Consider the following 56,564-nt stretch of genomic DNA (forward strand, 5'->3'; position numbering starts at 1 on the left):
GGGCTCAGTCCGAGCTTAATGTAACTGAGCTTGCTGATTCACAATCAGTCAATCAATTGTAATTGTAGGGAAGCAGCCTCGCCTAATGGAAACAGGTCTAGAGAAGTGAACTTATAGAGAAGTTATAGAGAACTTATAGAGTTATAGTGAACTTATAGAGAAGCAGCGTGGCTCACTGGAAAGAGCACGGGCTTTGGAGTCAGAGTTCATGGGTTCGAATCCCGGCTCGGCCACTTGTCAGCTGTGTGACTTTGGGCAAGTCACTTAACTTCTCTGTGCCTCAGTTACCTCATCTGGGTATGGGGATTAAGACTGTGAGCCCCACGTGGGACAACCTGATTCCCCTGTGACTACCCCAGCGCTTAGAACAGTGCTCGGCACATAGTAAGCGCTTAACAAATACCAACATTATTATTATTAACTTGCCCGAAGTCACTCAGCAGTCAAGTGGCAGGGCTGGGATTAGAACCCAGGTCCTCTGACTCTTGGGCCTGTGCTCTATCCACTAGGCCATCCTGTTTACTGCAATCAGTCACCTTGTCCCCTCCCACCTCACCTCATATGCTCCTACTTGAACCCAGTCCACATACTTCGCTCCTCTAATGCTAACCTTCTCACTGTACCTCGAACTCATCTATCTCACCGCCGACCTCCTGCCCACATCCCGCCTCCGGCCTGGAACGCCCTCCCTCCTCAAATCTGACGGACGATGACTCTCCCCGCCTTCAAAACCTATATTGAAGGCCATCTCCTCCGAGAGACCTTCCCTGACTAAACCCTCCTCTCCTCTTCTCCCACTCCCTTTTGCATCGCCCTGACTCACTCCCTTTATTCATCCCCACTCCCAGCCCCACACCACTGAGGTCCACGTCTGTCATTTCTTTATTTCTACTGATGTCCCTCTCCCCCTCAAGACTGTCGGCTCACTGTGGGCGGGGAATGTGTCTTCTATTGTTCTACTGTACTCTCCCAAGCACTTAGGACAGGGCCCTGCGCACAGTCAGCGCTCAGTCGATACGACTGACTGACTTCCCAAACGTTGGCCCTCAAATCCTCCATCCCGGAGCCTCCCTCTTCCACCATCCCGGCTCCAGTAGCCACAAACCCCCTGCCCTCCAGGGCCGGGCGCTTCTCCGGAGAAGGGGAGAAGGAGGAAGTGCTGATGTGAGGAGAAAGGGCAGTGCCTCGGAGTGTTAATGATTACCGTGGGGCAGTGGGAAGAGGAACCAAAGTTCCCTCTGCCCTTCTGTCAGCGGATCGGCCCGCCCCAGCTGTGAGCAGCATCTCCGAGCGCTCTCCCTGGAGACGCAGGTAGGGCCTTGGGGAGAGGGGCTCGGGGAGGGGGTAGAGCGGGAAGACCTGAGGCGGCGGAGGGAAGAGTTGGGGAGCAGAGGCACCGGCGTACCGCCAGAGTGTGTTTCCAGAGTAATGTTTTCAGGCTTGAGAGGCTTCTCCCTCTCTGGGCCGCTTCTCTTCTATTCATTCATTCACTTAATCGTATTTATTGAGCGCTTACTATGCGCAGAGCACTGTACTAAGTGCTTGGAAAGTACAATACAGCAATAAAGAGAGACTATCCCTGCACACAACGAGCTCATAGCCTATGGGGGGGAGACAGACATCAACTCAAGTAAACAGGCATCAAAATAAATAAAATTACAGATCTATATATATTATATAGTTAGATATCTATATTATATATATCTATATTATATATAGATATTTTAGCCTAGCCTGGGTCAGGGGGTGAAGGGTTTCAGGTTCGGGGGAGGCCCAGAGGCCGGGGAAAGGGGTGGCAGGGGGTCATTGCTGGGATGCGGGGGGACGGTCATCCCCGGTTTTAGTATGACGGAGCGGTCGGCTGGCGGGGTCGTGAGAGGCCTGAAATTGGGTCGCCCCTCCCCATCCCTCCCTGGGGGATTCTGGCTCTGGAGCCGGGAACGGTGTCGGCTGCAGGACTTTTGCCGGGCAGGACGAGGTGGCGGCTTGGGGTTGGCAAGGGAGGCCAGAGACGGGAAAGGAGGAGGAGGAATTTTCGACTGGAGAAGGCTCAGGAAAGAAGCATGGAAAATGAGAATGGAGAGAGGAAGGAAAGCAAAGCCCTCTGGGACCAGGGAAGGGCATTTAGAGAAAATGAGGCTGTCGTACCCTTCCTGCTTCCCTCCAGGGTAACCTCCTACTCCCGGACCTCCAGTTTCTACCCCACTCCCTCAGTCATCTCGGGCCTCAGTTTCCCACTCCATGCCCCAGCTTCTCAGGCAGTCTGCGGTCTGTCTCTGAGCGCCTACGAGGAGGATGGCACCGGGTTGGGCCCCTCCAACCAAGCCTGGTTCTCCAGGAGCTGAGCTCCCGATGTGATGGCTGGGGTTTGCTGTCCTGGAGGGCCTGGAGTTTCTCAAATTTTCCTCCAGGCTGGTTTAAGGCTGGGAATTGGGATTCCCTCTAGACTGTAAGCTTGTTGTGGGCAGGGAATGTGTCTGTTTATTGTTCTATTGTTCTCTCCCCAGTGCTCTGCACACAGAAAACACTCAATAAATACGATTGAATGAATAACGCTATGACCTGTTATAATAATAATAATGATGATATTTGTTAAGTGCTTACTATGTCCCAAGGACTGTTCTAAGCACTGGGGTAATTACAAGATAATCAGGTTGTCCCACGTGGGCTCACAGTCTTAGTCCCCATTTTCAGATGAGGTAACTGAGGCACAGAGAAGCTAAGTGATTTGCCCAAAGTCACACAGCTGACAAGTGGCAGAGTCAGCATTCGAACTCACGATCTCTGACTCCCAAGTCCAGGCTCTTTCCACTAAGCCACGTTGCTTCTCTAGACTGAGAGCTTGGATTCTGTCTAGACTGTAAGCTCGTTATGGCCGGGGACGTATCCACCAACTCTGTTCTACTGGACTCTCCCAAGCGCTTAGTACAGCGCTCTGCATATAGTAAGTGCTCAATAAATACCACTGATTGATTGATTGCTAATGCTGTTGTAATGGACTACCCCAAACACTTAATACGGGGCTCTGCACGTAGGAAGCACACAATAAATACCATGGACTGATTGATTGATGGGAAGATTCTAGTTAATTGGGGGAAGAGAACATGTCTGCCAACTCGGTTATATTGTACTCTCAAGCGCTTAGTACAGTGCTTCAAACAGGATTAAGTGCTCAATAAATACCACTGATTGATTGAGTGACTGATTGGCTTCCTCAGCATCCAGGGCAGGGCAGGCTGTGGGTCTCCCGAGGTTGGAGACGTCTACTGTTTCTCTTATGTGTGCGATAAAAATAATAATATCAATCAATCGATCGTATTTATTGAGCATTTACTGTGTGCAGAGCACTTTACTAAGGACTTGGGAGAGCACAACACAACAATATAATAGATACATTAATAATTAAGGTACTTGTTAAGTGATTACTATGTGCCACGCACTGGACTCACTGGGGTAAATATAGGTTAATCAGGTGGGACACAGGTCCTGTCTCATACGGGGTTCACAGTCTAAGTAGGAGGGAGTAATATTTAATCCCCGTTTTGCAGATGAGGAAACTGAGGCACAGAGAAGGGAAATGACTTGCCTAAGATTACCTAGCAGATACGGGGAGGGGTCAGAATTAGAACCCAGGACTTCTGATTCCGGGGCCAGTGCTCTTTCCAATGGGCCATGATGTTTGTAAAATAAGAGTAATTGTGGTGTTTGTTAAGCGCTTATCACACATCAAGCCCTGTTCTAAATGCCAGGGTAGATGTGGTGCAATCAGATCGGACAGAATCCCTGTCCCACGCGGAGCTCACAGTCTAAGGGGGAGGGAGCACAGGTGTCTTATCCCCATTTTACAGATGAGGAAACTGAGGCCCAGAGAAGATAAGTGCTTTCCCCCAGGTCTCATACAGTGGACAAGGGGTGGAGCTGGGATAATAATAATAATAATGTTGGCATTTGTTAAGCGCTTACTATGTGCAGAGCACTGTTCTAAGCGCTGGGGGAGATACAGGGTAATCAGGTTGTCCCACATGAGGCTCACAGTCTTAATCCCCATTTTATAGATGAGGTAACTGAGGCCCAGAGAAGTTAAGTGACTTGCCCACAGTCACACAGCTGACAAGTGGCAGAGCTGAGATTCGAATCCATGACCTCTGACTCCCAAGCCCGTGCTCTTTCCACAGAGCCACGCTGAGACCCCATCTGTCCCAGACCCCTGGCCCCGGGTCCAACCTGATTATCCTGCATCTAATCCGGTACTCAGCACATTGCTTGGCACAGAGTGAGTGCTTAACGCAGAGTGCAATTATTATTATTCTCGTCAAATGGCAAGTCAGCGGCATCAGTGGCGGAGCAGGGATTAGAATGGCAACCTCCTGGTCCTGTGCTCTTTTCACTGGGGGACATTTTCACTCAGGAGACAAGCAGTTAGGACAGTGCTCCGCACACAGGAAGCACTCAATACATACGACTGAATAGGGATAACCCAAGAAACGTCCTCAGTTCTCTTAAAATGCGGGGGATTTGCTCTTGAGGATTGCCACGTAAAAGAAAATTTGCGTTGTAATACATGTGCTGATCAACCCCACGGGCATTTCTATGTCTTCCCACAAGACCTTGTCTTCCCCAGACAGACGGGGCTGGCAGAAGGATGCCCCCCTAATTCTCCAACAGTGTAGCAAAAATACGTATTATCGATCAATCGGTTATTCAATCGATGGTATTTATTGAGACTTTACGGCGTCATGGAAGAGCTGAGTGTTATCCTTCAGTTGAGAATCACCGTTGCCTGGTGGTTGGAGCACGGGCCTGGAAGTCAGAAGGACCTGGGTTCTAATCCCAGCTCTGCCACTTGTCTGTTGGATGACCTTGGGGAAGTCACTTTACTTCTCTGGGCCTCGGTTACCTCATCTGCAAAATGGGGATTAAAGGCCGGAGGCTCTTGTGGGACAGGGACTGTCCAACCTGAGGAACTTTTAACTACCCCAGCACTTAATACAGTGCCTGGCACACAGTAAGTACTAAACAAATACCAATTTTTTAAAAAATAGTCAGTCAATAGTATTGAGAGCTTATTGTGTGCACAGCACTGTACTAATCGCTTGGAAGAGTGCAACAGGACAATAAACAGACACATTCCCTGCCCTCAAGGAGCTTACAGTCTAGAAAGGGAGACAGATGTTATTATAAATAAATAAAATTTATTTCTACAGTCTAGAAAGGGAGACAGGTGATGTGGGGCTGGGAGAGGGGATGAACGAAGGGAACACGCTGGGGCGACACAGAAGGGAGCAGGAGAAAAGTAAAGAAGGGTTAGTCACGGAAGACCTCTTGGAGGAGATGGACCTTCAGTAAAGCTTTGAAGGAGGGGAGAGTCACTGAGTCAGAGGATGGATTTAAAAAGAGCAGCATCAATCCAGAAAGGTCTCCAGGAAGTGGATAAGGGTTGGTGACTTTTTCAGCTTGGGTTCCACTATGACCCCCAGATCATTTTTGGCATTTCTGACGCAAAACATGTTAATGTTTCGTGGAACTTCTTTCCCTTCCCTGGATCCACCCAGACCCCCGCCCCCATAAAACTCCATCACTGGCCCCCGAACCTCTGAGATAATGTTTGATTACGTTGTCTGGACTGCTCCCTTTATTCACCCCTTCCTCAGCCCCACTGCACTTACATTTATATCCGCAATTTATTTTTTAAAATGAATGACTGTCTCCCCTTCTAGACTGTGGCTCGTTGTGGGCAGGGAACGTGTCCACCATCTCTGTTGAACTCTCCCAAGCACTTAGTACTGTGCTCTCCACACGGTTGAACTCTCCCAAGCACTTAGTACTGTGCTCTCCACACGGTAAGTGCTCAATAAATTTGATTGATTGATTGAAAGGCATTTGAAATAGCTAGCCCAAGGTCAACTAATTTAGATAAAGTGTTCTTCAAAGCCAAGGGATGGAGAAGCATCATGTTCCTACTGAACAGATCACGGGCCTGGGAGTCAGAGGACCTGAATTCTAATCCCAACTCTGCCACTTGCCCACTCTGGCTTTCGACAACTAATCAATCAGCGGTATTTATTGAGCACCTACCGCGTGCAGAACACTATACTAAGCACTTGAGAAGCGGCTTGGCCTAGTGGATAGAACATGGGCCTGAGAGTCAGGAGGATCTGGGTTCTAATCCCAGATCGCCACTTGTCTGCTGGGTGACCTTAGGCAAATCACTTCACTACTCTGGGGCTCAGTTACCTCATCTGTAAAATGGGGAATGACACTGTGAGCCCCACGTGGGTCATGGACTGTGACCAACCTGATTAGCATGTAGCTACCCCAATGCTTAGTAATAGGAACAATAATAACGGTATTTGTTAAGCGCTCACTATGTGCCAAGCACTGTACCTGGCACATAATAAGTACTTAACAAATACCATTAAAAAAAAAGTACAATTCAACAATGTTGGTAGACATTTTCCCTGCCCACATTGAGCTTACAAGTCTCTTAATCTCTCCCCTCAGCCCTTATATACATATCCATAATTTATTTTCATTCATTCATTCATTCAATAGTATTTATTGAGCGCTTACTATGTGCAGAGCACTGTACTAAGCGCTTGGAATGTACAAATCGGTAACAGAGACAGTCCCTGCCCTTTGACGGGCTTACAGTCTAATCGGGGGAGATGGACAGACAAGAACAATGGCAATAAATAGAATCAAGATAAAAATTGGACACAGACCCTGTCCCACATGGGGCTCGCAATCTTTATCACCATTTTACAGATGAAGAAACTGAGGCCCAGAGAAGTGAAGTGACTTGCCCAATGTCCATCTCCCAATCTGGACTGTAAGCTCCTGGAGCTTAGTACAGTGCTGTGAACACAGTTAGCGCTCAAAAAATGTCACTGATGGATTCTCTAGGCCTCAGTTTCCTCATCTGGGAAACGGGGATTCAATATCTGTTCTCCCTCCCTCTTAGACTGTAAGCACCTTGTGGGAAAGGGACTGGGTCTCACCTGATTATCTTGTAGCTACCCCAGGGCTTAGCACATAATAAGCGCTTAACGAGTAGTAGCAGAAATCTTTTCATCATCACCATTATTTCAAGCCACTTAACTTAATATCCAGGTGCCCTTCCCCAGAGTAGACAAGCCAAAGTGCCCTGAGCCTTCATCTCCTGAGTCAGGCAGCTAATGGTATTTATTGAGCACCTACTTTGTGCAAAGAGATGAACGTTGCAATCTTTTCCCACTTACCCATCAGCCACTTTCAGCTCTCAAGCAATCGATTAATAGTATCACTAGTCGGTGGTATTTATTCATCATCAATGGACTTTACTGAGTGCTTACTACGATCAGGCCACTGTACTGAGCGCTTGGGAGAACAGAGTGATCGACGCGTTCCGAGCCCACGCCGAACTTACGGTCTGTAATCATGTACCTATCCGTTATTTATTTATTTATATATTTATTCATATTAATGTCTGTCTCCCTCTCTAGACCTGTGAGCTTGTTGTGGGCAAGGTATGTGTCTGTTTATTGTTATGTTGTATTCTCCCAAGTGCTTACTACAGTGCTTTGCACACAGTAAGCACTCAGTAAAAACGATTGAGTGAATACAGTCTATTTATTGAGCATTTACTGAAGGCAGAACACTGGACTAAGTGTTTGGGAGAGTACACTACAGTTAAGGCACTGTTTATAATCATCACTCATTTATCCATAGATTTTTATTTTTGTATTTAATTGTTCGTTTTCCTTTTTACTACTGGCATCTGGCTCTTACTCTTTGGTCTTTTTGTATGTTTTCAATTTTTGTCTGCCTTTCTTCTCACCCTCAGACAGTAAGCTCCTGTTTGTGTTCTCTCAAGCGCTCAGTACAGAGCTCTGCAGAAAGTAAACTGCAAGCTCCTCGAGAGCTGGGATCGTGCCCTCTGATCATTCTCCTCCTCTGATCCTTTCCTTTTTCGTTTCTTCCTTTTTCTTCTTTCTCCTCTTAATGCCCAACTGAATTCTTTCTCTGTTACCTTGCCTCTAAAATGGGGATTAAGACTGTGAGCCCTAGGTGAGACAGACACTGCTTCCAATCCAATTACCTCGTATCTACTGCAACGCTTAGAACGTGCCTGGCACCTAGTAAGCGTTTAACAAACACCCTAAACAAACAAACAAAAAGATAAGCCACAGCCGAGGAGGGAGACTAGGTTATCTAATTCCCATTTCACAGAGGAGGAAACTGAGGCACTGAGAGGTTAACTGCCTTGGGCAAAGTCACCCAATAGGCAAGTGGCGGAGTCGGCATTAGAACCCCAGGTTCCTGACATCCAGTCCTGTGCCCATTCCACTAGGCCATGAGTAGTGGTAAGGTATTTATTGAGCTCCCACGGGGTGTACTGAATACTGGGCAAAGTTCAACACAAAGATGTGACGTGTTCCCCCCCCACCAGAGGTTTCTGCTCTTATGGGGAGGGGGGAATAAGGTATCGATATTCTCCTACTCCAACCCGGGCGGCCCGTTTGGCTCCTCTAATGCCAACCTTCTCACTGTAACGCGATCTCATCTAGGCCGACCTCTCGCCCTCGTCCTGCCTCTGTTCTGGAATGCCCTTCCTCCTCATGTCCGACAGACAGTGACTCTCCTCCGGTTCAAAGTCCTATCGAAGGCCCATCTCCTCCTCCTCCTCCAAGAGGCCTTCCCCGACTAAGCCCTCTTCTCCTCTTCTCCCACTCCTTTCTGCGTCGCCTTGACTTACTCCCCTTTATTCACCTCCCCCCCGCCCCCAGCCCCACAGCACTTAGGTACATAATCTGTAATTTATTTCTTTCTATTAATGTCCGTCTCCCCTTCTAGACTGTAAGCTCACTGTGAGCTGGGAATGTATCTGTTCTGTTGTTCTACTGTACTTGCCCAAGCGCTCTGAACAGTGTTCTGCACACTGAAAGTGCTCAATAAATACGATTCGATGACAATATCTAGAACCAGAGAAATCATCCGGAAATAGTCAGATTCCGTAGGATGCCCGGAAGACCGGGAATGATGAGTCCAGGAGAGGCCGAGGGGAAGGAGGCCGCCCGGATCCAGTTGTGGGAGCGCAGGGGATGGGGATTGCTCTGTGTGACTTCAGGAAGGTCAGCCACCCTCTCTGGTTCTCCTACCCAGGAAAGGACATAGAGCAGGGTGGTGATTGAGGCCATAAACGAGGGGCTCTAAAGTGACTTTTCCCTGTAGCGGAGCTGGGGGTTAGGGTGGGTTGTGGACTCATCTTGAATCATCGATTCGAGGGAGGAGAGGCTTGGTCGGGGGTGTGGGCGAGGCTGGGGCGGGGCCCTGTCAGTCGGCAGGTACGTCGGTCAAGCCCACTGGCTGCCAGCCAGTGCTCCTTCCCCCTTCCTAGCTGGGGGGCCGCCGCCCAACTGCATCGAGGCGGCCCGCGTCCACTGGGCCCTGTTGCATATAGGAGCCGGGATTAGAACTCAGGTCCTTCTGACTCCCAGGCCCTGGCTTCTATCCACTAGACCACAATGCTTCTCACTGAGAAGGAATGTGCCAAGCACCTTGTCTTTACCCCAGTACTTAGAAAAGTTCTTGGCACCTAGTAAGTGCTTAACAAATACCACAATTTTATCATTATTATGTATTATAATCATTTCTATTATATTATTATTATTATGAGTCCCTGTCCTACAGATGAGGGTGCTGAGGCACAGAGGTGCACGGGGCGGGCAGGGGGGCACGGGGGCAGGTCCGTGGATACAGATGCATCGTGGTTTAGTGGATACAGCACGGGCCAGGGAGTCAGAATGTCATGGGTTCTAATCTTAGCACCGCCACCCGCCTGCTGAGTGAGTTTGGGCAGGTCACTTCATTTCTCCGGGCCTCAGTTCCCTGATCTGTAAAATGGGGATCAAGACTGTGAGCCCCAGGCGGGCTTCCTGTGTCCAACCCGATTTACTTGTATCTAACGCCAGTGCTTATTACAGTGCCTGGGACATAGTAAGCGCTTAACAAATACCATAATTATTATTATTACAGAGGAGGGCCCAGGGGCAGGACACCCGGCCCGGCCCCGTAGCAGGCCTTGACTCGATTCTCCTTCCCTCCAGGTGCTGGCAGGTGCCCCCGGGGAGGATGGCATGGCACCTGCTTGCCCTCCTGCTCTTCTTCACTGTCGCTGGTAAGTTCCCTTCCTGCCCTGGGAGGGCTCAACAGAATGCCCCCTTCCCCATCCTCCACAAATCCCGGTGCCATAGATTCCTCCTCCTGCCCACTGGCCAAATGTCCATCTGGCTGGGCTTTTGGGTGAAGCTTTGATGGGTGGGATTTCTATGGACTGGGGGAAGGCCGGGGGGGGGACGGGGGATGGACAATGGTGATGTCACTAGGAGGTGGGGCGGGGGCAAGGCCTAGTGTCACTACCCCGGCCCCCTCCAGGTTTGGGGCAGGGTCTTAGCAGAGTGGATAGGAGAAGGGAGAAGGCCGGGTTCCTATGATGACCGAATGACAGATAATTACTTTACCCCCCTTCAAAGCCTATTGAAATCCCATCTCCTCCAAGAGGCCTTCCCAGACTAAACCCCCCCGCCTTCCTCTTCTTCCACTCCCTTCTGCATCGCCCTGACTCGCTCCCTCTGTTCCTTCCCCCCATCCCAGCCCCGCAGCGCTTATGTCAATATCTGTCATTTATTTGTAATGATATCTGTCTCCCCACCTTTGGACCATAAGTTCATTGTGGGCAGGGAATGTGTCTGTTTATTATTGCATCGTTCTCTCCCAAGCGCTTAATACAGTGCTCTGCACACGGCAAGCGCTCAATAAATACGACTGGATGAATGAATGAAATGTGGTCTCTCTTACAGAGGGGACAAATGTTCCATATAATTTAGCGCCCAGCTTTCTCCCAAACATGTCCCGGCTGACCGTGCCCGAAGATCTGCCCATAGGTGAGTACCCACCGAGCCGTGGGGGAGGGAGGGTGAGGACGGAGGGTCTCAGAGGGCAGGAGGGGCCGCGGGGAGAGACCAGAGCCAAGATACACCTGGGTCAGTGCTCCACGCCTCCAAAAAGTGCCCGAGAGCTAGCGGTTCAAAGTAGCAGTGCCTGCTGTCAGCCCGTGTAGAAAACAATCAGAAGAGTCAGAAGACCTGGGTTCCCATCTCTTCAGTTCTCTGTGCCTCAGTTACCTCATCTGTAAAATGGGGATTAAGACTGCGAGCTCCATGTGGGACAGGGACTCTGTCCAACCTAATTAACTTGCATCTATCCCAGCACTTAGAATAGTGCCTGGCACATCGTAAGCCCTTAACGGATACCCATGATAAAATAAATTCTTCGATCGACGAAGGACAGGTATTCAATCCCCATTTTGCCAATGAGGATACTGAGGCACAGACAAGTTAGACGTCTTGCCCAAGCTCACACGGCAGGCAAGACTTGCCCAGATCCTACAGATTCAAAGTGGGGGTCATATCCTTCCATCACCGTTCTCCCTCCTTGGCCAGGCGCGGTAGCTTTCTGGCTTATAGCTACGGACGTTGACCAAGACACTCTGTCCTACGACATGGCTGGACCGTTCGGGGACCGCTTCTCAGTCGAGGGACACACGGGGATAGCTAGGGTGGCCAAGACTCTGGACTATGAGGTAAGAACCAGGATGGATTTGGCAGAAGGAGGAGGGAGGCAGGAGGGAAGAGGAGAGCGGGGAACAGTGTTTCGACGGGGAGGGAGGCCGGCCGGGGCAGGAGGCTGGCCCTTTTTTTGACCGAGAGGCTCCCGCTTGCTTTCAGAGAAGCCATCCTCCTAAGTCCCCACCTTATCTCTACAGGTGAAACAATCCAGAACCCCCACCCCCACCCCCATCCTTTGCTCTCTCTGTGGTGGTGTTGTCTACAATGATGGCAAAGTAGTGGGAAGACAGGATTGGGGTGGGAAGATGGGGAATTCCCTTTCGGAAATGTTAAGTTTGACATCCAACAGTCCTTTAGAGTGGAAACTCCTTGTGGTCAGGGAATGGATCTTGTCTTTCTGCTGGACTTTCCCGGGCACTTAGTTCAGTACACTGTATTCGGCGGACGTCCGGTAAATACCGCTGCTACAACTAAATGCTTAGCGCTAAGCTCTGGGAAGAGGCTGGAAGCTCAAGAAATATTCCCTGCCCTCGAGGAACTCCTAGGCTGACTGGGCGGGGGACGTCCAAATCTCGGGAAGGGAAGAGGCTGATCTGGGGTTCCACCGGACCGTCCTCCCTCCTCATATCGGATGGACGATGACCCTCCCGGTCTTCAAAGCTTTATCGAAGGCCCATCTCCTCCAAGAGGTCTTCCCCGACTAAGCCCTCCTCTCCTCTTCTCCCACTCCCTCCTGCTTCATCCTGACTTGCTCCCTTTATTCATCCTCCCTCCCAGCCCCAAGGCACTTATATCTACATCTGCAATTATTTCTATTAATGTCTGTCTCCCCCCTAATAAAAAATAATAATGATGATGATGGTATTTGTTAAGCGCTTACTATGTGCCAAGCACTGTTCTAAGCACTGGGCTAGATACAAAGTTCTCAGGTTGGACAGAGTCCCTGTCCCACGTGGGACTCATAGTCTCAATCCCCATTTTACAGATGAGGTAACTGAGGTACAGAGAAGCAAACTGACTTGCCCAGGGTCACACAGCAAAGTGGCAGAGCCTTCTGGTGGCTCAGTGGAAAAAGCACGGGCTTTGGAGTCAGAGGTCATGAGTTCAAATCCCAGCTCTGCCACTTGTCAGCTGCGTGACTGTGGGCAAGTCACTTAACTTCGCTGTGCCTCAGTTACCTCATCTGTAAAATGGGGATTAAGACTGTGAGCCCCACGTGGGACAATCCGATTCCCCTGTGACTACCCCAGCGCTTAGAACAGGGCTCTGCACATAATAAGCGCTTAACAAATATCAACATTATTATTATTCTGGCTCCCAGGTCCATGCTTTATCCACTGTGCCACGCTGGTTCTCACAGACTGCTTCTCTAGACTGTAAGCTCATTGCGGGCAGGGAATATATCTGTTTATTGTTGTGCTGTACTCTCCCAAGTGCTTAGTACAGTAGCGCTCTGCACACAGTAAGCACTCAACAGGTATGATTGGCTGATTGACTTTCTCCCCCTCCCTCCCATTTACGTCCCTCTTCTTTTTTCCAGGAAAACATTCACTTGCCAGTCACCCTCCTTGTAACAGACAGAATCAATTCACAAGTGAGTACGGTGGAGGGGGTGTCTGAGGCCAGGTTTCGGGGGCGGGGCGGAGTGTACCAGGTCCTGAACCAGGTAGAGAGGACGCGGGAGGGGCAGCTGCCCCCCAGGAACTCTCGGCATCGCTCCCCTAATACCAACCTTCCCACTGTACCTCGATCTCGTCTATCTCACCGCCAACCTCTTGCCCACGTCCTGCCTCTGGTCTGGAACTCCCACCCTCCTATCTGACAATGGCTCTCTCCCCTTTCAAAGCCTTACTGAAGGCCCATCTCCTCCAAGAAGCCTTCCCTGACTAGACCCTCTTTTCCCTTTCTCCCACTCCCTTCTGAGTTAGTAGACACGATCCTTGTCCTTGAAGAAGTGAGAGTCTAATTGTGTGAAGAGCCCTTGGGAGAATCCAATAGAGTTGGTAGACACGATCCTTGTCCCCCAGGACTTTACAGTCTGCTGGGTGTGCGGAACACTGTTCTAAGCCCTTGGGAGAATACAATCAGTAGACATGACCCCCGCCCCGATTCTGCCCACCTGGGGCAATGGGGCAGGGCCTTCCTTGCTCTCGGCTCATGCCCGCCTGCCAATGGAACGTACACAAGCATCGTGGACTAATGGATAGACCAAGGGCCTGGGAGTCAGAAGCTTCTGGGTTCCAATCCTGGCTCTGTCACTTGTCTGCTGTGTGGCTTTGGACAAATCGCTTAATTTCTCTGTGCCTCAGTTCCCTCATCTGTAAAACGGAGATTATGACTGTGAGTCCCATGTGGGACATGGATGGTGTCCAACCTGATTAGCCTGTATGTACCCCAGCCCTTAGAACGGTGCCTAACACGTAGACAGCACTTAACAAATACCATAAAAAACATTAAAAACTCTTTCCCCAACAGGTGCGGAAAGACGTCGTCATCGTAGTGGAGGACAGGAACGACAACAAGCCCGTCTTCCAGAATCCTCCATCCAGCGCCTCGGTCTACGAGGTGACGCTCCCTTCCCCCCTAGCCCCGCCGCACCATAGGATGGTGCGGCCACCTGACTGCGGGCCCGGGAAAGTGTCTTCTGGCCCCTGCCCAAGAGGACCCCACACCCTGACCCCCCGGGGGACTGCTGCCTGACTCTCCTTCCCCAGGAGCACTTGGGCAATCCCTATTATTCCTATTAATGTCTGTCTTTCCCTCTGGACTGTAAGCTCTTTTTGGGTAGGGAGTGTGTCTATTATATTGTTCTATTGTCTTCTCCCAAGCACTTAGTCCTGTGTTGTGCACCCATTAAGCGCTCAGTAAATACAATTGATTGATTGATCTCACCAAAATAGCATCCTCAGACACGGAGCCACGGACACGGGGCCAGCATGCAGTGCATCACGCGGGGCTGAGGGCACGCTGAGACTTGTAGTTTCTGAGCCGACTGGGAGTCTACCTGAGGCCAAATTGGCCTTTCTGGAACAGGGGGTCCCTGTTCTCGGGGGGGGGGGGGAGGGCGCACCCAACCCGGAGAGCGGGGGTCTGAAAGGGAAGGGGCTAGGAGGCAGCCCCCACCTCAAACTGATCTCCGTCCCCGTTTCAGAATGATACTGTCGGAACGATCGTCTGCACAGTGCTAGCCGAAGACCGCGACACCGGCTCAAGCGGCCTAGTGAAATACTCGATCTTGGGGGTGAGGTCGGGGTCCATTGGGGCACTACTGGTGCTTTGGGGTCCTCAAGGGCGGAGGTAGCTCGGATGGGGTCGGGGGGAGCAACCCAGTCCTCCATGGTGCTGCCTGCCCCGGGACTGTGGGCAACACCGTCAAGAAAGCTGCTGGTAGAAGCAGCGCGGCCTAGTAGAAAGAGCTCGGCCCTGGGAGGCGGAGGATCTGGGTTCTAATTTTATTCCCTTCCCTTGTCTGCCGACTGACCTTGAGCAAGACACTTCACTTCTCTGGGCCTCAGTTCCCTCGCTGGCAAAACGGAGATTGGGACTGTGAGCCGAACCGAACTGGGTTCGGCCTTGGGGTGGGAGCCCGTAGGTACCCGTGGGTGCAGGCGGGGAGCTGGAGAGACGTCCCGAGGCTGTTGGGAACGCCCAGGGAGTGGCCTCTGGAGGTCCCCATGCCCATCCGGGGGTCACCGCCCTTGTCCCCAGATCATCCCAAACACCACGGAAAACGTGAACCTGTTCACCGTCTCGGACAACGGCAGCATCTACCTCAACGGTCTGCTCGACTACAACAGCAAGAGCACCTACTATCAGCTGCAGCTTCAGGCCTACGTAGGTCGGGGCGGCCGCGGAGCGGGACCGGCGGCGACCGCTCCCGCCACACACCCCACCCTCTCCCCCCACCGTCCTCCCTCTTTCCCCACCGTCCCCCCGCTCTCCCCGCCGTCCTCTCTCCCGCTCTCTCCTCACCGTCCTCCCTTTCCACGGCTGCAGGACGGTGGGGGCCTCCTAAATGGGCAGCACGTTGTTCAACGATCTCAGATCATCTACCTTCCCATCAACGTCGTGGACGTCCCCAATCTGGCACCCCAGTTTATTGGGGCTCCTTTTGAGGGCTCCGTGTCTGAGGATGCTATTTTGGTGAGATCAATCAATCAATTCTATTTACTGAGCCCTTAATGGGTGCAGAGCGCAGGACTAAGTGCTTGGGAGAGGACAGTAGAATAATATAATAGACACACTCCCTGCTCAAAAAGAGCTTACAGTCCAGAGGGAGAGACAGACTTTACTAGAATAAATAAATTATGGATATGGACCATAAAGGCTGTGGGGCTGAGGGAGGGGTGAATAAAGGGAGCGAATCAGGGCGATGCAGAAGTGGAAGAAGAGGAAAGGAGAGCTTAGTCAGGGAAGGCCTCTTGGACTTTGAAAGTGGGAGAGTCATCGTCTGTCAGATATGAAGAGGGAGGGCGTTCCAGGCTAGAGGCAGGATGTAGGTGAGAAGTCGGTGGCACGAGAGATGAAATGGAGGTACAGTGAGAAGGTTGGCATTAGAGGAGCGGAGCGTGCGGGCTGGGTTGGAGTAGGAGAGCAGTGAGGTGAGGTAGAAGGGGGAGAGGGGATCGAGGCCTCTAAGAGTGAGATGTGGGGGTGGGGGGCCCTGACGCACCCATTCCCGACCCGTACCGACAGGAGATGGGGGGAAAGGGGAACCCCTAACACCCCCCCGCCATGCTGTAATGACGGAATAGTGGGGGGAGCCCCCGACCCCTCCTCTGCCATCCTCTGCCCGGTTCTAGAATAAGGAGATCCTGAGAGTGGTCGCTATCGATGGAGACAAGGGTATCAACGACTACATCTACTTCAACATCACCGGTGAGTTGGGGGCCGGGCGGAAGGGTCACCTACCCTGGCCACGGTGGCCCTGGATGGCCTCCAACCTCCTCTGCCTCTCTCGGGCCCCGGTTCCTGAGGCTGGGGGGCTGGGTAGGGGGAGCCCCTCGCTCACAGCCCAGAGCTCACGTCGGCCCTTTCCCGGTTCTCAGATTCCACCAGGCCGACCTGGTTCACGATCGACTCGGTTAGCGGCACGATCAACGTGAACAGTACTCTGGATCGGGAGGACCTGCTGAAAGAAGACGAGGCGGTGCGGCTGCAGGTTTATGTGAGTGGAGCGGGACAGGGAGCGGGCCAGGGAACGGGGAGGAGGGGCAGGACGGAGAGGAAGAAGAAGGAGCAGGACAGGGAGCGGGAGGGGAATGGGCAGGAATGGGACAGGAAGAGGAGAAGAAGAGCAGGAGAGGGAGTGGGACAAGGAGCAGGGAGGAGGAACGGGACGGGGAGTGGGGGAGGAGGAGAGGGACAGGAAGGGGGAAGGCAGATTGGGATAGGGATCAAGGAGGAATGGGGGACAGGGACAGGAAAGGGGCAGAGGAACGGGACCAGGTGGGAGCGGGAGGAGGGGGACAGGCCGGGGAGGAGGAAGGGGACAGAAAGAGGTGGAGGAGCAGGACAGGGAGGGGAAGGGGCAGGTGAGGGAGCCAGGGAAGACGGGACAGAGAGGGAGAGGGGTGGGGAGAGAAGCACCGATCCCGCCTCGCTACTCCGGCTGGAGGCCCCTCCGGATGTACCCCTCTCCTCCCCCTCAGGCCACAGAGGCCAAAGAGGACGTCAACGGGATCAGAGCCTGGAACAGCACGTGGGTGACGATCAAGGTGACGGACGTCAACGACAACGACCCCAAGTTCTACTTCTGCCAGACGGCCGACTGCAACTTCAGCCAGGCCCAGAACACCTTCGAGGGCTTCATCGAGGAACACGCCTCCAGTCGGGTGCCCGTCAACAACCTGAGCATCGTGGCGTACGACCCTGATAAGGCAAGTGGCTAGCGTCCTCCCGGCTCCCCTCTGCTGTGTTGACGCCCCACCCCGACCAACCCATTGGCATTTATCGAGTGCCTACTCTATACAGAGCGCTGTACTGAGCGCTTGGGAGAGAACCATCACTGCCCTCCAGGAGGTTGCGGTCTACTTTGGGTAGAGCGGCGTGGCTCAGTGGAAAGAGCACGGGCTTTGGAGTCAGGGCTCATGAGTTCGAATCCCAGCTCTGCCACTTGTCAGCTGTGTGACCGTGGGCGAGTCACTTAACTTCTCTGTGCCTCAGTTCTCTCATCTGTAAAATGGGGATTAAGACTGTGAGCCCCACGTGGGGCAACCTCATTCCCCTGTGTCTACCCCAGCGCTTAGAACAGTGCTCGGCACATAGTAAGCGCTTAACAAACACCAACATTATTATTATTATTAGAGCACTCTACTAAGCCCTTGGGAGAGTCCAACAGATAGTAGATCTGATCCCTGCTGTCCAGGAGCTTACAATCTATTGGGGGCAGAGTACCGTACTAAGCGCTTGGGAGAGTCCAGTAGATAACAGACACAATCGACGCCGTCCAGAACTGGGTCAAGCGCTTGGGAGAGTTCAATAGATGGTAGACGCAATCCCTTCCACCCAGGAGCTTACAGTCTACTGAGGGGAGAGCACCATACTAAGTGCTTTGGAGAGTCCAATAGAGTAGACACAACTGCTGCCCTCCAGGACCTTACAATCTATTGTGCGCAGAGCACTTCACTGAGCACCTGAGAGAGGACGGGAGCGCCGTCCCCACGATCGCTCGCAGAGGGGAAGCAAGCCAGCTCTGCCCGCCCCCCGTCCGATCCCACTCTCGTGCCGCCCCCTGCCCGACGGTCACCCCGGCGACACCGGGGGCGAGTGGCTCTGGACGCCATTTTTCTTCCCTTGGTCTCCTCCGCCAGGGCCCCAACGGCACGTTCCACCTGAGCCTGCACGGGAAGGACCGAGACGCCTTCTCCGTGTTCCCCAACAAGGTGGTCAACCAGGGTGAGGTCCAGGTGCTGGTTTTCAACTCCACCCTGGTGGACTACGAGATCAATGACAACATGGAGGTGGAGGTGAGGGTGAACCAGCCAGCCTCCCGGGGCTCGGGGTCTGGGGGGGGTGGGGTGGGGACGGGGTTCGCCGATGGGACCCCCTCTCTCCGGCCCCCGCAGATCGTGGCCAACGACTCGATGAGCTACAAAACCTCCAGCGCCCAGGTGACCATCAAGCTCATAGACATCAACGACCACGCCCCCACCTTCAACCAGAGCCTCTTCGTCCTGGAAGTCAGCGAGAACAGCGAAATCGGCACGGTGGTCACTGACAGCATCCAGGTCGGGGCCCGGGAGCCGGGGGGGACCGGCCACGGGGGGTGCCGCCGGGGGCGGGGACGCTTGGGGACCGGTCCCAGGACGAGGGTCACCTGCGGGAGAGGACCCTGGGACCCTTTTCCGCGGGGCTGTGGGTATTTCTGGGCGCATGCCTGTATATAGGTATGTATGTGTACGCCTGCATGGCTGTGTGTGAGTGAATGAGCATTTACTATGTTCTAAGCACTGGGGTAAATACAAGTTAATCAGGTTGGATACAGTCCCTGTCCCACATAGGGCTCACAGCCTTAATCCCCATTTTACAGATGAGGGAACTGAGGTCCAAAGAAGTGAAGTGACTTGCTCAAGGCCACACAGCAGACAAGTGGCGGGCCCGGATCTTTCCACTAGTCCATGCTGTTCTCTCTCCCCTCCTTAATAATGACGGTATTTGTTAAGCGCTTACTGGGTGCTGAGCACTGTTCTAAGCGCTGGGGGGATACAAGGTGATCAGGTTGTCCCTCGTGGGGCTCACAGTCTTCATCCCCATTTTACAGATGAGGTAACTGAGGCACAGCGAAGTTACGTGAGAACCCTACTTAAAACTCACCTCCTCCAAGAGGCCTTCCCAGACTGAGCTCCTCTTCTCCCTCTACTCCCTCTAGCACCACCCCTTCACCTCTCCGCAGCTTAACCCTCTTTTCCCCCCAGTTCCCTCTGCTCCTCCTCCTCTCCCTTCCCATCCCCTCAGCACTGGACTCCTCTGCTCAACTGTATATATTTATTACCCTATTTATTTTGTTAATGAAACGTACATCGCCTCGATTCTATTTAGTCGCCATTGTTTTTACGAGATGTTCTTCCCCTCGACTCTATTTATTGCCATCGTTCTCGTCTGTCCGTCTCCCCCGATTAGACCGTACGCCCGTCAAACGGCAGGGACCGTCTCTGTCTGTTGCCGACTTGTTCATTCCAAGCGCTTAGTACAGTGCTCTGCACATAGTAAGCGCTCAATAAATACTATTGAATGAATTGAATGAATGAATGAACGTGACTTGCCCAAAGTCACACAGCTGACAAGCGGTGGAGCCGGGATTAGAACCCATGGCCTCCGACTCGCCAGCCTGGGCTCTTTCCACTGAGCCACGCTGCTTCTCATGACCGTGACCCCCTGGGCGGGACAGGAGTTATGTCAGATCTGACAATCTTGTTTCCTCCCTGGTGCCCAGCACGGAGTTAGCGTTCGATAAATATCATCACCATCATCCTCGTCCTACCCCCAAGGAATGAGCACTGCGGGGAAGGGGCACTGATGTCGAGCATCGTGTTTGGGGGGCGAGGTGGCCTGCTGCTTACTGGGGTCCTTTGGCTATTCCCAGGCTATAGACCCAGATACCGGTCCCTGGGGCAGTATCACCTACCAGCTGCTGCCCGAGTCCATGTAGGTATCAAACCGTCAATCAGTGGTATGTGCTGACTTTGTGCAGAACACTGGCCATGAACTTAGTAAAGTGCTCCGCTCACGGTAAGTGCTCAGTGAGGGCCATCGATCGATTGGGAGAATCCAACAGAGTGAGCAGACACGATCTCTGCCCTCAATCGGCTTACAGTTTACCGTGTGCGGAGCACAGGACTAAGCACCGGGAAAGAGTAGCCAGGTGGGAATTCGACACGGTCCAAGTTCCCCGGGAGGGCCTTGCAAATCTAGGAATACTGGGGGGAGGAGGGGGAGAAGGGATTGGTGGTGATAGACACCTAAGGAAAGATCGATGAGGGAAGGCCTCCCGGAACGTGAGGTCCGAAGGCCTTGGAAGATGGGGAGAGCGGCGTTCTGCCGGATGAGAAAGGGGAGGGAGTTCCAGGCAGGAGGGAGGACGCGGGCAAGGGCTGGATGGCGAGAGAAGCGAGAGTGAGGGGGGGTGGGGGGTGGAATTTCGGGCCGTTCCTCACCGCTTGCCTGATCCGGCTACGGTGTCCCCGGCCCCGGCCCCCACCGGCAGCCGGCACATCTTCCAGGTGGAGCCGGCCAGCGGGGTGGTGACGGTGAAGAACGGGAGTCTGCTGGACCGCGAGCGGCAAGCCGTGCACTACGTCACGCTGCAGGCCCAGGACGGCGGCAAACAGATGGGCTCCACCCTGCTAGAGATCAGGCTGAAGGACGTCAACGACAACCCGCCTGTCGTGAGCAGCTCCTACAACGCCTTCGTCAAAGAGGAGGTCGACGGCGTGAACGTGAAGATCCAGGTGAGCCGGCAGGCTGAGCGAGGACCGCGTGCCCCCCAGGAAAAGGAATCGGGGGGCTTCGCCTCGGCCCAGCCCCTGGGGATTTCTGGAATCCAATAATGGTAATTGTGGTATGTGTGAAGCGCTTACGGTGTACCAAGCACCGTACTGAGCGAGGCGTAGCTACAAAATAATCAGGTCCCACGGGGGGCTCACGGTCTAAGTAGGAGGGAGGACAGGGATCGAATCCCCACTTTGCAGATGAGGGAGCTGAGGCGCAGAGAAGCGAGGTGGCCTGTCCAAAGTCACACGGCAGGTACGTGGCAGAGCCAGGATTAGAACTCGGGGCCTCTGACTCCAAGGCCCAGAGTTTTTCCGCTAGGTCACGCTGCTTTTCTGCTGGAAGGATCTTGGAGAGGTCATGGGGACCAGTCCCCTGCCTCCCTGCACGCCCCAAAGGTCCTTAAGGCTCTCTGGGAAGGAACCTTCACAAGCAGTCCTCCATTTAGCCATTTCTCCACCATCTCTGTTCTCTGTTTAACTGAGGTTTACTTACTTCCTTGTCCCTTCCTCATCAGTCCAGCCAGGCCCTGGGAGAAGATGGGTTAGGAGGGCTCCTTTTGGGGTAGGAGCTCTAGGTCAGGCTGGGAGGCTTCCTGGAGGAAGTGGATCTTGACACAGGTTCTAAATGAAAACAGCGGGAGGGGTTCGTTGGACCACGAGAGAAGCGGTGCGGCTTAGTGGATAGATCCCGGGCCCGGGAGTCAGAAGGACTGGGTTCTAATCCCGGGTCCGCCACTCATCTGCTGTGTCCCCTTGGGCAAATCACTTCACTTTTCTGGGCTTCAGTTCCTCATCTGTAAAATGGGATTAAGCCTGTGAGCCCTATGTGGGACAGGTACTGCTTCCAATCCAATTAGCATGTATCTACCCCGGTGCTTAGAACAATTCCTGGCACATAGTAAGAGCCTAACAAATATATATATATATATATATATATATATATATATATATATATATATATATATATATATCTCACAGTCTGTGGGACCCCATGCATAAAATGGGTATGAGATTCTCCTTTCTTCCTTATAGACCAGGAACCCCTCGTGGGACAGGGACCGTGTCCGATCTGACTGTTCTGTATCCACTCAACCGATAGTATTTACTGAGCGCTTACTATGTGCAGACCACTATTTTAGGGGCTTAGCACCGAACAGGGCTCGGCACATAGTGGGTGCTTAACAGACACCAGTTATCGTAGCCGGTTGTTGGTCCCGGCCGGGTGGGCTGAAGCCTGAGACTCTGCCTCCGGAGGGGTCCGAGGGGCCGCCGATGACCGTCCCCATCTCCCCCGGCCTCCCACCAGGCCTACGACAACGACGAGCCCGACAGCAACAACAGCCGGATCTGCTTTGAGATCCTGGAGGGGCCGTACAGCAGGAACTTCACCGTGGAGTGTGACTCCGGGGTCCTGACCAACGGGACCACCCTGGACCGAGAGGCCATCGACCCGGTCCTCCTGGGCAGAATCCAGCTGACCGTGCTGGTGTTCGACCTCGGGGTGCCCTCCCTCAACACCACCGTCAACGTCACCATCAATGTGGAGGTAACTGGGAGGGGTGGCCTACCGGGGCCCCCGGAGTGGGCGGATGGGGGCAGCTGCCCCGGGCCCCGGCCCGGGTGGATCCGAGTGGCTGCCGGAATCAATGGTTCCAGTGGTTCGGTCTGCTGAGGAGGTGGGAGGTGTTTTCAAGGGAGAACCTCCTGCGCTGGCAAGAGGTTCTGTTCCTTAAGCATGTCCCCTCGGATCATGTGTGTGTGTGTGTGCGCGTGGGCATGCACCTACTCTCCCCGGTTCCAGGATTGTCCCTGTCCAACCTCTCCTCCAGAGAAGCACCCCCCACCTACCTTAGCCCCTATGGTTCTCTCCCTATAGACCCTCCCCCAACCCCGTACCCAGGGGAAGTTGTTTGGGATGGGATGGCTGGGACGATAGGGGAAGAGCCGTACTTACTGGGTCTCCGAACCCCAGATTCTCCCTCTCCCCACCCACCCGTCTCCCGGCGCTGGACTCGGGTTGGGGTCAGGGGGCTACTTTTCACGGTGGAGGGATACGGGCACCTTCCCCGACCCGTCGTCCCTCGTGGGAACCACGTCTGCCATCCGACCACCCCTCTCTCTGCACCCTCGGGATTGTGCCCACTTTCTGGTTGCTGCGGGGGCTGGTGGCGGGGGGACTCTCTGGAGCCCCCACTATATTCTGGACCTCTGGGAGGGGTTAGGGAGGGGCCTGGGGCTGGAGTAGGGGGTGCTCTATTCTGTGTCCATCTCTCTGCCTGCAGGACATCAACGATAACCAGCCAGTGTTCAACAGCTCCCTCTACGAATTCAGCATCAAAGAAAGATTGAAGGGTACGTCCCCCGACCCTCTCGGGTCCTTCTACCCCATCCCTCCCCGACCCAGGCCTAAGACATCCAGTTCCCAGGGAAGACTAGGGATGAGGGAGGCCTCAGATGGAAGCAGAAGCCCGAGTGATCAAGGAAGCAGCTGGATAGAGCCCGGGCCTGAGAGTCAGAAGGACCTGGGTTCTAATCCCGGCTCTGCCACGTGCCTGCTGCGTCACCTTGGGCAAGTCACTTCACTTATCTGGGCCTCAGTTCCCTCATCTGTAAAATGGGGATTAAGAATGTGAGCCCCATAGGGAGCGGAGACTGTCCAACTTGATCAACGTGCCTCTACCTCAGGGCTTAAAACTGTGCTCTGCACATACTAAGCGCTCAATAAATATGATTGAATGAATGCCTAGGGGTCACAGATCCACACAGTAAGCACTCAAGAAATATGACTGAATGAATGAATGCCCAGAGGTCAGAGATCCACACAGTAAGCGCTCAATAAATATGATTGAATGAATGAATGCCCAGAGGTCACAGATCCAAGTACATAGACGACGCAAAAGAGGGAAGGTTCAGGGAGCGTCTCCCAAAGGGTCACTCTGGGGATTAGAGAGCGTCCCACCCTCCCGCCAAGAGGCCCCCCAAAACCTGACCCTCGCTTCCCCCGGCTCGCGCCAGGTGCGAAGATAGGGGTGATGGAGGCCTGGGATGCCGACCAGACCGAGGTCAACAACCGCATCACCTTCACCCTCAGCGGGGTCGGCACCAATAACTTCGTGATCCACGCCTCCCCCCAGCCCGGGAACCTCCACGGAGGCAGATACCAGGGCACTCTGTCCCTCGATCCCGAGGTCACCCTGGACTACGAGACGAAGCCCAACAACTTCTCACTGACCGTGCAGGCGGTCAACACGGACTCGACCGTGGGCCTCAACACGACCCAGGCGGTGGTCAGGGTGGTGGACATCAACGACGAGCCCCCCTACATCGTGAAGGACTCGCTGCGGCAGGTGGAGGTGGCGGAGAACCAGCCCCATTTCGGGGTGGTGACCACGGTGAAGGCCGAGGATCCGGACACCTCGGCCGACGTGAAGATCCAGCTGCTGTCCGTGACCTGTCTCCAGGACCAGCGGGACGTGGGCCCCGTGTGCCGGGACTGGTTCGTCGTGGACGCCGACGGCACCGTGTCGGTTAACGAGAGCTCGGCCATCGACTATGAGCTCTGCGATCTGGTGCACCTGATCATCAGGGCCTGGGATAATCACACCTGTGAGAACTACCCGGCCTACAGCCCTGATGGTGAGAGGCCGCGGGCGAGGACCTGGAGGGGCTGGGGTGGACCAGACTGGCACCTCGGTAATAATAATCAATAATGACTGTGGTGTTTGTTAAGCGCTCACTATGTGCCAACTATCTGCACTAAGCGCTAGGGTAGATACAAGCTAATCTGGTCGGATACAGCCCTGTCCCACATGGGGCTCCCAATCTTACTCCCCATTTTACAGAGGAGGGAACTGAGGCAAAAAAACGAAACGACTCGCCCAAGGTCACACAGCAGATGCGTCGCAGAGCCGGGATGAGAACCCAAGTCCCCTGACTCCCAGGCACGGGCTTTTTCTATTAGACCAAGCTGCTTCCTTAAACCATGATGCTCAAAGAAGGAGCAGCTTGGTTTAGGGGAAACAGTGCGAGTTTGGGAGTCAGAGGACCTGGGTTCCAATCCCAGGCTCACCACATGCCTGCTGGGTGACCTTGGACAAGTCGCTTCACTTTTCTGGACCTCAGTTCCCTCGTCTGTACAATTCAGAAGCAGTGTGGCTTACTGGAGAGAGCGTGGTCCTGGGACTCAGAGGACCTGGGTTCTAATCCCGGACCTCCCACGTCACTGCTGTGCGATCTTGGGCAAGTGATTTCACCTCTCTGGGCCTCAGTTACCTCACCTTTAAAGGGGAATTAAAGCTGTAAGTCCCACGTGGGATACGGACGGTGCCCAACTTGATTATCTTCTACCTACCCCAGTGCTTAGTACAGCGCCTGGCACATAGTAAGGGCTTAACAAATACCATAAATAGCTGTTCTTCCTCCCCTGTAGAACGTGAACCCCGTGTGGGCCAGGGACTGCGTCCGATCTGATTGGAGTGTATCTCCCCTAGCGCTTAGCTCAACGCTTGGAACTTATTCAGTCTTTAACCGATACCACAATTATTCTTGTGAAGCAGAGGTTGGGCAGTGCGGGGTGGGATGTGGGGAGATTCTCAGAGACTCCCACGGCCCCAACCGCCCTCCGGGCCTGAGACTGTGTCCACTGGTTTCTTTGTGCAGAGACCTTGCCCATCGCCATTGGAGATGTGAATGACAATTATCCTCAATTCCAAACCCAAGAAGAGACTTTTGGTGAGGAGCTTGGGTCCCCTTCCCCTGGGGGGGGTCTCCACTCACTCCCCTCCCCGCCCATCCCGATTCACCCTCAGAAAGGCCGAAGCTTCAAGGCTCAAAACCCCTGGCTCGTGATGGGGGTGGCAAAGGGCGAGGAGGAGCGCTGCATGCCAGGACTTGTAATCTCCCTCGGCCGGCCCGGGTGGGTGAGCGCAGATCCTGACTCCCCCTTCCCCGTTGTCTCCCCCTCCCCAACAGTGGTGGTCCCCGAAGTTGCCCCCCGAGGTCAGCAGGTGGCTTTGGTGAAGGTAAGACAATCATCCGGGGGTCCCCGACAGGGAACGTGTCCGTTTATTGTTCTACCGTACACTCCCAAGCGTGTAGTTCAGTGCTCGGCACACGGTAAGCGCTCGATAAATACAACCGAACGAATGCACGGATGAACTTTGCGGGCTCTGGCCCCGAGACGCGCGTCTGTGTGCGTGAGCTTGTGCGTGTACATCGATGTGTGCGCACGTGTATGACTACGTGTGTGTAAATGTGGAGGCGGGGGCGGGAGGAGATGAGGTCTGGTGGGAGACGGGGAGAGCAAGAGGTGGGTAAAGGGGATAGATTTTGGGTCCGATAAAGCAGGATATGAGGTGGGGGCTCCGGGGCCTGGGCTGAAGGAAAGAGAGTCCCTAACCCCAGCCTAGTCGGCATCCCTGGTTTTCCTGGGTGTCTCCCCGTCCCGCAACCTTGGCCAACAGAGGCCCCCTGTGCCCCCTCCGCTTCCGCCCCAGGCCAACGACTCTGACGCGAAGGGGACCCAGGAGATCAATTTCTCCATCATGAAAGTGGAGTTCATCAGAAAGGACGAGACCAACTCCACCCATCAGGGCCTGTTCAGCATCGACACGCAGCGGGAGAACAACATGCACCTCGGCCGTATCACGTAAGGCCACGGGGGCCGGCCCGGGCCAGCCGGACTGGGGCGCCGACCACTCGGGATGGAAGGGGTTGGGACGGGTGGGGAGGGCCATGAGGGGAAGGGACCGCTGGGGGGTTAGGATGATAGGGTAGAGGGCGGGGAAGGCGGCAGGAGCAGCTCCTCAGGACTACCCTGATCCCTGTCTCTTCTTCCAGGGTGGCCACCTCCCTGGACGCCTCTCTGAAGGGGAAGTACCAGCTGACAGTGCAGGCCAAGGACAATCCGTTCAGCGGCGACTCCTTGGCCACCAACCACTCCCTCAGCGTGAGCGTCCGCCCCCACGGGGCCGGGGTCCACCGGGCGGGTTTCGTGCCGGGGGGACTCAGCTGACTCTGTATTCCCCCCCCCGAACCCCGGCAGCTCTTCACTGTGGACGAGAGTCAGAAGGTTCAGCTACAGTTCTCCCAGCCGGCGAGCGAGGTGGCGGCCAACTCGGAAGAGATTAAAGAGTGAGAGGCGGCGTGGGGAGGGGGCCGGAGGGCGGAAAAGAGGGCCGCCACGAGCCGAGGGAGCGGAAGCCCCGGGGACCTCGGGCGGACATGTCCTGCCACCACAAAGCACTATGGGAAGAGGGTGGTGGAAGGACCGGTGGGGGGCAGAGGGAGGCTTTGGGGGTCCCGGGGGAGCCTGATTAATCAGCGCCCCCAACCCGGGGCAAGAAGCAACATGGCCTAGTGGAAAGAGCCTGGGCCTGGGAGTCAGAGGACCTGAGTTCCCGGCTCCGCCCCTCGACTGATGTGTGACCTGAGGCAAGTCACTTCACTTCTCTGTGCCTCAGTCACCTCACCTGTAAAATGGGGATTGAGACGGTGAGCCCTCTGTGAGACGCCGACGGTGCCCAACCTGATTACCTTGCATCAGGTAATACATAGTAAGCGCTTAACAAAATATCACAATCATTAACCCAGCACCCCGGCGTCGACTGCTCTTCTTCCCGCAGATCTCTGACCTTAGCCACCAGGACAACGGTCTACATAGCAAGCATCGCGGACTTTTCTGAAAAAGATCGGGCCTCCAGGTGGGGATCAGAGGCCCTGGGGAGTGGATGGGGGGGATCCCAGCCAGCGTGAGGCCCAGAGGAGGCTGAGGATTTTAAGTTGGACTTAGGAAAGGGGGCAAGACTGAAGTTTCTGAAACTGTGAAGGGCACGGGGCACCCGTGGAATTATTGCTCCCCGCATCCCACCTGCCAGGGAGAAGGGCACGCAGTCAGGCAGGGAGGTGGCGAGTTCAGAATAAATACAAGGAAATGCGTCTTCACCCGGAGGGAGCGAGGATATGGAATTCGCTCCACCAGGAAGCTGCAGCAGAAAACATCAGTCGGTTCCGGAGATGTTTGGTTACATCCATGGACGAGTTGGTCCATCCCGGGTCACTGGGGGAGAGTCAGCGATGGAGAGGGAGAGTCAGGGGTGTTGGATGGTCTGGGCTGGGTCACTGGGGGAGAGTCAGGGAGGGAAACGGAGAGTCAAGGGAGTTGGAGGGTCCATGCCAGGTCACTGGGGGAGAGCGAGGGATGGAGACGGGAGAGTCAGATGTTGGATAGTCCGTCACTAACCACGAGGGCGTTCAAGAGAGGACCCCTCACCTGGTTTTTCCAAGCTTTCTGAAGGCCCCATCCGAGGCAGATCCCCAGGGTGGGTGGACAGTGGAGGCGACCGGGGATGACGACGGGCCCCAGGGCAGAGGCCCGGACGCGGGGGGCCCCGAAGCCTTCCGGCGGGGTTGCAATGGAGTGACAGTTAGCCAATCCCGACCTCTCGGGATCCAGGGTCGGGGGGGTAGGGAGGAGGGCAGGTGGGGAGGTCCGCCAGCCCAGACCCCGGTCGTTCCTTTCCGTCCTCCGCAGTCTTCAGGCGAAGTCCTACATGGACGCCTACTTCGTGTACAAGAACGGCACCGCCCTGACCCAGAACGAGCTGAGCGTGTGAGTGCCGGCGGCGGGAAAGGAGCCCCCGGGGACGGAGGGGGGAACGGTGGTCCTCGGCCTCCGTCGGGGCAGGGAGCGCCCGCCCCTCGAGGTACGCTGTCCCCAGAGGTGGGCGACCCGGACCCCCGTTCGGTTTTGATGTCGCTGGCAGACTGATCCGGAGCAACCCGGAGGAGTTTCAGAAGCTGTTGCAGCTGGGGCTGGTGGTGATTGTGAGTCCCTGGGTGGTGGGAAGTGGGTAAGATCTGGAGAGGACGGGTGGGCGGACCTACACCCTGAAGAGTCCCCCCTTGGCCCAGCCAGACTGGTGGGGTCAAAGAGGAGGTGGGGAGGGGGCAGCGGTTCGGGGGAGGTGGAGTGGAGAGAGGGCAGGGGCCCAGGAGGAGGGGGTGGGGTCCCCGGGAGAGGTCGGAAGAAGGCAGGGGTTCAAGAGGAGGACGAGGAGGCGTCCAGAGGGAAGTGGGGAGGGGCGGCTGTGCTCTGCAGGGCTACACCGGGCAAGGGGAGGTTCGGGTGTGTTGGGGGATCTAGGGGGGGAGCGGCACGGCGAGGGGCTAGCTGACCCCCGCCCTGTCCCTCAGGGCTCCGGGGAGAAAGAGAAAGTCAACAAGGAGAAGCAGCTGATTAGCGCCGTAGTGGGGCTGAGCGTGGCAGTGGTGTTGCTTGGTGTCATCATGGCCACCGCCCTGGTGTGCACAAGAAAGAGGTACGGGACGCTGTCTGGGCTGGTGCCCCCTGGCCCCGGGGCCACCCCGTCTCCCCGCCTCCGCTCGGCTTCCCGTTCCCCGCAATCCCGATCCCTGGGGGCCGCCCTCTCTCCCCCGGGGCTCCTCCTCCACCGGCCACCTCTGCCTCTCCACAGCTACCGGAGGCAACTGAATGCCGTGAAGGCCGCCAAGGAAGCCGACAGCGGCATCTCTGAAGCCACCCGCCCCGGCCTCACCATCCCCGGGACCAACCTGTACAAGGAAGGGTGAGCGGGCTCCCCGGGTCGCTCCCTGGCTGGCCGTCCCCCCGTCACGCCTGCCCAGTCTCGGGGTTCAGACGGGGCAGAAGCCCACTGCCCGGCCCCCAGCTCTACAGAGACAGACGGGCAGAGGGCTCTGTGCAAGAAGGGAGGGCTTCCCGGGGGCTGGGTGGTTCCCTCTGACCTGTCATTTGCAATTCCGGGAATCCTTCCCTGCCCTGCCACTTTAAAGTATAAGCACCCAGAGGGCAGCGAGCGGCCGGTCTTTTACCCAACTCGTGTGGGAAGCCGTGGTGGGGGGGGGAGGACTTTCCACCAGGGGCTTCTGTTGATAAAAATGGGAACACCATCTCTCCCCCCCAACCCCGCCCACTGCCGCCTGCCGTCCTCCCTGCCCCGGAGCCCCGAGGCAGGGGAATGACCGGGGCCCTCCCTGTCCACCAGAGCCAACCCCGTGCTCAACCTGTCCGCTGGGGACCTCGGCTTCAATGAGTCTCTGTCCTCCCAAGATTCTGTCAGGTGAGTCCCCCGCCCCCAGGGCCGCTCTCCCGCCTCAGTGGACTAAATTCCTTCTGCAAACATCGACCCGAGCAGTTGTGTGGGGAAGGGAGAAACTGGAGCGAGGGCCCCCGGGCGCCCCCACTCACCCCCTTCCACGCTCGGCCTTCTCTTCCAGCCTCAACTCCCTGGACGAGAACCTGGTGGGCAGCCAGGATGGCTCGAGTCCAGGACAGAAGGTGAGAGGAAAACCAGGTTCGGGTCCGGGGGGTGGGGGGGGGCGGAGATCTGTCCTACGCCCAGGCTGGGGCCCTGGCCCCCAGCCCCAAAATCCTCTGGGCCTCCCACAGACCCCAGGCGGCCTGCTCCCTGACCCACAGTACTACCTGTCGTCGACTCGAGGGCCACGGAGTCGGACATTTCCGTTGATCCGCTGAACCCCTTGGGTCGAGGGGCACGGGGCGGGTGGGTAAATGTGGGGGTGTCGGGATGCGTGCCAAAGATGCGGCGAAGGCACCCCCAAACTGAGCCTGGAAGTCGCAGTTCCAGAGGGGGGTCCGGCAGGGCCAGCTGTGGCCCAGGCAGACGGCTGTGAGCACCCCGGTCCTCTGTCCGTCCCCCAAGCCCCACCCCCCGAGCCTCTCTCGCCCCCAGCCCACAACCGTCTCGGGTAGGCAGGGCGGGGACAGTTTGGAAGGGGCAACGTTGACCCCAGCAGAGGGAGGAAGGGAGGCCGGAAGATCCAGGCTTAGCCCTCTGGTGCTCCCTGCCCAGGCTGGCGAGGGTCTGGTGCAATTGTCAGGAAATAATTGGACACCCCATCCCCCCCATGCCCTTCTCCCTACCTCAGAGGACAGGAGGAGGCAGAGGGGAGGTGGGGAGGGCCACACTGACGCCACTTCTCTCCCCAACCCGCCTGCCCTTGTTCCTCTCCTACCCATCCCACCCTCTCTTACCCCTTCCACTCCGTGTCTGCTGCGGCTCTTCCATCGCCCACCCGACCCCCATCTCACCTCTCTCCTCCTCTCTGCCCGCCCCCCCCGGCCCCTCCACCCCTTCTCTGCTGCCCCACCGCCCCCTCCCCAGTCGGACGGCGTGGACCGCGGGCTGGGCCGCAGCGGTTGGGAGGAGCCCCTGGTCGAGGTGCTGGAGGGCCGGACCCCCCGGAACTCCAAGCCGGGCGTGGAGCCGGACCCTTTCCTGATGGGCTTCACCAACCCCTCCCTGGACACCACGGATCTGTGAGCCCCCCCTCGCCGGACCCTCGCCCCCAGCCTAACACTGATGCACCGGGCACTTTGTCTGCGGGAGGGTCGCCGGCCGGGGAGTCTGTTCGGATCGCCACCCAGAACCCGCCTCTCCCTGTGATCCCCGAGCGTCTGGGACTGAGATACCTACCCCCTTCCCTTCCCTACCTCCAGACTGGCATCTCTCAGGGGTCCTTGCCCCCTGCTGCTCCCCCATTCAGGAGGTGTCCCCCCACCCCTCGGGGGGGGGTAATATATCTGGCTCCTGACTGAGGCTGGTGAGGATCTTCCCCTCCGCATCCCTTCTAGCCCCCTCCCTCGGCCCCCCACCAACCTCACAGTGCTAACTCTGGACTGTAAGCTCGCTGTGGGCAGGGAATGCGTCTGTTTATTGTTGCACTGTGTTCTTTGCGCTTAGTACAGTGCTCTGCACCTGGTAAGTGCTCAATAAATACGATTGAATGAACGAACTACCCAGACGCACCCACCCCAGACACCCTTCATCGGGGGGTAGTAAATCTGGTTCGCAGCTGAGGCTGTTGAGGACCTTCCCCTCCACGCCCCCCCCACTGTCCCCTTCCTCGGGTGGCCCCGCTCCCCCCCAGCCCAGAGGCCCGGGAGGGCGGCGTTGTGCAGAAGGTTTTTATTACTCAATGTCGAGGGGTTTTACAAGTGTTACCAAAAACCAAGGCGGAGAGGAGGAGGAGGAGACGGCGGTGGTAGCGGGGAGGGTCAGACACTAACGGCGGCCACTCGACGGCCGGGATGCACGGGGGCTCAGCTCACAGCACAGCTGGGGGCGGGGGGAGAGATGGGGCGGGGGGCTCTCCGAAAAGCAGGGGCGGGAGCAACCTCTCCAGGAGCCGCTGTGGGCTGCCCGCGCCTCGTTAGCGGGGGCACCGCAGACTTGAATTTCCAGGGAATTTGGGGACCGGGTGGTGGGAGAGGATGGTGGAGGCTTCGGGGAGGGGGGCCAGGGTCTCTGGCCACAGCCGCAGGGTCCCAAGTGGCCAATTTGACATTGTAAATCGGGCCTCCCGCCCCCTCCCCTGCCTCAGAGTCTTCATGGCAGCCCCCCACCCCGCCCTCATCCAGGCTGGCCTGGTGACTCAGTCTGATTTTTTCTACTTAATTGAAATCGTCCCCCCCAGTTCTCTCTCAGCCCACTGACCGTTCCTCCCAAGATCGGGGAGGACCCTCCTTGAATTCGCGTAGCCCTTTCAGCATCCCGAAACGCTCCCGCGTCAGCTATCTCACAACGCCCCTGTGAGATAGGGAGAAGCAGGTATTATTCGCCCACTTTCACAGTGGATGGGATAGGCCCAGAGAGGTTAGATGTCTTGCCTAAGGTCACACAGCGGGCGAGCTGGAGGGCCAGGCCTAGACCCTGCCTCTGCGGCCTCCATCTGCCCACACAGCTTTTGGGAAGGATCCAGATGGGGTCACTGGGCTGCCATCAGGAGGGGATCTGAGCCCCAGGAAAGGAGTTGGAAGGTGGGGAAGGGTAGTTTGGGGAGCAGACCTGGAGACGGCGGGAGTGACCTGAAGGGGGGCAGCTAATTAGGGAGCTTGGTCCGCGGGGAGTGGGCCGTGACCCCTTGCTAGGAGATCCCCAGAAGGTGAAGAGGTTCAGGCTGGGCCAGCCTCCCTTGGCTCCCGTGTGAGCCCCTCCCGCACAGTGCAGGGTTCAGTTGTGGCAGCCTCCCGCCAGCTGGCAGGGCCAAGGTGAACCAGCTGGGCCTGCCTGGGGGCCGGAAGCACCGGGGAGGGCAAGCAGAAGTGGGACCACTGATGGGGCGTTATCTACGACACAAGCCACACAACTCTGGAATGAGCAATAAAGAGCCTTCCCCTAAAATCCTCTGGCTGGGAGCCGGGAACCAAACCCTGAAATCCCCTCATATCTCTGGGCTCCCGGAGCCACGTGTGGAGGGCAAATTCCAGGGGCTAAACCCCACCGGCCACATCCGTCTCCGACGTCCACTGGCCACGGGCCTCATTCCAGTCGAAGGGGAAAAGCGGGCTCATTTATAGGTGGTCTTTAGTCCCCCAAGGGTTTCCAGCTATTTGCCGACAGCTCTTCAAACCTTATCTGTCCCTCCCAAACCCCATCCTCCCCCTCCCCACCAACTCATGAGAAAAAGTTGACACCTCTGGGGGCTTCCTTACCCTGACTCTGCCACCTCCTCCCATTTCTGCCTGGGCATAAAAGCCCCTCCATCCCTAGAATTAGCTCTCCAGGTGTTAAGATGACAAGGGGAGGTACAAGGATCCTCATTCTGCCTGCTGTTCCCGACTGGGTCCTATCCAGAGCTGGTGGGAGAGACCAGCTTTGGGAAGGATGCGTTGGAAAGTTGGAGAAGGAGCTAGCCTAACTAAAGGCCCTACATCAACCCTCTAGACTGAAAGCTCGTTGGGGGAAGGGGATATGTCTGTTGTTCTACTGTCCTCTCCCAAGCTCTTAGTACAAAGTTCTGCACACAGTAAGTGCTCAATAAATACGATTGAATGAATTCTCAGAAGCCACCCCACCAGAAAGGCTAAAGTGTTTCTAGGGCCAGGCCTGTTTTCAGTAGAAACACCTTTCAGCGCTCTCATTTTGTGTCTTTAAAGGTTCCCCTGGATTCCAATGAAGCAGTCCCCCTCATTCCCCCAACGCTTTAGAAAATAACTGTCACAGACCCCTTCGCTACCTGAAACGACACCATCGGCAGTTGGTGTGGTGGATGGAGCAGAGGCCTGGGAGTCAGAAGGACAGGGGTTCTAATCCCACCTCTCGTCTGCTGGGTGATCTCGTGTAAACCAATCCACTTCTCTGGGCCTCAGTTCCCTCATCTGTAAAGTGGAGACTGAGCCAGTGAGCCCCACGTGGGGCGGGGCTGTGTTCCATCCTATTTGCTCGCATCCATCCCGGCACTTAGTACAGTGCCTGGCCCAGAGTAAGCGCTTAACCGATACCATCGGTACTGTTACCTGGTTCCTGCCCCGGGCGGGCTGCTGAGGAGGCAGTGCTGCCGGCTTGACAGGGGGGTCCGACGTCGGTGGGGGCAGCAGGGGGTGGGCAGGCCGCTGGGGCGGGCTTGGCCTCGCTCTCCGGGGCCACTGGGGGTTTGGAGGGGGCGGGCGGCTCAGACAACACCCAGAGGGCTGGGAGAGGGGCGAGGGAGAATGGGAGAGGGGCGAGGGAAGATGGCAAGGGGTGGGGTTTCCATAGCAACGGGGGGAGGGAGGGATGGGAAGGGGGGCTCCCCATCCCCAGCTGGCACCTGAGGCTTCCCTGCAGGAGGCTGCCCCGGGGCGGTGCTTTCCACTCAGCCTCAGGCCCTGCTCCCTTTCCCCTCCCCTCCCCCCCCGAGGGGTCTGCGTGAGCCGGGTACCCGGGAAGGGGGCAGGGGAGGGAGGTGGGCACCCGCGCGGGGCATCACGGGAAGGAGCCAGAGTTGGGGAGAGTGGACAACCGCGCGGAGCATCACGGGAAGGGGCCGGAGGCGGCCCGGCGCTCGCAGGCCGCAGTGGCGCCCCCTCCCCGCTAGGTGGCATTGTGCTATGAGGAGAGCGGAGGGCCGGTCCACAGCGCCCCCTACCGCCCTCCGGCCCCTCACGAGGCGAGAGCTTAAGGGACCCCGTCGACGGTCGCACCGGGGGTGGGGGAGTGAGGCTCAAATCGAGGCGGGGGGAGGTGTTTGCCTGAGAGAAACCACAAGACATCTGTGTAGTTATAAAAAGGGGCCGGCGAGGGACGGGGTGGGGGCGGGACGGAGACGGGGGAGCGCTCACTCGGCCGCGGGCCCGGCCCGGGAGCAGCACCGTGGTCTGCGCATGCTCTGGAGCAGCGCCCGGAAGAGGCCGGGCGGCCGCTTGGCCTCGGCGGGGCGCGGGCCGCCCTGGACGGAGCATGCGCGGGCGCCCTGAGGGGTGAGCGCCCCCTGCCGGCCGTGCTCTTCGATCTGCTTCTCCAGGTGCTTCTGGATGGCCATGCCGAGCACCTCCACTTCCATCGAGGCCCCGTAGACCTCCCAAGTCATGCCCTTCTCGTCCCAGCTGACCTCCCTCACCGGCTCCGGCGGGGCCTCCTCGGGGGCCGGGGCGGGGACCCCCTTGACCCGCACCTCCGGATAGGAGGCCAGGGGGGACGGGGTCACGGGGGTCATGGGTCCGGTGGCCACCGAGCGGGTCTCCACGGGCACGGACACCTGCATCTCCACGTCCTTGGACGGCTTGGGCCCGGGCCCCCCGAAGGCCGGCCCGCCCCGGCCCAGCTGGAAGCTGAACGCCGGCCCGGCCCCCGAGCCGTCCTGGGGGGTCATGGGGCTCACGGCCACCGACACCGAGGGAGCCCTCGTGTCCACCTGGGTCCCCGCGTCCCGCTGCGGGGATGTCACCTCCAGGGAGGGCACCTTGGCGGAGCTCGACATCGTCCTGGCCGGGCCCGCGCGGGAGGCCCGGACGGCCTCCGACGCCGCCCTCTCCCGGGCTTCCCCGTCGGCCGGGCCGGGCCGGGGAGGGACCCCCGAGTCTCCCTCCCGGTCGAGGGGCGCCGCTCCCGCTCCTGGGCCCGGCCTTGCCGGTGGCCGGGAGGCCCGTCGAGTTACGGGAAGAGCCTCGGACCCTCCTGCTCTCTTAGCGGCGGAGAGGATTGGGGGCGGCCTACCGGCCTCCTCGAGGGCCTGGCCACCCCCGGGCTCGACGGCGGAGGGAGGCGCTTGGGCAGCACTGGGGGCGAGGCCCCAGCCGCTCCCCTGAAGGGCACTCCCGCGGCTCGGTTCCTCGGTGCCCAGGGGAGGTTCCTTCGGGGTTGATCCTGGAATCTCGGCACCCCCTCCCCCCGAAGGCACGGGGTCTGTCTTCCCCGCTGCCCCCGAGTCCCGCTTCCCGGGGGACGTGGCGTCAGCTTCCCCCGGCGAATCTGATTTCTTGACAGGTGCGGAATCCAACCTCTCAGAGGGCATGAAATTGGACTTTTCAGAAGCCGCAGAATCGGACTTACTAGAGGATGCAGAATCGGACTTCTCGGAGGAGGCGGAATCCGACTTCTTGGAGGATGTGGAATCGGGCTTTCCGGAGGGGGTGGAGTCCGATGTCTTGGAGGATGTGGAATCGGACTTTTCGGAGGAGGTGGAGTCCGATTTCTTGGAGGATGTGGAATCGGATTTTTCGGAGGAGGTGGAATCTGATTTCTCAGAAGCTTTGGAATCCAATTTCCCAGAAGATGCAGAATCTGACTGCTGAGAGGCTACAGAATCTCCCTTCTCAGGGCTCGCGGACTCCTGCTTCCCAGAGGCCACAGACTCTCCTTTCTCAGAGGCCACAAAATCTGCCTTTGCAGAGGCCATAGAATCCTGCTTCCTGGAGTCCACAAAATCTGCCTTCCCAGAAGCTGCAGAATCCTGCTTCACGGAGGCCACAGAATCTCCCTTCCCAGAAGCCACAGAATCCTGTTTCCCGGAGGCCCCAGAATCTGCCTTTCCAGAGGCCACAGAATCCTGCTTCCTGGTGCCCAAAGAATCTGCTTTTCCAGAGTCTGCAGAATCCTGCTTCCCAGAGGTTGCAGAATCTTCCTTCCCAGAGGTTACAGAATCTAACTTTCCAGATGCCATAGAATCCTGCTTCTCAGAGGTCTCAGAATCTGTTTTTGCAGAGGCCACAGAATCCTGCTTCCCGGCAGCCACAGAATCTGCCTTTTCAGAGACTACATAAACCTGCTTCCCGGAAGCCGCAGTGTCTCCCCTCCCAGAAGCCACAGATTCCTGCTTCCTAGGAGCTGCAGAATCTCCCTTCCCGGAGGCCACAGAGTCTCCTTTCCCAGAGGCCACTGAATCTCCCTTTCCAGAAGCCGCAGAATCCTGCTTCCAGAGAACTGCAGAATCTCCCTTCCCAAGGGCTGCAGAATCCTGTTTCCTGGAGGCCACAGCATCTCCCTTCCTGAAGGTCACAGAATCCTGCTTCCCGGGAGCTGTAGACTCTCCCTTCCCAGAGGCCGCAGAATCCTGCTTCCCGAGAGCTGTAGACTCTCCCCTCCCAGAGGCCGCAGAATCCTGCTTCCCGGGAGCAGTAGAATCTCCCCTCCCAGAGGCCGCAGAATCCTGCTTCCCGGGAGCAGTAGAATCTGCCCTCCCAGAGGCTGCAGAATCCTGCTTCCCGGGAGCAGTAGAATCTCCCCTCCCAGAGGCCGCAGAATCCTGCTTCCCGGGAGCAGTAGACTCTCCCCTCCCAGAGGCCGCAGAATCCTGCTTCCCGGGAGCAGTAGACTCTCCCCTCCCAGAGGCCGCAGAATCCTGCTTCCCGGGAGCAGTAGAATCTCCCTTCCCAGAGGCCGCAGAATCCTGCTTCCCGGGAGCAGTAGAATCTCCCCTCCCAGAGGCCGCAGAATCCTGCTTCCCGGGAGCAGTAGACTCTCCCCTCCCAGAGGCCGCAGAATCCTGCTTCCCGGGAGCAGTAGACTCTCCCCTCCCAGAGGCCGCAGAATCCTGCTTCCCGGGAGCAGTAGACTCTCCCCTCCCAGAGGCCGCAGAATCCTGCTTCCCGGGAGCAGTAGAATCTCCCTTCCCAGAGGCCGCAGAATCCTGCTTCCCGGGAGCAGTAGAATCTCCCTTCCCAGAGGCCGCAGAATCCTGCTTCCCGGGAGCAGTAGAATCTCCCTTCCCAGAGGCCGCAGAATCCTGCTTCCCGGGAGCAGTAGAATCTCCCTTCCCAGAGGCCGCAGAATCCTGCTTCCCGGGAGCTGTAGAATCTCCCTTCCCAGAGGCCGCAGAATCCTGCTTCCCGGGAGCTGTAGAATCTCCCTTCCCAGAGGCCGCAGAATCCTGCTTTCCGGGAGCTGTAGAATCTCCCTTCCCAGAGGCCGCAGAATCCTGCTTCCCGGGAGCTGTAGAATCTACCTTCCCAGAGGCTACAGAATCCCCCTTCCCACAGGCTGCAGAATCCTGCTTCCCAGGATCTGTAGATTCTCCCTTTCCAGAGGCCACAGAATCCTGCTTCCTGGGAGCCACAGAATCTCCCTTCCCAGAGGCTGCAGAATCCTGCTTCCAGGGAGATACAGAATCTTTCTTCTCAAAGTTTGCAGAATCTTCCTTCCCAAAGACTGGAGAAATTCCCTTTCCAGGAGCGGCAGAGTCTCCCTTCACAGAGGCCGTGGGGTGTCCCTTCCCAGAGTTCGCAGAATCTCCCTTCCCAGAGGCTGCAGAATCCTGTTTCCTGGGAGCTGCAGGATCGCTCTTCCTAGAGACCATAGAATCTGCCTTTCCAGAGACCTCAGAATCGTTTTTCCTGGAGGAGGTAGAATCCTGCTTTCTAGAGGCTGCAGAGTCTTGCTTCTCAGAGGTTGCAGAAACTACCTCTCCAGAGGCTGCAGGTTCTTGCTTCCCTGGGGCTGCAGAATCTCTCTTCCCAGAGGCCACAAAATCCTTCTTCCCAGAGGCCAAAGAATCCTGCTTCCCAGAGGCCAAAAAATCTTGCTTCCCAGAGGCTGCAGAATCCTGCTTCCAAGAGGCTGCAGAGACTTGGTTCTTGGAGGTCAAAGAATCTCCCTTCCCAGGGATCACAGAGTCCGGCTTCCCAGGGACCACAGACTCCGGCTTCCCAGGGGCCGCGGACTCCACCTGAGCTGAGGCCACAGATTCCAGTTCATCAGAGGCCACAGACTCCAGCTTATCAGAGGCCACAGATTCCAGCTTCCCAGGGGCCGCAGTCTGCAGCTTCCCGGAGGCCGCAGTCTCCAGCTTCGCAGAGGCTTCAGTCTCCAGCTTCCCAGAGGCCGCAGTCTCCAGCTTCCCAGAGGCTGCAGTCTCCTGCTTCTCGGGGGCCACAAAATCCTGCTTCCCAGAGCTCGGCACCTCCACCTCTCCAACAGCAGTAGCACTAGGCTTCGTTGGAGTTGCGGCCTCTGCTTCCACCAGGGAGGGGGTCTCCCGGGCCCCTGAAGACTTTACACATGGCTTCCCAGAAGCCCCCGTGGCGGCCTCCTCCACCCCGGCCGGTTGGCGGCCCCCTTCCTCTCCGGCGGCTGAGCCCGGGGCCCCCTGGGGACTCCCACTGAGGTCCGACTGGCTCCTGGGGTCCCCCGGCTCCCCCGGCATCTCCCCAGCGGCGGCCATCCCCGCCCCCCGGCCGGGGGCCTTCTCCCCGGGTTTCTCGCCCGACCCCCTGGTGGATCCTGTGCCCAGGACAGCCGGCTCCTCCCCACAGCAGTTCCTCATGGCCCGGTCGCGGGCCCCGCAGCTCTCGTCCGGCCGGCGGCGAGGGGCAGCCAATCCCGGCAAGCGAGCGGCCTCCTCGGGGACGGGGTCCGGTCTGCGCAGCTGCAGGCTCTCCGGCTCCTCAGCGCTGCCCATGACCACACTGGCCTCCACCCATTGTCCTGCCCCGGGATGCCCAGCGGCTCTAGAATACAGAGCGGGAGGGGGGCCCGTTAGCACTGGCCCACCCCCTCCGGCTCACCTGAACAGGCACCGGTCCCTCTCGCCTGCTTCCGCCGCCAGGGCTGGGGTGATCGGTGGTGTTCCCTGGAGCCTACCCTGGCCATGTAGACAGGGTCAATCAGTTGTGAGGTGCTGGCACAGGGGGAGAAGAGACATCCGGACCCCGCAGACTCCCCAAAGAGCTTACTATCTCAAGACTGTCTGCTTGCCCCAGGACTGGTCCACCCAGACCCCCGTTCTTGGGGACCGGCCCAGCCAAATTCTCCTCCCAAACCTCCTACATCCAAAATCACAGCTACTCCCTTCCCTTCCCAGACTCAGGGAGAATTATCTCACACAAACACACACAAACATATACGGGCCCATGCACCCTTTCTCACACTTGTCCTACCAACCACACACACAAACACACTGCCTCAGTTGCACATGGAAAAAACACTATCTCAGTCTCCCTCACACACACTTTCTCACATTCAAACTGCCAAATACACCTATGCTGCCTCATTTGCACATGGATATTTGATATTCACCCTGGCCCCTGAGCACTTCAATCCTTTTACTCTGCCATTTCCTAATCTGTAATTTATTTTGTTGACTGTAGCCCCTCTGGACTATAAACCCCTCGTGGATAAGTGTCCTGTCGATCAACTATTGTATTGTCCTTTCCCAAGCACTTAATCCAGTGTTCTGCACACCGTATGGGTTCAATAAACACCACTGACTGATTGATTTGAAAATGGTTTCTGATTTAATTCCCAGGAAGGACCTTTCCGCCTCTGTAATCAGTCAGTCAACGGCAGTTACTGAGCTCCACCAGAATGTGGAGAAGCAAAACGTACTTGCCTGCCCTCAGGGGTTTACAATAATAATGATGGTATTTGTTAAGTACTTACTATGTGCCAGACATTGTACTAAGCCCTGGTGTGGATACAAGGAAATCAAGTTGGACACAGTCCCTGTCCCCCATGGGGCTGACAGTCTCAATCCCCATTTTACAGATGAGATAACTGAGGCACAGAGAAGTGAAGTAACTTGGCCAAGATCACACAGCAGACAAGTGGCAGAGCTGGGACTAGAACCCATGACCTGACTCCCAGGCCCGTGCCACGGTGCTTCTCCTGATGGAGAGACAGACAGACCCAAGAAACAGGGTGGCCTGATGGAAAGAATACCAACCTTGGAGTCAGAGGACCTGGGTTCTAATCTCAGGCCCACCAGTTGCCTCCTGTGTGACCCTGGGCAAGTCACTTCACTACTCTGGGCCTCAGTTACCTTATCCATATAATGGGGATTAAGACTCTGAGCCCTATGTGGGACAGGGACTGTGTTCAACTCGATCATGTATCTACCCTAGTGCTTAATACAGTGATTGACACATAGTAAGTGCTTAACAAATAATCAGTAGCATTTATTGAGCACTTATTATATGCAGAGCTCTGCTCAAGTGGTTGGGAGAGTATAATAAAACAGAATTAGCAGACACGTTCCCTGCCCATAAAGACCTTACAGTTTAGAGGATGAGCTTACAGTTTCAGCACTTTAGTGATTAAAGGATTAGGGAAGCAGCATGGCCCAGTGGACAGAGCCCGAGCCTGGGAGTCAGAAGGACCTGGGTTCTACTCCCGGCTCTGCCGCTTGCCTGCTGGGTGACTTGGGCAGGTCGCTTCACTTCTCTGGGCCTCAGTGACCTCTGTAAAATGGGGGTGAAGACTGGAAGCTCTACGTGGGATCGGGACCGTGTCCAATCTGATTAGCTTGGACCTACCCCAGCGCTTTGAACAGTGCCTGGCACTTAGGAAGCGCTTAACAAACACCATAAAGAAAACCAAATGCCACTATTCTTATTAAGAAGAATAAAGAGACCCAAGTGTTTTCCCTGGCCCAGGCCCTGCCCTTCTCCTCCGCTAAAGGACCTGGCAACTGGTCAGGCTTGCACTGTTAATTGTTGCTGAAGGCTCCGTCTCTGCTAAGTCTGGGTCCTGAGACGCTTAAGACATCCCCAGGGGAAATGAGGCTGAAGTGCTTCTCAGCTCCCTTTAAAGGCTGCCCAGTGGAAAACGGGCCCTGGCCTCCTTAGCTCTCCCTTCCACCCGCCCCGTGCTGGAGAGTGGGAGATGGGCCCCTCCAGGCAAGTCTGGAGCTTGGTTAGGATGCATCAGATTGAACAATAATAATAATAATAATAATAATAATAATAATAATGAAGGTACTTGTCAAGCGTTTACGCGGCGCCAAGCATTGGACGTAGCACCGGGGGAGAGATATCAGGTCAGATACAGAGCCTGTCCCACTCGTGGCCCACAGCATAAGTCAAGGGGAACAGGTATTGAATCCCTATTTTACAGATGAGGAACCTGGGGCTCAGAGAAGTGAAGGTCTCCCGCAGGCAAGGGGCAGAAGTGGAATTAGAACCCAGGTCCCCTGACTCCCAGGCCAGGGTTCTTTGCACCAGGCTGTGCTGCTTATTTTTAAGGTGCTAAGGACACCCTCGCCTATAACCCACTTTTGGAACAAAACAATGTATCCACACACATCTCCGTAGCCCAAAGAGCCCAGGCTTGGGAGTCAGAGGCCTGAGTTCTAATCCCCCTTCTGCCCCTTGCCTGCCGTGTGACCTTGGGCAAGTCACTTAACACTACAGCTTCTTCATCTGTAAAATGAGGATTCAGTGCCTGCCCTCCCTCTTAGACTGTAAGCCCCATGTGGGACAGGGGTTGTATCCAATGTATGTACCCCAGGGTTTAGAAGAGTGTTTGACACATAGAAAATGTTTAACAAATACAAGAACGATAACAATAATCCCCTCTATACCGCAAACCACCTCTAATAGTAGTAATAAGAATAGTAATACTACTAATAATAACATTCCCCTCTAGACTATAAACTCGTTGTGGGCAGGGAACGGGTCCACTAACTCTGTTGCATTGTAATAATAATAATAATTCCGGTATTTGTTAAGTGCTTACTGTGTGCCAGGCACTGTAATAAGAATAATAATAATAATTACGGTATTTGTTAAGAGCTTACTTTGTGCCAGGCACTGTTCTAAGTGCTGGGGTAGATAAAAGGTAATCGGGTTGGGTACAGTCCCTGTCCCACATAGGGCTCACCGTCTTAATCCCCATTTTACAGATGAGGAAACCGAGGCCCAGAGAAGTGAAATGACTTGCCCAAGGTCACGCAGCAGAAAAGGGGCAGAGCCAACGTTAGAACCAACGACCTTCTGACTCCCAGGCCCGAGCTCCGTCCACTCCGCCACGTACTCTCCCCAGTGCTCCGCACATAGTAGCAGCGTGGCTCGGAGGAAAGAGCCCGGGCTGGGGAGTCAGAGATCACGGGTTCTAATTCCGCCTCCGCCGCTGATCAGCTGGGTGACGCTGGGCAAGTCACTTGACTTCTCTGTGCCTCAGTTACCTCGTCTGCAAAAGGGGGATTAAGACCGTGAGCCCCAAGTGGGGCAACCTGAGGACCTTCCCTACCCCAGCGTTTAGAACAGTGCTCTTAGGAAGCGCTTAACAAATGTCATCATCGTTGTCATTATTATTATTATGATAAGTGCTCAATAAATACCACCGATGGCTTGATTGATTAAATCATCTCCCCCTCCCTCCCAAAAGCAGCAGCCAATCAGGGCGCGGCTGGGAATTCCGAGGCCGGGCCCGGAGCGCCCCCGCGCGGCCCGGCCCGGAAGAGCAACCTCTCATTCATTCATTCATTCTCTCCTTCATTCATTCATTCAATCGCATTTATTGAGCGCTTACCGTGTGCAGAGCCCTGGACTAAGCGCTTGAGCTCTCCCAGCCCCCTCCTGGAAGGATTGGCCCAACCCCCTCGAGGGTACGCGGAGCCGCTCGGGTTCAGACCCAGCGGCTTCGAGGCAATGCAGAAGGAAAAAAAAAAAAGCCGTATTTCCTACAGCAATATTTGGGTTCCACGAAGGGTGTGGGAGTCTGCGTACTAGGGCACGTAGTAAGCGCTTGGCAAATGCCCCAAAAAAAGGGATGTTGAGTCACAGAGCTGACCTCTTCCTCGCCGGCACGAGGCTATAATAATTAGGGTATTTGCTAAGCGCCTGCTAAGTGCCAGGCACTGTACTAAGCGATGGAGCTCAGGGGTTTGGATGGGGGGGGGGTCCCTCGGAGACAACCCCCCTCCCCTATAAGCGCTTAGTACAGTGCTCTGCATGTAGTAAGCGCTCGATAGAATGAATGAATGAACCGTCCTTCCTTCCCCAAGCCTGCAAAACAGAGACGCGCGGCCAAGGACTGGACGTTTGCCCCCCGCTAGATCCGCGTGTCTACTGGACACGCGTGGAGTAAAACCGGGGCAGATTCCACCGGGGGCGAGGGATGCGGTGAACCGAGGGGTGTGAAGGGGCGGGGGGGGGGGGTCTTATTGGTGCAAACGAGAGGCCGAGGGGCCGAATCCAAGCAGGCGGGGTCGGAAACAAGCGCTGAAAAGCCGCGTTATAAGCGGTGGGAGCGGGGAGGGCGAGCTTGCATGCATTCAGTCATTCAATCCGCTCAATCGTCTCCAGAGAGCCCTTATTGGGTGCAGAGCACCGGACTAAGCGCTTAGTGCTAGGGCCGGTGCTCGGCAGGGAGCTGTCTCCTCGGAAACTAGCATCGCTCGGGGCCTGGAACCTGACGAATGGAATCCCCCCCCACCCCACACAATACACACACACACATCCACACACCCACACATCCAAATGTCAAAACAGACCCTTGCAAGCGACCCCGCGCGGGCGCGCATACGGGCGCGCGCTTGACACACATGTAAGAAACATACATGGCAACTCAAAGGCAAAGGGCCGTACACATACACACACACACAGGCACACACACATAGACACACACACACACATAGTTACACACACACTGCCATCCATTATAAATATACACACAAGCACAGTTCCACACTCCAGTTACACAAAGGACACTCCAGCCAGATCAGCACACCCAGTTCCTCTGGGCACACCAGACCCCGGGCACCACCCCCAACCCCCACCGACTGAACTGAGGGCCCCCCCCATCTAAATGGGATGCCTCCCCACCTCCCCGTCACCCCCCTCCCCGTTGATATTTCAACTTTTCAGATCAAACCAACCTCACCCGCTCCCTCTTCTAACCAGCCCCCACCCCCAAGTTTCGAGGACCCGCCTGGGTCCCGCAGATCCAAAGGGGAGATGCGCCCCCCCTGGGAGTGGGGGGGGGGCATTCCCTTACCTGGGCGACCCCCACCTCCCATCCACCAGCTTTCCCGGGAGAATGGGCGGGGTGTCTGGGGGGGGGAGATTATGTTGCGAGAGACATGGGGAGTGAGTGTGAGACAAGACAGAGAGACGGGCCTGGGGGTGGGATGGGGGGTGGTTACCTGTGTGTCCCTCAGGGGCTCCAGCGGATCTGGAGCAAGGCTTGCTTGCACCTCTGCGTTCTCCTCCTCCTCCTCCTCCTCTTTTTTTTTTTCCCTCCTCCTCCTCCTCCTCTCCTGCTGCCGGGGCTAGGGATAATGCAGCGCTCCCACCTCTCCACTGCTCCTGCTCCTGCCGCCGCCGCTCAATAAGAGCATGCGTGTGAAGAGGGGCAGGGGGAGAGGGGGAGAGGGGGAGAACCTTCTCCAGGAGCGCCCTCCTCCTCCCCCGCCGCCCTCTGATTATCTATTTTTTTTTAGTGGTATCTGTTAAGCGCTTACTAGGTCCCGGGCACTGTACTGAGCGCCGGGAGAGAGACAAAGGAATCAGGTTGGACAGGCCCTGTCCCACATAGGGCCCACCATCTTCACCCCCATTTTATTCATTCATTCAAACGTATTTATTGAGCGCCTACTGTGTGCAGAGCACTGTACTAAGCGCTGGGAAAGTACAGTTCGGCAACAGAGAGAGACACTGCCTACCCAACAACGGGCTCGTAGTCAAGAACGGGGGGAAGACAGACGACAAAATAAAACAAGTAGACAGATGAGGGAACCGAGGCACAGAGAATCAGTCAGTGGTATTTACTGAGCGTTTACCGTGTGCAGAGCACTTGTACTAAGAGCTTGGGAGAAGACAATACAACAGAATTAGCAGACACGTTCCTGACCCCAGATGGGCTAACTGCCCAATAATAATAATAATTTTGGTATTTGTCAAGCGCTTACTATGTGCCAGGCACTGTTCCAAGTACTGGGGTTGATACAAGGTAATCAGGTAGGACACAGTCCCTGTCCCATATGGGGCTCACGGTCTCAATCCCCATTTTACAGATGAGGGAACTGAGGCACAGAGAAGTGTAGTGACTTGCCCAAGTCTAGAGATGTGTCCCCTTCTCGACCATGAGCCTCTTGTTGGGTAGGGATTGTCTCTATCTGTTGCTGAATTGTACTTTCCAAGCGCTTAGTACAGTGCTCTGCACACAGTAAGCGCTCAATAAATACGATTGAATGAATGAATGAATTAATTAATTAATTAAGTGATTTGGCCAAGGTCACAGAGCAGATAAATGGAGGAAGTGGATTTAGAGCTCAGGTCCTTCCGACTCCCAAGCCCGTGCTCTATCCACCAGCCTGCGCATGCTGCTTTTCCGATCTTGGACGATGGATGCTGGGACCTGAGTGGATTTTCATTCCCTGCTTAAAAGCGGGCCAGAGAGCAGTTAATAATAATAATAACAATGACATTTGTTAAGCGTTTAGTATGTGACAAGCACTGTTCTCAGCTCCGGGGTAGATACAAGGTAATCAGGTTGTCCCACGTGGGGCTCACAGTCTTAAACCCCATTTTACAGATGAGGAAGCTGAGGCACAGAGAAGTGAAGTGGCTTGCCCAAGGTCACACAGCAGACAAGTGGCAGAGCCGGGATTAGAACCTACGTCCTCTGGCTCCCAAGCCCGGGCTCTTTTCATTAAGCCACGCTGTTTCCCTCCACCCCAGCTCACACTCTCTAAGGTGGGGTCTTCCTCTAGACTGAGAGCTTGTTGTGGGCAGGGATTGTCACTTTTTATTGTTGTATTGTTCTTTCTCAAACGCTTAGTACAGTGCTTTGCACACAGTAAGCCCTCAATAAATATGATTGAGTGAATGAATGACCTCAGTAGGGTTTCTGGATTTGAGGTGCTCAGACAGGACATATGAACTGGTAAAGTCCCTCAGTCAGTCAATCGTACTTATTGAGCCTTTATTGTGTGCAGAGCACTGTACTAAGCGCTTGGGAGAGGACAATCTAACGATATAACGGACACATTCCCTATCCCACATGGAGCTTACAGTCTAGAGGGGGAGACAGATATTATTAGAAATAAATAAATGACGGATATGGACATAAGAGGTGTGGGACAGGGAGGGGAGATGAATAAAGGAAGCAGGTCAGGGTGAGGTAGAAGGGAGTGGGAGAAGAGGAAAGGAGGGCTCAGTCAGAGACGAGTCACCCCGTCCCCCCTCCCAGGAAGAAGGGGCTCCTTCTCTTCCCCAGCTGGGCTCTGAAGACCCAATTTACGCCCCAGTGGGGGCTCTGTCTCTCTCTCAGTGGTATTTGTTAAGCGCTTACTATGTGCCAGGCACTGTACTAAGCCCTGGGGTAGATACAACATCACCAGGTTGGACGCAGTCTTTGTCCCACATGGGGCTCACAGTCGTCATCCCCATTTTACAGATCATGTAACTGAGGCACAGAGAATTTAAGTGACCTGTCCAGGGTCGCACAGCAGACAAGTGGTGGAGCTAGGATTAGAACCCAGGTCCTTCTGACTCCCAGGCCCATGCTCTAACCATTAGGCAGTGCTGCTTCTCCCCAGTCGCTCAACCACCCTGCCTTCTGTCTCCTCCCCTAAGCCCGGGCACTAGGCTATAAATTCCTTAAGGGCAAGGACCCAGTGCCTAGTACAGTGCTCTGCACATAGTAGATTGAAAGCTCCTTGAGGGTAGGGATCGTATCTTACTAAATCTTTTGTCCTCTCCCAAATATTTTGTCCTGTGTTCTCTACAGTCCTCCCTCTGACCTGGAACTCTCTCCCCCTTCACATTCATTCATTCCATCGAATTTATTGAGCGCTTACTGTGTGCAAAGCACGTACTAAGTGCTTGGGAGAGTGCAGTATAACAACAGCCCACCACGAGTTTACAGTCTACAGTCCACCACTCTCCCCACCTTCAAAACCACCCTAAAGTCACAACTCCTCCAAGACGCCTTCCCAGATTAAGCCTTCGTTTCCCCATCCGTTCTTCCCTCTTTGACGATTCTGCACTTGATTGTGGACCCCTTTATAAAACTGATGGTATTTGTTAAGCGCTTACTATGTGACAAGCACTGTTCTGAGCGCTGAGGTAACTACAAGGTAAACAGGTTGTCCAACATGGGGCTCACGGTCTTTAATCCCCATTTTTACAGATGAGGTAACTGAGGCAGAGAGAAGTGAAGTGACTCGTCCAAAGTCATACAGCTGACAAGTGGTGGAGTCAGAATTAGAACTCACGACCTCTGACTCCCAAGCCCTTGATCTTTTCATTAAGCCACGCTGCCACTTTCATTCATTCAATAGTATTTATTGAATGCTTACTATGTGCAGATCACTTGACCCTCGTAACCACTTTGATGCTCACTCCAGCTCCCCCAGCATTTATGCCCATCCTTATTCCTGGCAATTTTCCCCTATCCCTAATCTATTTTTCTATCAGTCTTCCCCTGTAGACTGTAAACTCTTCGTGGGAAGGGATCAGGCTTACCAAACTCTGTTGTATCGTCCTTTTGCAAGTGCTTAGCGCAACGCCCTGCACACCCTCAGCGCTCAATAAATACCGCTGGTCGCTGAACAAATATTGGAAATTGGCAGAAAATTGTCATGAAAACTTCTACCTCCCCACTTCCCCAGCAAAGTCCCTCTCCCCCGGACACTGACCATCTTCCCATCTCCCTCTCCCTCCAGTAATAATAATAATTTGGTGTTTGTTAAGTGCTTACTGTGTGCCAAGCACTGTACTAAGCGCTGGGGTAGATACAAGGTAATCAGGTTGTCCCATGTGGGGCTCACGGTCTGAATCCCTATTTTACAGATGAGGTCACCGAGGGCCAGAGAAGTGAAGTGGCTTGTCCAAGGTCACGCCGGCAGACAAGTGGCCGAGCCGGGATTGGAACCCAAGTCCTCTGACTCCCAAGCCCGGGTTGTTTCCACCAAACCACGCTGCTTTCGGGAAGGGGAAATAATAATGTTGGTATTCGTTAAGCGCTTACTATGTGCAGGGCACGGTTCTAAGCGCGGGGGTAGATACAGGGTCATCAGATTGTCCCACGTGAGGCTCACAGTCTTAATCCCCCTTTTACAGACGAGGTAACTGAGGCACAGAGAAGTCCCCCTTGGGCGCAAGCAGCTCACCCACCCGACCCCAGCCCCCTGCCCCTTCCCCTTCTACCCACCCCTGGGCCTGGGGGAGACTGGGACCCCTTTGTTGGGTAGGGATCGCCTCTGGCGCTGAATTGTATTTTCCAAGCGCTTAGTCCAGTGCTCTGCACGCAGTGGGCGCTCAATAAATACGATTGCGCGAATGAATAAAGTGCGGGGGTGGGGGACGGCAGACCGGTGGGATTATTTAACGTGTCCTTCCACCCCAGGCCTGCCTCCTCCTCCTCCTCCTCCTCCTCCTCCTCCTCCTCCCCGGGATCCTTCCGCCGCTCGCCTTCGCCTGTGCGCGGCCGGGCTTTGTCTTGCTGCTTCCCACGCACTTGCTCGCTCCCTCCGCAGTGACGGGGGGAAAACTGCCTTGATTCATCAGCTGCGAGGGGAGGCTTTTATTTTATTTTTTTGCATCTCCCTGGTCTCCCTCCCCCACCCCCTCCACCCATGACCCGACCCAGACGAAGCCCCCCTTTTCCTCTGTTCCCTTTGCTCTACCTCCCTTCCCCGTCCCCAGCATATATATGCACATGTCTATAATTCTATTTATTTGTATTCATGATGCCCATGTATCTATAATTCTGTTTATTTCTATCGATGCTGTTGATGCCTCTTTATTTGTTTTGATGTCTGTCTCCCCCCTTCTAGACTGTGAGCCCGTTGTGAGCAGGGATTGTCTCTTTTTATTGCCGAATTGTACTTTCCGAGCGCTTAGTAGAGAGCTCTGCGCACAGTAAGCGCTCAATAAATACGATTGAATGAATGATTATTATTACTATTGTATTTGTTAAACACTTACTATATGCCAAGCGCTGTTCTAAGCGAATCGGGTTTGGACCCAGGCTGCCACTCTGCCACTTGTCTGCTGGGTGACCTTGGATAAGTCACCTCCTTACCCTGTGCCGTAGTTCCCTCGTCTGTACCCTGATTCTATTTAGTTGCCATTGTTTTTATGAGATGTTCTTCCCCTTGACTCTTTTTATTGCCACTGTTCTTGTCTGCCCCTCTCCCCCGATTAGACCGTAAACCCGTCCAACGGCAGGGACTGTCTCTATCTGTTGCCGCCTTGTACATTCCAAGCGCTTAGTACAGTGCTCTGCACATAGTAAGCGCTCAATAAATACTATTGAATGAATGAGTGAATGAATAAAATGGGGATTAAGACCCTGAGCCCCCAGTGGGAGAGGGATTGGGTCCAACCTGATTGGCCTGTATCTACCCCAGCGCTTAGAACGGTGCTTAACACATAGTAAGCGCTCAACAAATACCCTCAGTGTTATTATTATTCTTATTATTACAATGTAATAGAGTTGGTAGGGATGTTCCCTGCTCACGACTGATTTACAGTTTAGACAGGGGATGAGGAGGGGCCGAGCCCCCAGTCCCCAGCCCCAGCAGCCTGAACTGCGTTGTGAGGGTGCAGCTGACCATGGTCAGAAAGAGGACACAGTGTCTGCACAGTGTTCTGACCGCCCTGGGGCGAGAGACCCCTTCAGGGATGGCTTCAGAAAATAAGCCAGGTACGCAATCACCTCAGAGTGGGCATGTCTCCCGCTCTCAACTGTAAACTCGTTGCGGGCAGGGACTGTGTCTGTTGTTATAGAGTACTCTCCCAAACGCTCAGTACAGTGGTCTGCAATAAATACCATTGACTGACTGAGGGCAGGCACGCAACCACCTCAGGGGGGGGGCTTCACACGAGGATACACGCCACCCCAACATACTCATCTCATGCACACACACGCCTAAGACACTGTCAGGAAAGCAGTGTGGATCTCGTGGCAAGAGGGCAGGACTGAGGACCAAGAGACCTGGGTTCTAGTCCCCGCTTTGCCACCTGCCTGCTGTGTGACCTTGAATGAGTCAGGTAACCTCTCTGGGCCTCAGTTTCCTCATCTGGAAAAAGGGGGGGGGTCAAATAACTGCCCTCCTTCCCCCTTAGACTGTGAGATGTAGGTCTGATCGTATTAAATCCGCTGCAGGGCTTGGCACTGAGTGGCACTAAACGAATGCCACAGTGATTACTTTACACACATACACACCGACCACGTACTACCCCCCACCACCTCCGCACACCACATCCTATCCCCTCCCGCACAACCCCCCTCGGAAACACAAACAACACAAAGCCCTTAACCCCCAAAACATCACCCTCCTCACACCGCCTCCCCTCCCCACAGACACTTCACAAACACTACCCACACAACCCAGGTTTGCCTTCCCGATAGCCCACACGGGACACACACACACAAACACACACAAAGAAGACACCCACACATCCATCTCTCCATCTCAACAAGCCCCTCCTGAACAACGGGCCCCCACCAAACTGCGTGCCCGAGACGTTGGGGACCCAAACTCCCACAGAGACACGAACGCGTTCGTCCAGCACTCCCACGGATGGGTCATGTGCCCTGGGTCATCTGCGGTTGTGAATCTGGGCCTCACACTGTGGGGGTGAGGGGGTGGGGAATAAACTGTCTTAACAACAACGACCCTGACGTTCTAAACAACGACAGTGTAAACCACTCAGCACCATGGAGACCGGCATCGTGCCACAGCGAAACACAGACACATTCCCCCCATGCATCACACACACACACACACACCCTCTATTCCACCTTCAGCACACACTCTCTAGCCAAACATTGTGTAGCAAGCCCACACGTTGTGAACTCCCCTCATATACACCCCCTCCACATCACGAAAAACCACAGGCATCCCAGACATCACTATATATCTCACACATCTGCCTCTCTCTTTGTTTATTTCTCTCCTTTTTTCCGCCTCTCTACCTGTCTTGCTTTCTTAATCTTTCCATCTCTCTCGTTCTCGCTGTGTCTCTGTCCCCATCTCCCTCCTCTCTGTCTCTGTGTCATTCTCTCCCTCACCCCTCTCAGCCTCTCCATCTCTCCCTCTGTGTCTCTTCCTCCTTCTAATTTGATCATTCTCTCCTTCTCCTCTGTCTCTCCCCGCTGTATCTTTGTACATTCTCTCTTTCACCCTCTCTCCGTCTCTCCCTATTTCTGCAATTCCCTCTCCTGCCTCTCCCTCTCCTATCTCTCTCTGTCTCTTTGGACAGTCTCTCCCTCACTCTCCTTCAGTCTCTCCCTGTCTTTCCCTATTTCTGCAAATCTCTTCTGTCTCTCCCTCTCTTGTCTCTTTGTACATTCACTCCATCACTCTCTTACAGTCTCTCCCTCTTTGTCTCTCCCTATTTCTGCAATTCTCCCTCTTCTGTCTCTCCTTCTCCTCTCTGTCTCTCCCCCTCTGTCTCTTTGTACTTTCTCTCCCATATGCTCTCTCAGTCTCTTCCTCTCTGTCTCTCCCTACTTCGGCAATTCTCTCTCTTCTATCTCTCCCTCTCCTTCTCTGTCTCTCCCCCTCGATCTCTTTGAGTCATTCTCTCCCCCACCTCCTCTCAGTCTCTTTGTCTCTGTCCCTCTTTGTCTCTCCCTGCCTATTTCTATGTCATTCTCTCCCTCTCTTCTCTTTCTCTCCCTCTCCTTTCTCTCCCTCCCTATTTCTGTGTCATCCTCTCCCTCTCCTCTTTCCCTCTCCTTCTCTGTGTCTCCCTCCCTATGTCTGTGTCATCCTCTCCCTCTCCTCCCTCCCTGCCTCTCTGTGTCATTCTCTCCCTCACCTTTTCTGTCTCTCTCCCTCTCCATGTCTCTCCCTCCCTCTCTTTCTCTGTGTCACTCCCTCTCCCTCTCTCTCCCCTCCCCCAAAGAATGGCCAGTTACCCTGCTGCCTCCGGCTGGGCAGCCGCTCGGCCCCCCCACCAAACCCCCGACCCTCCGGTCTCCTGCGAGACCCCCTCCCTCCCTCCGGCCCGGGCCTCTCACCCCTCAATCCCGCTAGCTGCAGGCTCCTGGGTCCCTTTGCCCAGAGCTTGTGAACTGCATCTCCATCAAGGCGCAGGGCCTCCAGCTCAGGAGGTCTGAGAGGGGTCGTTGGGGGGGGGGGGGACGACGGACGAGGGGCAGAGGCAAGGAGGGCTTCGAATATCTCCTAGCAAGAAGAGGAAACGCACCCACACCACACAAACACACACACATGCATGTTTGCAGACGTGGACACCCGCTCTGCTCCCTCCCCCCCCAGATCCAGGTGCATCACAGCACACACATGCAGCCCCTCCGCCAACCACCCAGTAAACACACAAACAGGCACATACACACGCCAAACAGGCAGCCAGCCCCTCCACCCCGCAAATATACACAAGTACACACAGGGAACATACAAATGCAGAGCCTCCCCCAATCCCATATAAACAGACACACAAACCGGCACATGCACTTGCTAAACATGCAGCCCCTCACCCCACAAACACACATACACACACACGGGCTCTTACACACGCAGCCCTCCCCCCCAACCCCGCCTAAACACATCTACACACACGCCCCCCTCCCACAGAGCGCCGCCAGAGCTCCCAGCTCCAGACAGATAGTGGAAGAGGGCGAGCCCCGGTTTGGATGACACCTGGATTCTGAATCCATGAATCACCCTCCAGTTGCTAATTCACCCTGTCTTTTTTCCTCCAAACAAGTCAGTTTCAGATCCTCTCTGCCACCGAGGGGGAGGAGGAGGAAATGTAAACAAGAGGAGAGAGGAGGAGAGGCACCCCAGCTTTGCTTGGAATGGGGCCAAGCCTGTTTTTCTACGGGCTCCAGAAGAGAGAAGTGTGGAAGATCTTCCAATCAATTAATCAGTCTGTGACATTTAATTAGCACTTGTGTGCAGAACAGCGTTCTGGAGAAGTAGCATGGCCTAGTGGAAAGAGCAGGGGTCTGGGAGTCTGAAGGTCATGGATTCTAATCCTGCCTTGTTTGCTGTGTGACCTTGGGCAAGTCACTTCACTTCTCTGTGCCTCAGATACCTCGTCTGTAAAATGGGGATTGAGACTGAGCCCCACATGGGGCAGGGACCGCATCCAACTCGATTTTTTTCTATCCACCCCAGTGCTGAGCACAGTGCCTGGCACATAGTAAGCATTTTACAAATCCCATCATTATTATTACCGAGCATCTGGGAAAGTACACTAGCGTTAGAAGCTATGATTCCTGCCCTCAAGGAATTTACAGTCTAATAATAATAGTAATAATATTTAAGTATTTGCTGTGTACTAAGAGACTGCCCCTGTTGTTGGGTAGGGATTGTCTCTGTTGCCGAATTGTACTTTCCAAGCCCTTAGTACAGTGATTTGCACACAGTAAGTGCGCAATAAATACGATTGAATGCATGAATGAATGAATACAAGATAACCAGGTGGGACCTAGTCTCTGTCCCTTATGGGACTCGTGGTCTAAATCCTTTCTGATTTTCCACTCTATCTACTCTAGTATATGGGGGAACAGGGAGAGGAAGAACAGTTAAAACCTCTTCCCTCTCCCTCACCCCGTTCCTCACCCCACTGCCCCCTCCCTGCCCCTTACAATCCAACCTCCTGATCCAGGACCATTAACTGTGGTATTCGTTAAGCACAGACCTGTACTAGACCCTGGAGTTGATCCAACATCAACAGTTCAGCGAGAAACAAGGAGAATGGCTTAGTGGAAAGAGGACGGGCCTGGTGATCAAAGGACTTGGGTTCTGATTCCTGCTCTGCCACTTGTCTGTTGTGTGCCCTTGGGCAAGTTGTTTTACTTCTATGTGCTTCAGTTCCTTCATCTGTAAAATGGGGATTGAGACTGTGAGTCCCATGTGGGACAGGGACTGTGTCCAACCTGATTTGCTTACATCTACCCCGGCGCTTAGTATGGTGCTTGGCACATAGAGTTTAACAAATACCACAATTATTAGTTGTCATATATTTTAATGTCTGTTTCCCCCTCTAGATTGTTAGCACCTTGTGAAACAGGGATCAGGTCTACCAACTCTTTTGATCGTACTCTCCCAAGCACTTAGCCAGAGCTCTGTACACAGAATGTGCTCAATAATTACCACTTTTTGATGGAGTGATCGACGGACTGTTCTCCCTTTCCCTTAGACAGTAGGACTGGATCTGATCTGACTCTTTTTTTATCTGCTCCGTGGCTTGGCCCATAGTAAGTGGTTAATAAATGTCACTGTTATTATTATGATATGGGAGAGCCCAAATTATCTTCTTCCTCCTCCAATTGTAGGGGTCAGTGACTCTAGGAGAACAGGAGTCAGCTGGAGGCTGAGGGGAATGAGGGAATTGAGTAAAATGTGGCAGCTGAGCTAGGCATAGAGTAGTTTGGCAACTCAATCAACCAGTCAATCCATCTATGGCATTTGCTAAGAGTTTACTATGTACCAGACACCGTACTCAGTGCTGGGGTCGATACAAGCAAATCAAGTTGGACAGAGTCCTTGTCCCATGTGGGGCTCACGGTCTTAATCCCCATTTTCCAGATGAGCTAACTGAGGCCCAGAGAAATGAATAAACTTGCCCAAGGTCACTCCGCAGACAAGTGGCGGAGGCGAGAATGGAACCCAGGTCCTTCTGACTCCCAGGCCTGCGCTCTGTCTACTAGGCCACACAGTTTCTCCCTACTCCCATTCTATTTGTACCCCATGTCACTGTGTGTTGTACGTGTGTGTGCGCGCGCGTGTGTGAGTGTGTAGGCACACGTTCTTGTGTGTGACAGTCTGCACAGGCAGGTTTCATAGGGTGGTCCAGCCCGGCCCAGCCAATGAACGTTCATGCTGGGGCTGGTTTCTAGGCAACGGGAGAAAGGGGGGAGAGATGGGATGCAGGAGACAGTTCCTTCCAGCAAAGTTCGGGAGGAGGGGAGAGAGCTAAAAATAGGGAGAGAGAAAACCAAAATAAAGTTCCCAATAAGGAGGCGGGTCCTCCCCGGGGGGTCGGGGTTCTGCAGGGGCTGTCAGCGGCTCCGTAGAGGCCGGAGGGGGTGGGGCTCGGGGACCCGACAGCTTCGGCTGGGACATCCCCCCTTTTCTCCACCGCCATAAACCCTACCCCCAGGCACCCATCCCGAAGATTCCTCTGCAGCTACGGAGGACAAAGAGGAGGCTCCAGATTGTCCCCTGAAAACCAGCTCCCCGGGTGCCCGGCGAGGGGGATGGAGGGGTCAGGGGGCTCAGCAGGGGTGAGGGATTTGGGGCTCCGGATCAAAATCCAGCTCCAGGTCTCCCCCGCCCCACTCAGACTCTGTGGGGCACCGGATGGAAACCCAGCTCCCTATCTTTCCCCCTCTTCCTTCAAGTTCTTTGAGTCTCCAGATGAAAATCCAGCCCCGGATTTTCACCCCTTCCCTCAGGTTTCGTGGGGCTCCAGATTGAAATAAAGGTCCGGATCTTCACCTTCTCTCCATCCTACGGCAGATACACCCCGAGCTGGGCCTCCACTAGTCAGCTGGACTGAGGCTGG

At 55.3% G+C, this 56,564-nt stretch overlaps 2 protein-coding genes across 4 annotated transcripts; one reads left to right on the forward strand and one right to left on the reverse strand.

Moving 5' to 3' along the window:
* The first annotated feature begins 1,258 nt into the window (after positions 1 to 1,258).
* CDHR2 (cadherin related family member 2) lies at positions 1,259 to 31,802 on the forward strand. Of its 2 annotated transcripts, none has more exons than XM_029053143.1 (32): positions 1,259 to 1,311; positions 10,086 to 10,156; positions 10,839 to 10,922; positions 11,481 to 11,620; positions 13,147 to 13,200; positions 14,082 to 14,171; positions 14,758 to 14,847; positions 15,315 to 15,440; positions 15,603 to 15,749; positions 16,409 to 16,484; positions 16,655 to 16,773; positions 17,258 to 17,485; positions 18,419 to 18,574; positions 18,674 to 18,835; positions 20,191 to 20,252; positions 20,812 to 21,055; positions 22,404 to 22,643; positions 23,380 to 23,449; positions 24,113 to 24,733; positions 25,757 to 25,828; positions 26,069 to 26,118; positions 26,593 to 26,744; positions 26,936 to 27,044; positions 27,141 to 27,229; positions 27,721 to 27,798; positions 28,629 to 28,706; positions 28,861 to 28,921; positions 29,291 to 29,415; positions 29,572 to 29,682; positions 30,121 to 30,195; positions 30,353 to 30,413; positions 31,261 to 31,802. In XM_029053143.1, the coding sequence occupies exons 2-32, from the start codon at positions 10,111 to 10,113 to the stop codon at positions 31,417 to 31,419; spliced, it is 3,975 nt and encodes a 1,324-aa protein (XP_028908976.1). In that variant the 5' UTR covers positions 1,259 to 1,311; positions 10,086 to 10,110; the 3' UTR covers positions 31,420 to 31,802. The 2 variants fall into 2 exon arrangements, with proteins under 2 accessions (XP_028908976.1, XP_028908975.1); XM_029053142.1 differs by lacking the exon at positions 1,259 to 1,311 and adding an exon at positions 5,767 to 5,799.
* Positions 31,803 to 35,174: 3,372 nt separating this feature from the next.
* Positions 35,175 to 45,390, reverse strand: GPRIN1 (G protein regulated inducer of neurite outgrowth 1). Of its 2 annotated transcripts, none has more exons than XM_039910510.1 (2): positions 45,215 to 45,390; positions 35,175 to 39,800 (listed from the first exon to the last, which is right to left on the reverse strand). In XM_039910510.1, exon 2 carries the CDS (start codon positions 39,749 to 39,751, stop codon positions 35,195 to 35,197), a length of 4,557 nt encoding a protein of 1,518 aa, XP_039766444.1. In that variant the 5' UTR covers positions 39,752 to 39,800; positions 45,215 to 45,390; the 3' UTR covers positions 35,175 to 35,194. The 2 variants fall into 2 exon arrangements, with proteins under 2 accessions (XP_039766444.1, XP_039766445.1); XM_039910511.1 differs by having other exon boundaries at positions 35,175 to 39,934.
* Between the last annotated feature and the right edge of the window lie 11,174 nt (positions 45,391 to 56,564).

The sequence above is a fragment of the Ornithorhynchus anatinus genome, chromosome X2 (assembly GCF_004115215.2).
Source record: "Ornithorhynchus anatinus isolate Pmale09 chromosome X2, mOrnAna1.pri.v4, whole genome shotgun sequence".
Lineage (NCBI taxonomy): Eukaryota > Metazoa > Chordata > Mammalia > Monotremata > Ornithorhynchidae > Ornithorhynchus > Ornithorhynchus anatinus.

Excerpts from the sequence above, each read along its gene's own strand:
- CDHR2 (XM_029053143.1), top strand. The coding sequence starts at position 10,111 with ATGGCATGGCACCTGCTTGCCCTCCTGCTCTTCTTCACTGTCGCTG. Across the intron at positions 16,485-16,654 it reads CATCTACTTCAACATCACCG|ATTCCACCAGGCCGACCTGG; the intron begins GTGAGTTGGGGG and ends CCCGGTTCTCAG. Across the intron at positions 16,774-17,257 it reads CGGTGCGGCTGCAGGTTTAT|GCCACAGAGGCCAAAGAGGA; the intron begins GTGAGTGGAGCG and ends CCTCCCCCTCAG.
- GPRIN1 (XM_039910510.1), bottom strand. The coding sequence starts at position 39,751 with ATGGGCAGCGCTGAGGAGCCGGAGAGCCTGCAGCTGCGCAGACCGGAC.